The sequence below is a fragment of the Camellia sinensis genome, chromosome 9 (assembly GCF_055761805.1).
Source record: "Camellia sinensis isolate YWXY chromosome 9, ASM5576180v1, whole genome shotgun sequence".
NCBI classification, from domain to species: domain Eukaryota; kingdom Viridiplantae; phylum Streptophyta; class Magnoliopsida; order Ericales; family Theaceae; genus Camellia; species Camellia sinensis.
Genome location: NC_138969.1, coordinates 165,774,926 through 165,847,014, shown reverse-complemented (window position 1 = coordinate 165,847,014; position 72,089 = coordinate 165,774,926). Strand labels below are relative to the sequence as shown.

Genomic DNA, 72,089 nt, shown 5'->3' with positions numbered 1-72,089 from the left:
TCTATTGATGAAAAAGTTTGGCAATCTCATGTATGGGTGGACCGAGCCAACGATTACCGTTGATGGAGTAACTTTCCCCAAACCAATTGATAAGTGGGACACAATTGATTACCAAAATAGTAGCTGGAGTAGTAAAGCTATCAATTCTCTTTTTTGCGCTGCCACACTTGAAGAGTTTAGTCGCATTTGCACTTGGGATATCTTACAAACTATTCATGAGGGCACTCCTTCTGTTAAACACTCAAAACTTCAAAGGCTCACGTCTAGTTTCGAAAACCTTTCAATGAAAGATAGTGAGACATTTGATGAAATTTTATGCGAAGTTGAGTGACATTGTAAATTCCAGCTTCAATTTAGATGAAAAAATACCGGAATCCAAGATTGTAGGAAAAATTTTGAGGTCCTTACCCGATTGGTCCCAACCAAAAGTTATGACTATTGAGGAGGCTCAAGATGTTGATAACCTCAAGCTAGATCATTTGGTTAGAAATCTCCAAACTTATTAGGCACATAGGAATTTCAATAAGAAACAAAAAGATGTTATTGCTTTTAGTAGTGCTCATAGAGTTGGAGTAGATTCTGATGAGGACTGTGAGATAGATTCTAAGATTACGGATGCTTTTGTAAAAAAATTTAAAAAATCTTTTTTGAAAAAGAATCCTAATCTTTTGGACTCTACTCATACTTATAAATCCAAAGGCAAAGATAAACTCAAAGTTAATTCTATAGCCAAGAAGAAGAAAGGAAAGATACAAGGGAATTCTGAAAGAGTCCAATGCTATGAATGCTAAGGATTTGGTCACTTTGCTCAAGAATGCCCTACTCGTTTGAGGAAGAAGAAAGCCCTCGCTATCACTTGGGATAATAAATCAGAATCTGATAAAGATGAAAGTAACAACGAAGATCAAGGCGAAGAGAGACCCAAACAATTCATTGCCTTCATGGCAACTTCTGAAACTGATGGACGAATAGAGTATCCAAAGAGCCCGATTGAGAATGCCACTGATGATGAATCCTCGGGGAGTGAAGATGAAGAACTTCAGCAAGCATATCAAAAGTTGTATAAGGAATCTCTTAACTTATCCATATTGAATGACAAACTCACTACGAAACTCAAAGCATGTGAAAGTGAGAATGTCAAATTAAAGAGAGAGATTATCGAGGCTAGGAATGATGCCCTTAAGATTTCTAATGATCGACAAGCTCTTTGTGCAAAACTCTTGACTTGTGAGACAGAGAGGAATGAGCTACAATAAATCTATGCAACATATGAAGAAAAATTTGAAACTCTCGAGATGTCTCAAGTTGCTTTGGAAGAACTAATGATCAAGAAAGAGGAAGAACTCAATTGTGCTATGGCTATCATTGGTCTTTGGAATAGAGGATCAAAGACTTTGGACAATATCATTGGGTCTCAACAAATTTGTTCTGACAAGAGTGGCATTGGCTTTGGTGGTAAGAAAGAGCAAAAACAGAGTGCTTCTACATCTCATGATACAAGAACTCAAGGAAAGGGAGAACAAAAAATTCAACATGAGGATGGACTTCTCAATCTTCTTAGAGTTGGTAAGGTCAAAGAAAAGAAGGTATATCCTGTACACCCTGTTTTTATTTGTCATCATTGTGGTTTGGCTGGTCATATTCGCCCTTATTGTTATGAGTTGAATGGGAAAATATCTAATAGAGATGGAAGAAATTCCAACATCTCGTGAAGTAGGAGACACTTCATTGGTGGTAATGAGGTAAGGGGTCATAATAGACCTCGTTATTTTGATTTGCTTGAGACCAAACATGGAGCGAGTTTGTATTTGCCTAGACCTAGAAATAGGAAGTTGGAAACCATGTCGAGACAAGTTCCCATTGAAAAGAAAGGGAACCACAATGTCAAGACACCACCCAAGAACCGCCATTCTCATAACTTTGCTCATACTAAAACGGTTTGGGTGAGAAAACTTAATTTGTTTATTAGTTTTAGTTTTTGGGTTTCTGTATGTTTTTTTTGAGTCATTTTGTGTGTGCGTGTTCGTTCTCTGACTTGCATTGTTTAGGGGAAAAAAAATGTGTGCATGTTCATTTTATGTCTTGCTTTGTTTAGAAAAAAAATAAAAATAAATAAATAAATAAAAATAATCCTAAAAAGATTTTCTTAGTATAGTTTTGCAAGCTTGAAATTTTTGAGTGGTCCTTCGTGCATATTGGAATTGATGAGAATATCCATTACATGTTAATATGTGTGTGCTTTCTGTAGTCATGACTCATTTCGGAGTGTGTATTTTTTGATTAGTATGTCTCATTCTGTACACACTCTTGGATTAGCAAATATTGGAGTCTTTCGCCTTAGTGATTATTTTTTTTTCTATAGACTTCTGGCATTGTATCTTTTGCTTTTCTAGAGGAATTGACCTATACTAGCATATCATGGGTGATGTTGAGTCTCTTAAACCACCTTCCATCTTTTTGCATCTCCACGATTTTCCCCTCTGTTCTTTGTAGTCCAGGTATGAGGAAAAGGCTATCTCAGAGTCACCAACCAGGCTATCCTTATTATATCCATGCTTTTCTGGTTCGGTTTCCATACTCTTGAGCGTGTCAGCCGCCAATGAGTATGCAAAAGAAAGGAAAAATGTACAAAGAAAGAAAAAAAAAAAAGGATGTGCAAAAGAAAAAGATGTGCAAAAGAAAGAAAAGAAAAAGATATGAAAAAAAAAGGAAAAAAAATAAAGGATTCATTGATTGAGGGGGAGCCTCCGCTTTTACTCACCAAATACACCTTGATTCCTAGTTGTTTGACTTTCCTTAGTTGTGCTTAGATTCTCTTGCCAAAGGTCCAGCTATCAGATCACTACTAGGATTTGAATCTTGTGTTTGTTGAACTCCAAGAGTCACACACACACTTTTATCATGGGATCTATGCTTTTCACATAATGCATCACTTTCTTTTATGAGGAATCTTCTAGAGGCTGTGCACATTGCGTTTTCAAGTAATTATGCTTCTTGGATAATTTTGTGTGTTCTAAGGTACAAATCTGAGATTCCCTGCTTGCCTCATCATATTATTTTTGTCGTTTTCTTCTTGTTCATTTTTTTTTTTTCAATTTATGGTTGCTATTAGTGAGAGGGAATTTGGTTTATCATTACTGGGGTTTGTTAGTATGAACACTTTGATTTGTTTGGTAAGGGAGATTGGCTATAGTTGTTTTGCATGTTGCTATGCACTGTTTGCTTATTATTTTCTTCTTGCATGCTCTTGATATTTACATCATCATATCATTGCTTGTGTGGTTTATGATTTTGCTTTAGTTGATTGAGCTTCCATTGTCAATTCGTGACAAAACGGGGAAGAAAGTTGTTTTTCATGTATTCATGTCATGTAACGGGTGCATGTGTCGGGATCATGTGTCTTAGTTTTCATATATTCATGCTACATGTTCTTAAAATCTCCAAGTCGCATCTATTCATGTTTTTCATCTCATACTTCAAGATAATCTTGTAATATTGTGGGACTAATAGTTGCTTTGGAGATTATGGCACTAATAACTGTTTTGCAGATCATGATCATGAGAAAAAAGTTGGCTTTTGTTGGCTGTTATGGGTTGGCGTGTTTAGGATTTTATTTGTTAGGTGTGTTTTGTCACGGCATTGCCAAATGGGGAGATTGTTAGGTTTTTATTCTTGGCAATCCCGTTTGACAAAACTTTTTTCAGTTGTACTTGTTTTCGCACTTTTATTTTAGTGAGGCTATGAGTTTGTTAGATGCGAATTCAACTCGAATTGTGCTTTATAGAGAAGTTTGTGATGTTTAATTCTTTCAAGATTGCCACTTCGCTGACTATGACGGGGATCGAGCTGCTCGGTCAGCTCACGGGGGTCCAGGGGGCAGCGCCCAAGCGAGGTCAAGGGGCAGCACCCCTGAAGCAAAATGCAAAAATGCATTCAAAGTTGCCTATCCGCTCGAGCGAACATTCTCCCGCTCGAGCGGAGAATGCTGAGTTCTAGAAGTTTGGTGAGTCTGCAAATATACTGTGATCCGTGTTTTCACGCTCGAGCGACGCTCGAGCGTCCATTTCCCCGCTCGAGCATACATCCTGGTTTGGAACACATCATATAGTGTCCCCGCTCGAGCATCCATTCCCACGCTCGAGCGGATCTCGCGATTTCAAATTTTATAAATTCGCTTGTTGCTCTAAATCTAGGGTTACAGTACAATTAATTATCCAATTATAATTAAAGTGATGACGAATGTGACTGAAAATAGTCAATGACAGTACAATTAATTATCCAATTATAGACTTTTTGTTTTTTTGTTGTTTCTTTTTGAACATCAAAATCAAAATCAAAATCCAATCCAAATATATAGAGGACAAGCTTGTTGACTTTCTCATTTTTAGCTGGAAAACATGCATATGTGACCTTCACCAAAAGGCTTGGTTTGGATAAGTGAATTTGCAATGAATAGATTTGGTTTGTCCAATTGTATAAAATTATCGAGAAGTTATTCGGATTTCAATTCATGTTCTAATGTTGTTTACTCATTATTTATTGTTAAAAATTTAGACAAGTGTTCACGTAAGCACATTTTAGAAGCATTAAAGAAAATTACACTTTGCATTAAAATTTTGTTTTTGTCTCTCATATTTTAACTTTCATTTAAATTTTAAATGGTAGAATGATAGGAGGACTAAATTGAAACATGGATTGAAATTAGAATTGGTAAATGAGAAATTAATATCAAATTTGAGTGAAAATTTATGTGTGAAAAATGAAATACACCCTAATTCTAAAGAAAACATAACGTAATGTAAAGACATGAGTAATGTTTTTTGTTAATATTTTGGGTAAATTACTCTTATCAACTTTGAGATTTAAAAAACCTCAGGGATTGGCTTAGTGGGTGTGCAATTTGGGATTTAGGGGTATGCTTACTCTAGGTCTTAGATTCAACTTTCATTATGAGCAATCCGCTCCTTAGGGCCACGCCTGCGGGCTCTATTTGAGATTTGCCCAATCTACGTGGAGGGGTCACTTTGCATGGGTTTTGGGATTAGTGGAGGTGAGCATAAACAGGTTCAGACACTCGGTCATCCAAAAAAAAAAAAGAAAAATTCAGATTTAAAATAATATATAATAAGTTTGACATAAATTGTCCATTTAATATGACTAACAAACATAATTAATGGGGACGGTGTGTAAACATATGGATAATCAATGATACATTTCACTGTAAAACATATGGCAAAATTATTGTTTTTTTTATCAAAACGACTAAGAATTACTAATGAAAAATCATAAGAGAACGAAGTATAATTATACTAAAATTGCGAGCCTCGATGTGTTTTTTCAAACCTCAAGTAAGGCCAATACAATCCATCCTAATATTTTTGTACGAATAGAGTTCAAATAACTATGTTCACCAAAGTCATTTCCAATTAATTAATCCAAAACTCTCAAAAATCTAAAATATTACATTAAATTAAAGATTATACTACTTAAATTTAAAATTAATTCAATTAATTAATCTAACCAGACCTCTTGACATAGTCAACAGTGAATATTTCCAGTGTTCACATCTAAAAGATGATCAACCTCATTATTATGAAATTGCAAGTAGTCGTACATGTGGGGATTCAAAGTTAGACTTTGGTGTTGCCTTCTTTTTTGGACTGGAATTGCATGGAAGGACTTGGGTTGGTAATCTAATTAAGGGGATTTGGTCAAGGCTCTTTGACCTGGTTATGTTTTATTCTTTTTAAATTAAAAAAAAAAATTTAATATATCGGCAAACTTATTTTTCATTCTATGTAGAAGTGTAGTTAGAAAAAATATTTTAGTAATTGCTAATCACATTTTTCTATGTTTGATTGCATCCTTAAAATTGATGTAGTAGTGATCGTATTAGTGGTAGTGGTGGTGGGGTGGAGGTGGTTGTGTGGTGGTTGTGGTAGTGGCTCCTCAAACTTTTATTTTCGAAAGAAAATTATGTATTTCTCGCCTATATACAATAACTCTGCACGTGAGAGATAACTTTAATTTCAATTTGGAATCCAAATGAAAAACCATAATATAATCCTCACACTTATGGTTGTCTCTCACATGCAAGGCAATAATATGTAGGGTTGTATTTGTGGGCATCAATAATGAATTTAATTAATGGAGTCTGTTTGGCTCATATTTAATCATATCTTTCAACTTGCCTGAGACCACGGATTCTCTGTCCCTAAATATGTCTATCTCTTTATCTTAATACAATTACAATATTTGAAAAATCTCAAAAATTGCCGAGATATTGATTTATGATTATGTGTCAATTTTAAGCAGTAAATAACAATTTCAATCAAACAATCAAAAACAAATCAACACAGCGATTTTAACGTGGAAAAACTACAATTGGAGTGCCTCCAATTGTGATTAAAAAAAAAAAAAACTACAGGCAAAAGTCACAAAACAATCAACTAAGAAGACAAAAATGAATTACATAAGTGTACCATCAATTACTTAGCGAATCCATATCCGAATTGAACCGACCTCTATATGCCTCTTCCACCACCTTCTTCACTTTGGAATTATTTTGCCTAACGTTGAATTCACAATGCCGATGTCAAATCCATAACGATGAGCCACTCCGGAATCCACTAAAGTTTCAGACCCAAATTTCACGGAAACCACCAGAGAACAACTTTTTTTTGTGAATAAAACAAAATAAACAAACCCTTTGATATAATCCACTCAATCCATGACATAAACTCTCACAGATATCAAAGGAAACAAGTAAAGAAACTCCAGATGAAAACCCTATTACCCAAGAAGAAGATCTGAAAATCGTACCCTAAAAACAGACTGAAATGCAAATTTATAATAATCAGAATTGCGATCTCTGCTCCAGCGCAGGAATAGACGCTCGAGTGGGCTGACTAAAATGCGTATTTTAGAACACGGATCTACGCTCGAGCATAGGAAGTGCCGTTAGAGCGCAAAAACACAACTCCCAGTACTTTTGCAAACAATTCAAACCTCTGGAACCAAAGATTTTTCACTCCAGCGCACATTTCTGGGACCACAAAGTGTCGCTCGAGCGAGAAATGCATCTTGTCAGCTTGATCCTCGACATAGTCAGCGGAGTGGCAAGCATGATAGGATTAAGATCACAAACTCCTCCGTATAGGCACAATTCGGGTTTGTAGTGATCCCGGTTTCGATCCTTATTTCATGTTTTGCCACTTCGACTGGGCTGGTTGGGGATTGAGCTACCCGATCAGCTCGCGGGGGTCGAGGGAGCAGCGCCCCTTGGCGGGTTCAAGGGCAGCGCCCTGGCGGGGTCGAGGGGCAGCACCCCCGAAGCAAAAATGAAAAATGCATTCAAAGTTACTTGTCCGCTTGAGCGGCCGTTTATGCGCTCGAGCAGAGAATGTTTGGTTTCAGAAGTTTGACCTGTCTGCAAAAGTACTAGGTTAGTGTATTTAACGCTCGAGCGGACCATGTTATATCAGTTCGTGAATCTGATATTTCAAATCACTTTTTCAGTCCTCTCTCTCTCTCTCTAAAACTCTCCAGATTCTAGATCGGGAGCTTCTCTATCTAAAAGTCATCTTCTCTCTTTGATTTCTCCAAATCCATTGGGATTTAGACCTAAGTTCTTCACCAAAGTTGGTTATCATCTCGAGGGCTTCATTGTGTGCGGTGAAGATTGAGTTTCGACACCGTTGATTTTGGGGGTTTCATCTCATTTCTTCTTCAAAACTTGAGGCAGGGATTTTCTTAGAGTTATATATATATTTTTGCAAGATCTATATGATTTTTGAAATCATCTTTCGATAGATTTGAAAATTGATTGTTAATTCAAGAAGCTGAGCGATTTTGAAAGTGGGTTTGTCTTTTGTTCTTTTAAAATGATCTTATGGGTTTTGATTTTTGTTGATTTAAAAAAAAGATGATTTTGGAAAGTTTCTTTCAAAGGATTTGAGTTGTATAATTTTGATGAGAAAACCTAGAATTTGGGAATTTTTTAAAAAGAGACTGAAAATCCATGAATGTTGTTGTTGTATTTATTTTGTGTGTCAAAATAAATGGATGTTTGTGAAAATCCTAAGTGATTCGTGATTAAATAAAGATTTAATTTCACCAATTCCCAATTATTCAAAACACACAATCTAAATCAACAATCACTTACGAAAGTGGTTTAAATTGTTGTTTTCGAAAAACAATAAATCGACACAAACGATTTTTACGTGGAAAAACCATAATTGAAGCACCTCCAATTGTGATAAAAAAAACCACGGGCGAAACGCCACTAACCAATCCACTACTGAAAAAACAAAGATTACAAAGATAACCAACAAATTACCAAACGCATCAAATTTGTCTTCAAACCTTCTGTAACTCTTTCACCACAGCCTTCATCTCGGAATTCATCAGCATAAGATTAAATCCACAACCTCTAATGTCGAATCAACGACCACGCACAGAATCAAACTCCTTTGATGTTCCACGCTTGAATCTCCGGATTCCACCGAAGAAAAACACTCTTGAATATGAAGAAGCAAACTCCTTGACGTATGTATCTTAGATCATAAGTTTGAAACTCACTCAAATCATCAAGGAAAAACTCACCAAAACTTTCAGAAGAAAACCTCAAACAAGACCCTAAGACTCTTAAACAAGATTTAGAAAAGTAACCTTAAAACTGAACCAACACGCGAATATATAGACACAGAGATCGCGCGGTTTGCTCGAGCATGAGAATTGACACTCGAGCGGGGACTCTATATTGCGTGTTCTAAATAGGGTTCACGCTCGAGCAGAAAATCCCACATTCGAGTGTCCAAACACATCACCCAGAATTTTTGCAAACGTAGCAGATGCTGTGAGAGTGAAAACCCCGCTCGAGCAGGAAGACTAAAACTTGAAAAACTAGAAAATTTGCAACTTGATTACGCAATTAGTTTTCCATGGATTTTGACAACCAGAGGGTCCTAACAATCTCCCCCTTTGTCAAATCCCGGACAAAACTATTCTAAAACAATTTTCCTAACAAATCCACCATAAAAGAATCGAAATTTTGCAACTCTTGAAACACGTCCTTGAACAACCCATTTGAAAACAAAAACAACCACACAAACCAACCATAACTGTGGAACTATATAAATAACTAAATATAAAATATCTGAGAAACATTGCACCCATTACACCCATACATTGCACCCATCCATTAAAGAAACAAAAAAAATAGTCCCAAAGTCATAACACCCAATATGCATGCAACAAGTATAAAGCCAAAAATTACCAATCATATACCCAATAATATATACCAATACTCCTCCTTTTTGTCTGGGAGTGATAAAAAAAAAAAAGAGAAACAGTAGCCAAAAGCATGTCTGGACGTCAATGATCATGGAGCGGGGTGGCTATGGCTGCATCCGAAGAATAGATAGGAGCTGAGCCAACTGAGTAGACGACTGGGCCACGGACTCCTCAATGCGCCGTGAAGAAGCCTCCAACGCAATGAACCGAGCATCGGCAGTACTGAGTAGACGACTGGGCCACGGACTCCTCAGTCTTTTTGGTAAAAGGTCGGGTAAGGGAAGCAAACTCATCCTCATCAAATGAAGGGACCTCAAACTTGGCGAGAAGCCAGTTAATGAGGCATCCGTAAGGTAAACAAAGGTTGTTACGCTCATATGCGGCAACCATCTTCTGGATGACCAAAGTGGCAAGATCAATAGAGTGATGTCAAGCAAGACATTAGAGGATAAACCCTTGGTCTTGGTTGATTTCTGAACTATGGGTGGTGATGATAATATTGGCACACACAATGAGGTTGAGCAACCAAAACTGGGGTAGAAGCTCATTTTGTTTGATTAAGGAGCCAGAGGGCCAAGGACGAGAGGTACCACATAAATCAGTGGCAACATCATGGAAATCACAAGTTAGACGCGCAGGAAAATGATAGAAGATAGGAAAGACTTTACTAATCCCTAACAACTCTCGAATGAGATCAGTGGTGACGGTGATTGACTTGGATCGAACCCAAGTCTCGAATGACGGACCTATATCATCAAGACTTTCCATGTTACAATAAAATTCACGGACTTAGCGGAGGTTTTGAGGACCTGAGAAAGAAAGGACATAATCTCCACCCAAGGGATCAAAAAGAGGACGGATATGGATAGACTCAAAGGTGTTAGGTTGAACATTGCGTTCGAGATAAATGGTTCGGGATGGATAAGACTCTCTAAACAACTTGGCTTTCTCAGCCGTGGGAAACCGGTCAGAGTTAAAAGCAGGGCGAGGGGCCGTAGACTTCCTTCTCTTGAAAGTAGACATGACTAAACTAAGTAAAAAAAAAAAAAACACAAGACCAGAACACATAACCCCCAACCCAAGACAAAAATCAAACCAACAGAGGAAAAACAAAACATTACTAGCACAGTCAAATATAGCAACATGAGTCAGGTAGATAAAACTTGAAAACAATATTGTAGTCTTAAGAGAACCAAACATTTCAAGGATGAATTGTGGTGAGCAATGCAGCCATAAACAAGAACAAGTAGACTTAATGGAGATCGGAGAAACAATCAATAGTTAAAGAAATTAACCCATCTCAATATGTCAAAGACTCAATAAACCAAGACAAGTAGCACACGACTCATAATATCCTACCTATACGAACATGAGTGAAGAATGAGACATGAAAAAAAAAAAACAAAAACAACTACGAAAGTAAAGATGAAAACAGAGAGGAAACAGACAAGGGGCATACCTAAGGTGTGCGAAAAGAACGAAAATCAGCAATGAAAAGGCCAACGAAGACAATGCATAGAGACGCCAAGGAGCCCTAGGAGAGAGAATGCACAGAGATTTGAGGGAAAATGAACTGAAGGGTCGAGAGGGAAAAAATATAAGCCAAACCAGTTCACTTGAGCAAAAGATATAACGCTCGAGTGGGAGCCAAAGCACGCATAGATACGCTCGAGCTCGAAAACGGATGCTTGAGCGCCAAAACAACCTTCACAGAACTGCGAAACTAGGCATAAAATGCTGCAAGACTGAAATCCACGCTCGATCGTGAGAGCTGCCGCTCGAGCGGGGAAAAAACATCACCCAAAAAATAAATAAATAAATTTTAAAAAATAAAATAAAATAAAATAACTCAACAGGAAAAGAATATCTTGTAACCAGCGGGAAGTACAATTGGAAGATTGTAACACTGAGATGAGAGTATCCATCAACCGTGAATCCTGTAAACTTGCAACACTATGAAACATATAATCATGCGCAAATTAGATAAAATATAATCAATGATCATAAACTACAAGAGAATGTAGAACTCAGAAACCAACATGAGAGCTCACAAAAATGATGTGTGTGTGTGCAATCCATGAGAGGTCACAGAACTAGAGTTAATCCTCGTAGTGATCGGATGGCTGGGCCTCCGGCAATAGTAACTGAACATCACAGAGAAAAGTCAAACCACTAGGAATCACGGGATATTTGTTGAGTAAACGCAGAGGCTTCCCCTCAATCAATGATTCCTTTTTTTTTTTTTTTAAGCTTTTGTTTCTTGTGGGCACTCACTGGTGGCATGTACGCTCAAGAGTATGGAGAACAAACCAGAGAATAATGAAATAAAAAAAGATGGCCTGGTTGGTGCCTCTAAGGTAGCCTTTTCCTAATGCCCGAATTTCAATGAACTGAGGGAGAAACCATGGAAGTGAAAAATGGTGGTAGATGGTTAAGAGGCTCAACATCACCCATGATATACTAGTATAGGTCAATTCCTCTGAAAAAGTGCAAGAAACACTGTTAGTGGTCCATAGAGAACTTTGATCACTTGTGCGGAAACCCCTACAACAGTTTATCTCAAGGATGTGTACAGAATGAGATCATGAAGTAAATGAGCATGGACATTCAGAATGAGTTATGAACAAAGACGAATGAGATCTTGTAAGCAACATGAGCAGTGTTCATATACTTCTAGATGCAAAGATGACAGGATTCAAGGACAATGAGATTATAACATCCAAGTATACAATAAACCAAACACTCATACCCACTAAAAACAGGAAATACCCTAGTTACTGAGCACTACACCCAAGGTCTTTATAAGAAACTCAAACCGAAGAAGATCAAGGGGTTTTGTAAAAATATTAGCTTTTTGATGTTCAGTGGGTACATGTTCAAAAACAACAAGGCCCTCTTCCACTAACTCTCGAATAAAATGATGATGAATGTCAATGTGTTTGGTGCGAGAGTGTTGGACATGATTTTTTGAAAAGTTTATGGCACTTGTATTATCACAAAAAAGAGTGAGAATGTTCTGATTTATCCCATAGTCATGAAGCATTTGCTTCATCCACAGTATTTGTGCACAGTAACTCCCTGCAGCAATGTACTTAGCCTCAATAGTCGAAAGGGGGATGGCATTTTTCTTTTTGCTATGCCAAGCAACCAAATTATTCCCAAGGTAAAAACACCCCCCGGATGTACTTTTCCTATCATCAGCACACCCTGCCCAGTCGGCATCAGAAAAACCAACAATTTCAACTGTAGTGTCAGTAGAAAACCAAACCCCATACCCCAATGTCCCATTAAAATATTTAATGATGCGTTTTACTGCAAGAAGATGAGACTCTTTAGGACTGGCTTGGTAACGGGCACAAACGCCTACACTGAAGGCAATATCAGGACGACTGGCTGTGAGGTAAATAAGACTCCCTATCATACTCCTATAAAGGATAGGATCAACATCAATACCAGATGAATGTTTGGAAAGGTGAAGACTGGTGCTCATGGGAGTGCGTGCATGTTTGGCAGACTCAAGACCAAACTTTGACACAAGATTTTTGGCATACTTAGTCTGAGAAACAAACATACTTAAAGGAGACTGTTTAATTTGAAGACCTAAAAAACACTACAACAAAATGCACCTTTGGCGACCAAAATTGGCGACTAAAAAAAATTTTAGTCGCCAAAAGTTATGGGATTGGCGGCTAACATTTTTTTTAGTCGCCAAAAGTAAAATATTTAGCTACTAATTTTTTTTAGTTGGGGTATATTCATTATTGGCGACTAAAAAAAAATTTAGTTGCTAAAAATGCCAGAATTGGCGACAAAAAAAAAACTTAGTCTCTATATATTGACTTTTGGCTACTAAAATATTTAGTCGCCGAATGGGAAATAAAAAAATTATTTTTTCTTTTTGGCAACTAAAGTTTTAGTCGCCAAAAACTTACTTTTAGTGATAAAAAAAAAATTTAGTCGTCGTATATTGACTTTTGGCTACTAAAATATTTAGTCGCCGAATAGAAAATAAAAAAATTATTTTTTTCTTTGGCGACTAAAGTTTTAGTCACCAAAAACTTACTTTCAGCAACAAAAAAACATTTAGTCGCCGTATATTGACTTTTGGCTATTAAAATATTTAGTCGCTGAATAAAAAATAAAAAAATTATTTTTTCTCTTTGGCGACTAAAGTTTTAGTCGCCAAAAACTTACTTTCAACCACAAAATATTATTTTAGTCGCCTTTAGCTGACAAAAAGTATTTTTTTTTCTTTGGTGACCTATCTTCTGCGACTAAAATTTTAGTCGCCAAATGTATTCAAAATTTTACTGAGAAATATTTCATATTGGCGCCTAAATTTTTGCCCAAATCTATTATTTCTTCACACGGTTCTTTCTCTCTCTTGCTCTCCCTCTGTCTCGCTCTCTCACACAGAGAATCAATCACTCGTACTACCCTCTTGACTCCCTCAAATCGATTGTGAACCCGATTCAACCCACCTTGGCCATAGAGGACATGGGAGCCGGACGCTTCACACTGAACATTTCTAGGGTTAATGGGTTGGTGGCGATCGATACAGGAATCGTTTAGGCTTCAGTGACACAGACTGTGTTTGATCAAAACCCAGTTGCGATTTTTGGGGTTTCGAGAGTTTTGTTGCCGAGAGAGATATTTGGGAAGAACCCAATCATTGATATCGCCGGTGGTGCCGCTTAGCCGCCAGATGTTTCATTATCGCCGGAGAATGATGGTTGTCGTCACTTAGATTTATTTCTTATAGGTACACGTTTAATGTTATGAAAGTATTTATGCTATCACAACTGCAATGGTAAATAAAACAATCGGGAACTCTTTGCTTGGCCAATGTAAACGATGGCAACCCAAAGTGGGGTTTTTATTATTATTTGTGTAGAAATTTAATATCAAATAATGTTTTGACTTATTCTTCATGACACGTAAGTAGGCACATTATGAGCTTCAAATTGATCCAACAGTGGGTGAAGTGAAGAGAAAATGTAATATGTGTCGCTTCAATGCCAATTCTGATAGAGTTCTCTTCCATAATAATGGACATGGTGTACCAAAACCAACTGCTAATGGTGAAATTTGGGTTTTCAATGAGGTTAGTATCTTTTCCTCTGTATGATCATGTTCTGTTCTTTATCACTTCTAGAGTAGTGATGTTGTTTCTTAACTGTGCTTCAACAAGTGCAGGGTTGTACGCAGTACATTCCCTTGTCAGTTAGTCACTTAGATTCCTGGTTGAAGACACCGTCTATCTATGTTTTTGATTGCTCTGCTGCAGGAATGATTGTCAATGCTCTTACAGAGGTGCGCATCTGTCACTCAAGGTCATTCACTAAGAGTTTTGTTATAGATGGCATAATAGAGTGCATGGGCTGCCTTTTTTCCCCCCAAATAAGGATAAGTTAAGAATACGCTAAAGTTCAAAGCCCCTTTTTTTCTTTTTTCTTTTTGTGGGGGTTGTAGAATTTAAACAAAGTAGCAATAAGTTTGAGGGCTAAAGCTTTCTTAGAATGTAGAAGAATCATTTTAGGAAAGGATGGATGACTAATCCGATGGTTAGGATAAGTAAAACTGCTAAACTTTGGTTGTAAACAGAAACTTGCTTCCATAACAAACCATTCATGTCAAACTCCGTTGCATAATTTATATCCAAATTCTTGTCCTTGTACTAGTACTACATTACACCAAATGACCAAATGGGTGTATCTCTCATATTTTTCTTCTTCCTGTCTTTCTCTTGTTCTTAGGCTACTGGGTTGGGTGAAAATGAAGTGGGTGTGTCTTCTCCCATGAATTTGTGCCTGTGATTCCAATCTTGATTCCCCATGAAAACATGAGTTCCCAAAATTTTTATTACTTTATTGACCTTATTTTTTTGTTTTGTTTTTGGTTAGCTCCAAGAGTGTAATTTGAGTGGTCCATCTTCATCTTCCATGACGGACTGCATTCTTCTTGCATCCTGTGAAGCACATGAAAGTCTTCCTCAACATGCTGGTTTGCCTGCAGATGTGTTCACTTCGTGTCTCACGACGCCAATTAAGATGGCATTGAGTTGGTATGTTCCATTTCCTTGATGGTGTTCTTAATTTGACCTGAAACGATATTTATTAGGTAGGTAGGTAGGTAGGTTTGTTTCCTTTTAAGAGATATATAACCAGTTAGTGGTTATTTCCTAGATGAAGACCCTTTTATTTATTTTTGTTTGATGTGTGTTTCTTTTATTTATTTTTATTTTTTTGGGAGGGGGGAAGCGGTTTCAATGGCATTTCTCAACTGCAAAATATCCTATGCTTTTCTTTTTAATAATTTCAAAACTGGACACACACTGAGAAGGGCAAACACTTCTAAGCAATTGGTGTGTTTATGTTGGACAAACACTTCTAAGCAATTAATTTGAAGAAAATAACTTGGAGTCCATGATTAAAATCAAAATAATGTGGATTTATATCTATCAAACCTCCTTCTTTAGGCTTTTTAATTTCAGGAAATTTCCAATTTATTTGTGAATAATTTTTTAAAATAGATACTATGATCTTTTGTTAACGCTTCTTTTCCAGTATATGGAATGGTCTATCAAAATAAACAAAAGCTATATTGAATCACATGATTAAAATCTATAGGTGGTCATTAATTTGAGATAGAATCTATAGGTGGTCATTAAAATCTATAGGTGGTCATTAATTTTTGTAAATAATGGTTATTGACTGCTTAATAGGTGGTCATTAATTTCAGTATGCTTTACAAAATGTATACTGTTATTGTTGAGTCACACTATTATCGGGAGCACTATAGCAAGCAAAAAAAATGGATTGGGGTTTTTACCATTGGAGGCTTCTTAGTATACATTTTGTAAAGTATTGGAGGCCCCCTTTCTTTTAATGTGCAGTCAGCTGGGGCTTTTTCAATTAATATTGGTAAGTGCTGGTTCTGTGCTCTTATTGGGAGTATCACCTACAGGGCTTGATCTGTTTGTTGAAACATCACTTTTTGAAGTTTATAACAACTTAACTAATCCAAAGTAAAAATAAGAATTAAATGACGCACAACCAAACACTACAACAAAATGCACCTTCGGCGACCAAAATTGATGAAAATGTTTTTGTCGGAGTTTATTTTGGGCATTTAGACTGAGGCACCATGACAATAAATAAGTACTTTTGACTTTCATTGATTGGTATCCATGTTTTCTCTTTTGACAATAAATAAATAGTTTCCATGTGTTTGGTTTTTTGCTTTTGTTCTATTTTGTTGAAATCCAAATGTGTTTGTTAATTCTGCATTGTTGTTGGCTGCTTTGGCTTGGTGCTTGGTCTTTGTGGGTAGCTAACTAAACATATATATGTTTTTCCCTTTCGTAATGCTTTGGTCTGGTGATACAATTATTTTCTTTCCTAATGCTTGCTTATAGTTATATTGGCTAAGAATTTTTAGTATAATATGCAATGGTTATAAGATGCAATGGTTTTAAGATAAATGAAACTGTTTCTAATTCTTGCATGTTGGACTTAATTTAGATTTTTGGGTATATTTAGTTGCCCAACCTTTGTAATATTGCTCTATGATTGGAGCCGAAAATGCATTAAACTTAACCAAAAAACGTTAAAGGGGTGAAAATGTGAATCAACCCCAGAACCACCATATGGATGTCACGGCCACCTTCCCTATGATGAATAGGACCTGTGACAACAGACGAAATGTAATTAGCACACGTAGTTTGGGAGTTAGAGCCGAAAATGCATTAAACTTAACCGAAAAAGGGCGTTAAGGGGGCTAAAATGCGAATCAGGCCCCGAACGACTGTACGGATTTCACGGCCACCTTCCCCATCACAAATAGGACCTGTGACAATAAACGGAATGTAATTAGCACACGTAGTTTGGGAGTTAGAGCCGAAAATGCATTAAACTTAGTCGAAAAAGAGCGTTTTGGGGGTGAAAATTCATAACATCCCCCGAACCACCGTGTGACTCACACGGACAGTTTCCCCATGACAAATAGGACTTGTGAGAACTGACAGAATGTAATTCGAACCTGCAACTAGGAAGTTAGAGTCGAATGAGCCCTAACCTTAGTCGAAAAAGAGCATTTCGGGGGTGAAAATTCATAACAGCCCCCGAACCACCTTGTGGCTCTCATGGATAGCTCTCCCATAACAATTACGACCTGTGACAACTGACGAAATGTAATTAGGACCAGTAAGTAGGGAGTTAGAGTCGAAAACACCCTAAACTTAGTCAAAAAAGGACGTTTCGGGGGAGAAAATTCAAAACAGCCACCAAATCACCATGTGACTCACACGGATAGTTTTCCCATGACAAATAAGACTTATGAGAACTGACGAAATGTAATTCGGACTTGTAAGTAGGGAGTTAGAGCCGAAAACGCCCTAAACTTAGTCGAAAAAAGGCGTTTGGAGGGTGAAAATTCAAAACAGCCCCCGAACGATCGTGTAGCTCACACGGATAGCTTCTTCATGACAAATAGGACTTGTGAGAATTGACGGAACATAATTTGGACCTGGAGATTGGGAGTTAAAGCCAAAAACACCCTAAACTTAGTCGAAAAAGGGAGTTTCGGGGGCAAAAATTCAAAACAGCCCCCGAACGACCATGTGGCTCACACAAATAGCTTTGCCATGACAAATAGGACTTGTGAGAACTGATGGAACGTAATTTGGACCCGTAGGTAGAGAGTTAGAGCTAAATATGTCCAAAACTTAGTTGAAAAAGGGCATTTCGGAGGCAAAAATTTAAAACAGCCCCCGAACCACCGTGTGGCTCACGCGGATAGCTTCGCCATGACAAATAGGACTTGTGAGAACTGACGGAACGTAATTTGGACCCGTAGGTAGAGAGTTAGAGCTGAATATGTCCAAAACTTAGTCGAAAAAGGGCATTTTGGGGGCGAAAAGTCAAAACAGCCCCCGAACCATCGTGTGGCTCACATGGACAGTTCCCCCATGACAAATAGGACTTGTGAGAACTAACGGAATGTAATTCGGACCCGTGGGTTGGGAGTTAGAGCCGAAAATGCCCTAAACTTAGTCGGAAAAAGGCGTTTGGGGGGCGAAAATTCAAAACAGCCCCCGAACGACTGTGTGGCTCACACAAATGACTTCGCCATGACAAATAGGACTTGTGAGAACTGACGGAACGTAATTCGGACCTGGAGGTTGGGAGTTAGAGCCGAAAACGCCCTAAATTTAGTCGAAAAAGGGTGTTTCGGGGCGAAAATTCAAAACAGCTCCCGAACAACCATGTGGCTCACACGGATAGCTTCGCCATGACAAATAGGACTTGTGAGAACTGACGGAACGTAATTTGGACCCGTAGGTAGAGAGTTAGAGCCGAATATGTCCAAAACTTAGTCGAAAAAAGGCGTTTGGGGGCGAAAATTCAAAATAGCCCTCGAATGACCATGTGGCTCACACGGATAGCTTTGCCATGACAAATAGGACTTGTGAGAACTGACGGAATGTAATTCGGACCCGTAGGTTGGGAGTTAGAGCCGAAAACGCCCTAAGCTTAGTTGAAAAAGGGCGTTTCGGGGGCAAAAATTCAAAATAGCCCCGAACGACTGTGTGACTCACACGGATAGCTTCGCCATGACAAATAGGACTTGTGAGAACTGACGGAACGTAATTTGGACCCGTAGGTTGGGAGTTAGAGCCGAAAACGCCCTAAGCTTAGTCGAAAAAGGGTGTTTCGGGGGCGAAAATTCAAAACAGCCCCTGAACGCCTGTGTGGCTCACACGGATAGCTTCGCCGTGACAAATAGGACTTGTGAGATCTGACGGAACATAATTCGGACCCGTAAGTTGGGAGTTAGAGCCGAATACGCCCTAAACTTAGCCTACATATTCTAATAATTGCCTTTATATATTTATAGGACGAAGAAATTACATATTAAATTGTTTGTGCAGTTGGTTGGAATAAATATTGCTTGATACATATATATACTTTCTTTTATTTCCAAGAAGACATTTCTCGATTATTCTACCTTAAATGCACGTTAGAACATGTTCCACATGGCTGACTGAATTGATATTTTGTAATCAATTCTAATGTTTCATCTTTTGTTTTTCTTTGTAGATGGCTTTGTTGTGTGGACTTGTGGATAATCCATATTGGTGTATGGAGAAGAATTTTCACTTTTGTGTAGAACTAATATAATACTTTTGTCATCCTCAACTTTTGTGTAGTTCATTATTACTGGTACAAAAAACTTTTGGCAATCAATAGATGATGATTGTCGTGGTACATAGATCATCTTTTGTCGTGGTACATATATACCATTTGTCAACATACATATAGGACGTTTTGTCATGGTCCATAGAAAACTTTTGTCGTGGTACATATATCACCTTTTGTTGTGATACAGATTACGATGGTAATTTGTACCATGCCAAATGGTAATTTCGCTTGGTAGTAAATCTATTTTTTTTTGTATACGGAGGGCTTTGATTTTTGTATGATATATTTTGTATGGAATTATTATTTTAGCTTGGACAATAGTTGATTTGTATGGACTTTGATATTTAATGTTATTTATTTTTGGTATATGGATGCAGATTGTAGAATGATTGATAATATGTATCATTTTGTTTTTATACGTATTATAGGTTGTATTGTATATAGACAGGTTGTAGAGAAATTATAATTTTGCGATACAACATAATATCATGTTTTTGGCGACTAAACAATTAGTAGCTAAAAAGAAATTAGGAAAAGACATTTGGCGATTAAAAGTTTTGTAGCAAAAAAAAAAAAAGACATTTGGTGACTAAAAATTTGTAGCCAAAAAAAAAAAAAAAAGACATTTACCGACTAAAAGTATAGTAGTTAAAAAAAAAAATAGACATTTGGCGACTAAAACTTTAGTAGCTAAAAGAATTTGGCGACTAAAATATTTCGTAACTAAAAACAAAAAACTAAATTATAAACACACTTTTGCCGACTAAAATTTTAGTAGCCAAAAATGTAGAACTTTAGGCGACCAAATATTTAGTAGCCAAAAAAGGAACTTTTTGCCAACTAAACATTTAGTAGCCAAAGATGGGGACTTTCGGCGATTAAATTTTTAGTAGCCAAAAAATAACTCTTTGCCGACTAAAATTTTAGTAGCTAAAAAGATGGGACTTTAGGCGACTAAAAGTTTGGTCGCCGAAAAGGGACTAATTTAATTTAATGTTCAACCTTTTGGCGACTAAATATTTAGTTGGCAAATGAATACTGTCACACCCCAAATTCGGGCATGACCGGCCGTGGCCCACAGGGACTTAGCCCAAGGCACACGTAAGCCTAAACACGAACCCAAAAACCAAAAAGAATAAATGTGATGATAGCCCAGAAATAAATAAATCAACACTCAATCCAGTGACATACCACAAGTGAAAACAAGTCATAACCAACTTCCTAAAAATATATATATATATACTAAATGGGACACAAACCGCCCATAAATTAAAATAATTCTAAATAAAATCCAACCACAATGTATGCACAAAACTCGACAAAGCAACCTAAAACAAATTAAATAAATGCCCTAGAGGTCTATGCAATTGAGTCCCCGCTACGCCATGAGTCGACTCTAAGTCCTTTTAACACCTGGAAATGGTAAACAACTAAGTCAGCTGATAGCTCAGTGAGTAGCAACATGGATAGTAAATACAGTTTTGAAAACATGGTTCAATTCCAAAATAAGATATCTATCACAGAAACTAGATTGGCATACAGTTTGGTAAATACAATCTGTTTCAAAAAGAAGGTTCCACAATTCAACACTTAAAATACTCATGTCTCGCAGACTTTCAAGCTTCTCTTCATATGTGGAATACACTTTCAGGAGTTCATTCCTTTCAGTTTCACAAGATAGAAGTTTCTCACATAGGTTTTGCTTGTCACTAGAGATCTTGATGACATTCTGCTTTGCTATTACAAGTTCTCCTTTTAGCTTGACATTCTCGCTTTCACATGCTTTGAGCTTGAGAGTGAGTTTGTCATTGATCTTGGACAAATTTAGAGATTAATCGTAAAGCTTTTCATAAGCTTGTTGTAGATCATCACCACTAATCTCATCATTGTCTTCTGATGTTTCATCATCTTCTTTTTGCTCCTTATTCTCCTTAACCTCATCCAGTCGAGCAACTAAGGCAGAAAAGGTGATTGATGGTGGTGAAGATGAATGTCCTCTTTCATGACATTGTCTCAGAATGTCCCATGCTTCTTTAGCCTTTGTGCAGTGAGCAACCCGTTGCTGTTCTTCATCAGAAATTGCTCCACGAATAGTAATCAGAACTCTCTGATTGCTCGGATTGTCATCACTTTCAACATCCTCTTCAATGGCTTGCTAGCCTTCTAGGTCAAAAGCTCTCAGAAATGCCCTTATCCTGATCTTCCAATACAAGTAATTACTTCCATCAAAGGTGGGAGCATGATGCAAGTTCTAATCACGACCAAATTCCACTGGCTTTGGAAGAGGTTGTGTGTAGGTGGACCAAAATTCCATAAAAGTACTATCCCCGTCTTCACCAGATTCAGCTTCTTCGGGTTCTTGCTTCGACCCGCTTTCATCATCCCAAGTCACTGTGTAAACTTTCTTCCGATTCTTTTTCGAAGGACATTCAAGGGCAATATGTCCAAAACCTTGACATTCATAATACTTGATCCCTGGCCCCTTTACAATCTTCTTTTCAATTTTTGGAGCAAGTTTTGGTGGAAAAGTTTTGGGTTTATCATTACTCTTGTCTTTTGAAATAGGGTCTCTGAAATTAGGCTTCTTTTTCTTTAAATTTTTTTGAACTGTTTTGTAAACATAGCCGTCATCTCAGACTCTAAGTCAAACTTAGTCTCAGGAGTTTTTGCAGTCTCATGAGCACTAGTGAAAGCCACACTATCTTTTTATTTTTTCTTTGAAATCTGGTGGGCTTCATAAGTCTGCAAGTTTCCAACCAACTGATTAAGCTTGAGGGTATCAACATTCTGAGCCTCCTCAATGGCTGTCACTTTTGATTAGAACCTCTCGGCTAATGACCTCAGAATTTTTCCAACAACTTTAGCTTCAGGGATTTTTTTTACTGAGTGTGAAACGGGAATTCATGATGTCACTAAGTTTAGCATATAAATCATCAAACGTCTCATCATCACGCATAAAAAGGGTTTTAAAGGCATAGGTGAGACGTTGAAGTTTTGACATTTTAACAGAAGTAGTACCTTCGTGAATCGTTTCAAGAATGTCCTAAGCCACTTTTGCTACCTCAGATGTGCAGATACGATGAAACTCTTCAGGTGTGACGGAGCAAAAAAGAGAATTGAGAGCTTTACTGTTCTAACTCGAGTTTTGATAATCGGTTGTGTCCAATTTATCAAGGGGTTTGGGAATCTCAATACCATCAATGGTGACAGTAGGTTCACTCCACCCATAGATCACACAGTGCCAAACTTTCTCATCGATGGATTTTAAAAACGCTCTTATACGAGCTTTCCAATAAGAATAGTTTGTACCATCAAGTAACGGAGGTCTATGGGTCGAGTTACCTTCACGAATTGAATCCATATCACCAATCACACAAAATCACACTCCTATAGTTTTGATAAAAACAAAGAGTGACCCGCTTTGATACCAATTGAAAATCCTAAGTGATTCGTGATTAGATAAAGATTTAATTTCACCAATTCCCAATTATTCAAAACACACAATCTAAATCAACAAGCACTTATGAAAGTGATTTAGATTGTTGTTTTTGAAAAACAATAAATCGACACAAACGATTTTTACGTAGAAAAATCACAATTAAAGCACCTCCAATTGTGATAAAAAAAATCACGGGCGAAACGCCACTAACTAATCCACTACTGAAGAAAGAAAGATTACAAAGATAACCAACAAATTATCAAACGCATCAAATTTGTCTTCAAACCTTCTGTAACTCTTTCACCATAGCCTTCGTCTCGGAATTGATCAGTATAAGATTGAATCCACAACCTCTAATGTCGAATCAACGACCATGCACAAAATCAAACTCCTTTGATGCTCCACGCTTGAATCTCCGGATTCCACCGAAGAAAAACACTCTTGAATATGAAGAAACAAACTCCTTGATGTATGTATCTTAGATCATAAGTTTGGAGCTCACTCAAATCATCAAGGAAAAACTCACCAAAACTTTCAGAAGAAAACCTCAAACAAAACCCTAAGACTCTTAAACAAGATTTAGAAAAGTAACCCGAAAATTAAACCAACACGCGAATATATAGACACAGAGATCGCGCGGTCCGCTCGAGCGTGAGAATTGACGCTTGAGCGGGAACTCTATATTGCGTGTTCTAAACAGGGTTCACGCTCAAGCATCCAAACACATCACCCAGAATTTTTGCAAACGTACCAGATGCTGTGAGAGTGAAAACTCCGCTCGAGCGTCACTATCCTCGCTCGAGCGGGAAGACTAAAACTTGAAAAACTGGAAAATTTGCAACTTGATTACACAATTAGTTTTTCCATGGATTTTGACAACCAGAGGTCCTAACAGTTTGGAAAATTTTTTATTTATATTTATATAAATGATGAATTTCAGGGAATACGAGAATTGTTGTTCATTTTGAAAATTATTGTTCAAAATGTTGAAATATTCTTGAAATGGCTTATTATTGAGGATACTTGAGAAGAAGGAATTGTGTTATTCCTTGGATGATGAATTGGAATAAAAGTATTTATATTCATCTTGTGTTATTGGCATAACAATTCATTTGATTACATTAAATTTTGAAAGTTGATTTGAAAACTTTCATTAAGAAAAGAATATTGAGAAACAAGTTTTCATGAAATGGTTTTGGGATAAATACGTTGGTAAGTCTTGATAGGTAGTGTAGATGCTATTGAATAAGTTGGCCTGAGAGTCTGGGGCGAAAGACCGAAAATCCGCGCGGATAGGTGTCGAGCCTTCCGGTTAATACCGGTAAAAATGACAATTTGGTAGTACTTGTATAGTCTACTTGCAGACACCGACCTAAGGATTGCCAGAGTCGTATTTACCGCCCTTAAAATAAATTGTTAAGTTTTGAACAATTGAAATTGTATGACATCATTGAGCATGATGGTTTTCAAAAGATGAAAATGTGATTTATCTTCAAAAAGGGGGCATAGCATGGCATGTGCATTTCATCTCTTGAGACTTGTATAAAATGTATATACTTTGTTAAGGATTTCCTACTGGGCTTTATGCTCACCCTATGGGATTTTTGTGTAGGAAAAGATGTGGTGATGCCGCCTAACTAAAGGCGAGGAAATGTGTGTTGAGAGTACGAGACTCTCATTTTGCTATGACTCTGTGTGTAAGCCAAGGGCTTTATGTGTGTGGGTTTCAATAATTGTTTTGTGTAACCAGGCTCAAATCTTGGAAACTTGTAAACCCTTGGGGGTATTTATTTGTTTATTTACTTATTGTTGGATTAATGTATTGTTGCATGAAGAACTATTGTATCATGTAATGTAAGTTTGGAGATTTATATTCGGTTTTCCTTGAAAGAGCCAAGATTGTTGTATTATCATTTGGGTTAGAAAGTTGGGGCGTTACAGGGTTAGATTCGCATCTAAGCCTCACTGAAATAAAAAATCAAATAAAATTACAATTGAAAGGAGTTTTGTCAAACGGGATTATCAATAACAAAAACCTAACAATATCAATAATTGAATCATGTGAAAATCTTAAAACACATGAATCTCAAATCAGATTTAACGGTTAAAAATGCTTTAAGACATAAAAACTAAAAAAATTGGGGACAGAGAATCTCATGTCGTCACTAGACACGAGTATGACAAAACCATCCTACCAATTAAACAAGTAGGATGTTTTTGAGCCTAACAGCAAATATACTAACTCAGATCATGCAAATTTGATTACAACCTGGTGGACTTGGTGCTTGTATTCAGAAGACATCTTGTTTCTTCTTTGTTTCGGCCAAAACAATAAAGATGTTTTGTACACATAGATGTTTTGAAAATAGATAAAATAAAAAATAAGAAAACATTTATGTTGTGTTGTTGGAAGAGGAGGGAGTTGACGGAGGGCGGAGTGGCCAGGGGTTGTTGGAGGTGAGGGGACAAGGAAGATGCCGGAGGAGGAAATGAAAAGTTGTTTCGAAAACAAGTGAACACTTATTTATTTTTATTTTTTTGTGGGTGAAAATTGCTAACAATTTTTCATGTAAAAGCCTACACACGCTTTTGGAAACAATTTACCAAACAAAATCCCTGTTTGGCTGATTTTTCAAAAGTAGTTTATTTTATTTATTATTTTTTTAATGAACTTTCAACTGTTTTTGAAAAGTCATATTTTTTTGTTGCTGTAGAAACCTAGAATTGTTATTTTTTAAGCATGGAATCTCATATTAAAACACTCCATTTAAATGAATAAAAAAATGTGTGGAACTGTGAATATAAATAATTTCATAAAGATATGATCACAACAACATATATAGTTTTCTTCTAGATAGCCAATAATCACCAAATGATATACAGAACTGATACATACATTGTATCGGTTGATATATAACATCGGTTTTCAGAATTGCCATGTTCTAAACGCCTTCACAGGTAATTTTGTTTGTAGTAAGAGCAAGAGGAGATACAAATTTTTATCTTCCAATAATCCCACTATCTGTTATACCATTTGTGGATGAGTTATCATCACCTTCAACAACCAAATCCATAATCATATCTACATTGTTTCTAATTGAAGAAAAAGTTGGTTGTCTAGGCATAGGAAGAGTTGTATCTTCACTCTCCAACATCAACACCACAGAGGACATTGTTGGCCTATACACTGACTATCCATACACAACATACCCACATGTATGCATCTCAACACTTGATTTCCTCCACACGAATCCACGACACATGGATCAATCAGCTCTGTTGCTTTTCCATCGTTCCATAGATTCCATGCCTGAACATCATTTCAAGAAATTTCTCATCTTCTTGTCACAACTCCAAATTACTAATTATGGAACAGAAAAGTTGAAGATGTAACACGATTAAGCAAGAGAAACTCACATGTTGAATAAGGTTTGCGGATTCAGGTGAGCGAAAGCTAGTGTTCCTCCAGCCACTCACAATCTTTAATAATAATACGCCAAAGCTACAGACATCAGACTTCATGGAGAATAGGCCTTCCATTGCATACTCAGGCAAAACGTAACCACTGCATGTGGAAATAGTTGGAGGAATCTTAATCAATTTGCTTTTCTCCTTTTCATGTCTTAAAAAACAAATACTATTGTTTGGTTTGTTCGTACACTAGGGAAAACGTAATATTTACTATGTACCAACCACTAGGTTTGTATTTGCTACATTTTGATTCCCTCCAAATATTCTGGCCATGCCAAAGTCCGATATTTTTGGGTTCATCTCTTCGTCCAACAATATGTTGCTAGCTTTCAGATCGCGATGAATAATTCTGAGTCTTGAATCTCGATGAAGATATAGAAGCCCTCATGCTATTCCTTCAATAATGGAGACTCGCTTGATCCAATCTAGTTCTGCTTGCTTGGCAGGGTCTGTCATGTTACAGAAAGAAAATTTGAGTACCTAGCAACATGAAAATGCCATAAACAATATAAAGACTTAAAAAAGGATACTCTCTTAAGCATGGTTTCAAATATCGGTAGATACATATTGAACTTTTGATATTCAAATTTAATATAGCTGATTCACGATTGATACCATCATTCAGCTACTATAACGATCTTTTTTTCACCTGATGATTTTAAAAAATTCCTGACCATGACACTCAATTCTTGATACATCACTAGATACTCCCAATACTATTAGACCAATATTCTGATATTGGCATACTGCTACTTAAAACTATACTCTTAAGTAGGATGGAAAGGGTGAAGTACAAACCAAAAAGAAAGAAATCCAAGCTTTTGTTAGGCATGCACTTGTAAAACAGTAACTTTTCTTCTCCTTCAATGAAATAACCCAAAAGCCGAACAAGATTTCTATGTTGTAATTTAGCAATCAGTATCATCTCGTTCTTAAATTCCTCTAAGCCCTGCCCAGAACACCTTGAGAGCCTCTTGACAGCTATTTCCTGTCCCCCTGGCAAAATTCCCTGGAAAAGAATCAAAAAAATTATTTCATATTTACATGCTAACATAACTTTTATTAATCCTACATAATATGATTTGCTTGTAAATTCACCTTATATACGACTCCAAATCCCCCTTGTCCGAGCTTATAATTATTCGCAAAGTTATTTGTGGAAGCTGCTACACAATTGAAATTGAACATCGGTAATTCTGGTCCACTTCCTCATTTCCCTTCAATGGAAGCAAGGTCATCCGAGCATGAAAAATCTTCTGAAAATTCACAACTTTTGCTCGCATCAAACGTTGCTAACTCAATTTTGCTCTTGCACAATGATTTTGAGAACTCTGTTGATGGGTAATGATATGATAAAAGAAGGTTAATTAGCCATCATCAAGAAAAAGAAAGAAATTGACATTTCCCCATGAACTACACTGTTAAACCTTACCTTTTATTTTTGCTCTGAACCTCCATAGTAGCCAAAGGAATACACCAAAAATGATTGTTCCTACCACTACAATTGTAGTTATTGCTGCAGTTGATATTCTGTTTTTAACACCTACAGAGGAAAAAAACACAACAATGTGTTTTATTAAAATGCTTGAAAGTAAGAACAAATCTGCTTAACTGAATTTCAATTAATTTTTTTTACCTTAATTTGAAGTGTTTTTCTTTTTCGTGAGATGTCTTACATTTTTATACACTCAGATTAAATTTGTAACACCCCATCCAATATCGAAATTTTGCATGGGTGATCTTGGACATATAAAGCAACCACTACCTTATTACTAAGTAACTTGGACTTAAGCTTTTGGGTCTTGTTGGTCGGCCTACAAGTTACTTGAGCCAAGAGGTAGTGGGGCATCACAAATAGTATCAGAGTTGATCCATGCACACAACCATGTAGGCCACTTATTTTGGGCTGGCCACGAGCTTGTCGCGGTATTCTGATAGTTTTTTATGAAATTGAAGGGCTGATATATATTATACTTTTTGGCTAGGGTTTCATTGTGTGATATTATAATATTGTAAAGCGGTTAAGTTGAGAGGAGGTTTAAAGCTTTCTAATTCTTGTTACGCTTAGTGGAATTGCTCTCCTTTCCTTCATGGCCATAGACACATTGCCGAGTCATGCATATTTTTTGTTAGGTGTATTTGATTTGCTTGATTGGAACTATTTGATTTATGCATAACAGAGACCCAATTATAGGAAAAGAAAAGAAAAAAACAGTTCTAAAGTTGAACCGAATTTTCCTACTTTCTATTCTAATCAGAACTCTATTTGCCTGATCTGCATTTATATTACGTGTGACTAACAAATACAGAATTCAGATACATATAAAATATATTTTCCAGAAAACGAAAACAGAAAACGAAAACAAAACCAAACCGGCATCAAATGATACAAATCAATCTAAAGAAGGATAGATGACATACCTAATTCAGATTTAGCAAGACATACATACAATGTGTTCCCACCTTCTGTAAATTCCTCAACATCAACCAGATCACCACTCCACATCATGCACCGAATCCCAACGACAAACGCAAATGCATTACACAAGCAATTTGTCAAACACTTATCCTCACACTCCTCAATGTTCTCTGCTGCCACCGTGCTAGCAAAATCTGGCAAATTCACTCCCTCCACCGCCAAAAACCCGTCACCGCTACCATTCCTCCCACACTCCAATGCCTCCTTCCTAATGCACCCACCGGACCAATCCCATTTCCTTCACTGATCTAAGTCTTTCGGTCCAAACCCATCAATACAATTGCATAGTACAACAGAAACAATCATACGGCATTTTCCAAATGATCCACACTGATTGTATTCCTCATATTTGTTAGCAGGATGTGATTGTAACACTTCCCAAACATCCATACTTTCATTCCAAGCAAGCTGCTCTATAAATCCATCCCACCGAACCCGAAACCTCACTGCCTGGTTACTGCTAAATGAAAAGTATGTGAGATACATTTCGTTATCCCCATTATTGTTGAACTTGAAACCATTGAAATAGGAACTTCTCATGGTAAGAATACCCAAGAAACTTAACCCATTCCAGTACCCGCTTCTCCAACTCCGGTTAGGCTCTTTTGATAACACAATTTGTGGGGATCCCGTCGGATCAATGCCCATCGAGTAATTTCCTGGTGATGGATTGCCAACACTCATCCAGGAAGTGAAAATGTGATCTTGACCGGTTCGGGAATTTGTGTGCACTCTCATTCCAGGTAAAAATGTGTTTGTTGGATTGTCAAAGCTCTGCCACAAGGCATTGTCAATGTCGCCGACACTGTCATTGCTCGTAAGGATCAAATTACCAGTATCCATTAGCATTGCAGTTGTGTTTTTGGCAACAATTGAAGCAGGGTGATGCTATGGTACATTTAGATGTATCATACATTTAGTTATGAACTTATATGATTTTATGTCATAACCAATATCATATTATTCATAACCACTATCATATTGACTCATAACTTAGTTATATTCAGTTATTTATTTATACCATATTACCTCATAACGAGGTCATAACTAAATTACTTAAATAATTTAACTCTCAAATCGGCAACCGGTGTAGCTGGTTAGAAGGGGAAACAAAATTGAATCAGTCCTGTTTGGCCCTCTTGGCTCTTCTCCTCCCTCTTCTCTTCCACCATAGCTGAAGCTTCCAAGGACCACCAGTCTCGTCGGCGATCCGGGCTTCAGCCATGTCGACATCTTCTTCGCAAGCTCTCACTCTCTAGACGTCTCCACCATGGGTTTGTGACCAAAGACCTAGTCATCGTCTTTTCCCTTCCCTTCCAATCGAATCGAATTTTTTCGAGAACTCTTTTCCGTCGTTCAGGTTTGTTGCTAACTCTAAGCTTCATCTAAATGTGTCATTGGTGCTTTGATTTCAAAACCCTAACCATTGAATAGCTGCTATTAATTTTTTTTATCAGTCAAAATTAATATCCATAGCCACCCAAGATAGTTGTGCCATTGGGGCTTTGATTTCAAAACCGTAACCGTAAAGAATGAATATCTGATATTTGTTCTGATTCAAAATTAACATCGGTTCTGTCATATCACATTCCTTTAATTGCTTTCACTTTGCTGTTTCTTTGTCTTCTATGGAGATGTCATTACTTGATTTCTATGCTTCTATATTAGATTGAAAGAGGCTCTAGAGTATGCGAAGAGCGTTGAATTGGGTGAAGATGCGAAGGATGTTTGGGTATTTGATATCGATGAGACTCTGCTTTCAAATCTTTCTTACTATGCTGATCATGGTTTTGGGTAATGTTCTTCAGATTTTCTTAAATTTTCGATTTAATTGCATTAGCTATGCTTTTGGGTTGTGTTTCGATTCACTTCTTTCTGCACTTTTCTTTTCCCTCCATCCAAACACTGCTTAAATGTTGATAAAGAATGGACTATATGCAATTTCTAATTTTCAAATTTAATTCTTGATTTGGCCGGTTGATTTTGCCTTTATCCCCTAAAGTACAATATATTTTTTTTAATCCCTCAATTATCACTTTTATTTATTTAGTACCTAAAATTTATTATTTCAGTTTATGTGATTTGATTGAAAACGATTGTACAACTCGGTAACCGTTGAAGCCTAATTTGATAGGCAAAAGGAGAATATTACTGTTAGACCTGTCCAATGCCTCTATGACCCAACCAAGCTTGGTTGATATACTTGAGAAGCCCTTGTCAATTGGTTTTGAGTCGGATGCTTTGACATTTACAATCCGGACAACATAAATCAATGTTCAATGGTATGCTTTAATTTGTTCAAATTATGAAATGATTTTTTTACCCATCAAATTAGGTGTCAATTGCTATTGATTTTTCCAATCGTCTCATATGAACTGAAATTATACACTTTAAAGACTAAATAGATAAATTAATAATTTAGGGATAAATTAGAAAAATTGGTGATAGTTTAAGGGATAAAACGTAAAATTAACCCTTTGGCCTTATTGGGTCTGAAGGAAATCCATTTGAGCATGGGAGATGGGTAGTTATGAGAAATTGATTGAATTCTGAGATGGGTTCTTGGTGGAATTTTGTAGGTTAGAGGTTTTTGATGGTGTGGAGTTTGATAAGTGGGTTGACAAGGCTATGGCACCTCCAATAGAGTCCAGTTTGAAGCTTTATGAAGAGGTTCTAAAGTTGGGATTCAAGGTTTTCTTGCTTACCGGGCGCAGTGAACAGCAAAGAGGTGTTACTGTTGCAAATTTGATCAATTTGGGCTTTCAGGATTGGGACAAGCTCATATTGAGGTTACTTTTCAAACTGTTCTTTGTCATAGATTGCTGATAGGGTTTGTTATGTTTATGATTTAACAGGATAAACTTGTTTGATGTAATGCCTTTTATTTTTCTTGATAGATCATTATAATTTTCTTATTAGCTTTGCGCATCTTTCAACTATCAACTATCAACTATTGCTAGTGGCTAACATTTTGGGTTCTCCAGGAAAAAAGAAAAAAAATGTATTTTTTGTTTTATTAAGAAAAACGTGTGCACTTGGTACAACCTTTTCTTGTTAAGCAACATATGTTTAATATCAGCATTACATTCATGAAATCTTAGTTTGAATGAACAAACTCACATATCATAGAAGTATTGTCTTGAATGACTTCTGTTTTATTGCAATTTTATTGATCTAGTCAATTCTATTTTACAGATATTAATATCTAATTTTTTTACTGCAAACTCTATTTTTATTGTTTAAGATGCTGTACATCTTCTTTGATTTTCAAAGTTGAATTTATCTTGTAGAATTATTCAAATGAACAAACTTGTTATCAGTCTTTGTTGGCTAGGATTTTAGTATACATCAGGGGAATTACAAAAATGAAAAATTGTTACATAGCTCAGAAGCTTAGAAAATTTGCAAAGCATCCCAAATTTCATGTCACATTTATAAGAATATATCACAGAGACGATGTTCCTATACTTTCTAGACCTAGATTGGAAGTGTTCCAATTTTCAAATCTTAGATTCAAAATCAAACTTTCCAATTTTTCCTCATCACTACATTAGGGTATGAAGTTCTAGTTAACAATGCCTTTCTAATGTGGGTCTTTGAATCATATTGAAACGATTGTATACAAAACAATGATCTAGTAATTTCTTTTTCTATATGTCATTATTTTAGGTTAGAGCCCATATTTTATAGACTGCTTTTAATGAGATCATAATTGAATTTTAGAGCTGGCCTCTCATTTATGCAGGGCCTTATTGACACATGAGGAATGATGATGTTTGACTAGTCATAGGCTTTAGGGTTTTTTCTTTCTGATGTGTGGTATTAATGTCTGCTACTAGAAATCAATAGTAAGTTTGGAACATAGAAGTTTGGGAAATAAACATGAAAATGGTTCCTTAGGTTTTATTAGAATTTTCTCATATATAGGGTTTACAGAATACAAATTCCATCATAAGAAAAGGTTTCCGGTAATTATGGTTAGCTATCTTCTTCTTCTTCTTTTTTTTTTTTTTTTTTTTTTTTTTGTTTTTTTTCCATGCGTGCAACTACTACTATTTAAAATGCTTATAAATAATTGCACGATTATACACCAGGAAATATTTCCTTCCAGTGGCATATGTGATGTAATATGTCCATTGACAAAAGAATCAAATTGGATATTTTTTTAATTCAGTGAATAAAACCTCAATCTAGTTATGCATCTATTGTTGCTTGTGCATGCATGCACTGTACAAATGGGAAAATGCATACTTGATTTTTTTTTTTTTTTTACACACAAACATCCTTGTTTTCGTTCTTTGGTTCTTGTGACTTGATAACTTTGTCAAGTCCTGTTGAAAATATATTGCAAACCAAATCTAGACTCATGAATGTGGCTGTCAGGCCCCACTTTTTATTACTCGAAGTATTACCAATTTCATTTACTTAATTCCATTTCAGAGATAACATGCGGAAATAAACTCGTATATTCAACTTGTAGAAGTGAATAACATTGCACTCATTCGTATGCAAGTAAATACAACATGAGAACACTAAATAAATTGCCCTTGGGCTTACATCATTAAAAAGTCAAGAAGAAGGGTATAACCCTTTTACATAAATGGCATTCCGCCAACACAAAAGAGGCCCCGTGGCCAACAAATAAGAAGATCCAAAACCTTGTAGCATATCCTGGCTATCACTTGAAAAAGATTCAACAACGTGGGATGAACATATAGTCCAGTAGAGATCTCAACATGATCCTCAACAATAACAACTTACAGATAGCTATGATCATGAATGTTCAATCTCATACTAGAATAGTAATGTGGCAGTTTATACAAAATATACATAAGTATGAGCTTTTCTCGAAAACAGCCATTTCATTCAACGCTATAAGCGGTTCACCTTATTTCCTTTTAATTGCCCATTTTTCCAAACTTTCATGACTATAACAGTTTTAGAAAAAAAACAATTTCACCAAGCCCATTACTCTTTCCCCATTTTCCGTACTTACAACAAAATGACCTTTTTTTAAAACATGTTCACAAATACCCCATTTTTCCTTCACACTTTCCAAAATCTCAAAATGGCATTTCGCTTTGTTCCTAATACATTCATATCAATACATGCATGTCATAAATAAAAGGGAAATAACAAATCATCAACATGTATATAATCCACAAATGAGGCAGCTCGGCCTTTCAAAACTGTAACCATCGCAACCCATAACATATTCAGATACACTGACGATAACAATTAAAACTCTGCTCTACCGGCTATATGCACAGTAGCTAAGGATATGCCAAAGCGATAAGCGAGATAATAACTCATTTTAAACATTTCATACCTCATAATAGATACACATTTTAGTCCTGTATCAATCTCAGACAAAAACACTTCCATACTTCACAAATGATACACATTTTGGTGTTGTATCAATATCAAACAAAAACACTTCTATACTTCACAAATGATACACATTGTAGTGCTGTATCAATGTCAAACAGTTTCCGGTTTAGTGGTCCATCCCCTATCTTCCCCTAAACCGTGGAGTACATCCCCTATCTCCTCCCACACAACACAATGTATATAAACAATTATCATATACAAATTCCTCAATACAACAAAGCATCAATAACAAGTGTAATACATACACATAAACTGTTCAATAATGTTTAACCAACACAAGTGTAACGCATACATCACAATTCAACACAACCATGTCATCCTCCATCGATGACCAAGGACAAAACCTCTGGATGCATGTATTCAGTACACCTAATAAAAGAGACTCAACTCTCAAGCAAACCTTAAACCCAACAACGACACTAGTACGATAGGTAAGGATAAAACCCCCAAATGTGTGTATTCGACACTCATGATACAATAGTTCAATTCTCAAATTTATTTTCCGAGACTCACATAGAGTTAACATTTCATTTACCATTTTCAAGATCAACTTCATAATTTTCTTAAGTCAACATGTTCCATCACTTATTCCAAAAACACTTTTCCCTTTTCACAAAACCAATTACATTCTCTTCATTTTACAAAATCAATTTCATGGATAATAAGCCATAACCCAACTTGATTCAATACGTTCATTTCAAAATAACCCCAATACCATAATTAATCCCTTCAATGTTAACACCTTCTACACAACTCATATTAACAATAGAAATTTACCAACATTGTTCAACCGTAAATCCTTTTTATTTTACCAAATCAAAATATAATTTAGGGCTTTCTCTTCTTTCAACAATAACATGCTAATTTTACTCTCTAATTAGTCCAAACCACAGTCAATGATAACAAAACCATTCTCAAACAACCAACCCTAGGTTCCCCTCATGATTTTCAAACAAATCCAACACGGATATGATTTTCATGCAATACAAAACTACCATATGTCTATCTATAGACGGAGTATTGAAAAGGAACAAAGAAATCCCTACCTCAAATGGAGAGACCAAATGGAGAAGATGAAGGCCAAAAACCAAAGTGCTCCAAATCGCCAAACTTTTAGATTAAAAATGAAGCCCTCAACCCACTCTACCTTTCTTACAAAGGACTTAGTATAGATTTACACTAGAGGGAGATGAAAACCTAGAGAGAAGGTGTGTAGGGAGAGAGAGAAAATGGTTCTAGGGTTTTGAAATCAAAAGGGAGATGAACAAGTGATATTGAAAGGTTGTTATTAAAGCCCATTAATTGGAAAAATGAAAGGACAAGTTAGAATTAAATGAACACTAATTGAAATTAAATGAACACTAACTAGCATTAAATGAACACTAACTAGAATTAAATGAACACTAGTTAGAAATATGAATGGACAAGTTTGTCATAAAATCCCACTAATGGAATATGAATGGATCACTAATTGGAATTGAATGAACCATTATGAAAATTTAATAGACACTAGTTGTAATTAAATGGACATCAACCCTTGGTTTCCAAACACAACCAACCTGTTTTAAACCTACCCAACACGACCAAAGACTCATATACAAAGAGTAAAGGATGGAAACAGGAAAAAGACAACAATACATCCACAGAACAGAGTCTGAAATACAATTAAACAATGAGGGGAAAACCGGGATCGCTATAGTGGCAGCAATTGTTGAATTGACGGCCAAATTAATGATGTAAATTAAATTCCAATCTGATTTGTTTCTTCTTCAATTGAATTCAGCTCAACTAAAGCTAGCCCATAGCCAATTCCTTTACAGCCCTACCTTGTGTGATCTAACAGTAATAATTTTTTCCTAGAAGATTTGATATTAGGAGCTAGTTAATTGTCACTACTCATATTATGAAATTTGTACCTCAAATGTTACACTGATGTGATGGTCTATAGAATATATTCATCTGCTTTAATAGCATTAGTTTTATAAAGAAAGTTATTGCAATTTTACTCAATGCTAAAAGGCAACTTTTGCCAATTTTTTTAAAGAGTGACTAACTTGTCCCTCTCATAGGATGAATTCAATTTCCTTATGATCTTGTCTAATGTGTTTTTTGGGCCACAGATTAATTTTCAATGATGGAAGAGTGAACATGATGAGCCTTCTGATTTATCAACAAAAAATAAATAAATAAAATAAATAAAATTTTATGGGCCTTCTTTGATATGGAATTAAACCTCCAATTTAAATATGGTTTTTATTTTTAATATTAAATTAGAGATGGTCTCCTTTGTTGCATATTTTTACTAAATTTCAAGTGTCTTAAACCGTGCAGAGCAACTGAGGACCATGGGAAGCTAGCGACAATATACAAGTCGAAGAAGAGGAATGAGATGGTGGAAGAGGGATACTAGATTTTGGGCAACTCTGGAGACCAATGGAGCGATCTTTTGGGTTCATCAGTTTCCATCCGCTCGTTCAAGCTCCCAAATCCCATGTATTATATTCCCTAATTGGACAGGTTCCTATTAAGCTTTTCTAATCCCTTCTAGTCAAACAAATATTTGTACATTCGATTCATTGACTGAAGTTTGCAATTAATATATAAATTGTGCATAACTATACTTGATTTAAGTTTTCAATTAATATATAAATTGTGCATAATCTCTCTCTCTCTCTCTCTCTCTCTGCCTCTCTCTGGCAGTGGCTCATGAGATTAACTGTAAATAACTGTATCATATTCTGCAGAATTAGATTGTTGCCTTCAACTAGGTAGATGCATGTATTCAATTTATCAATTGCTAGAAACTGGTCACTAGTTTCTAAATCAACATTTTGGGATATTATCGACGAAGTACATCATCTTGGTCCACGGTTTGTCGCCCTATTAATTATGGGGGATGAGGCATTAAAACCTAACGATGCTTAACCAGCCCTACATGATGAAGTTGGGATGATACTTATTGAGACATTCTGAATCTTTATGGGCTTTGATGTTTAAATCCAATTATTTCCCTAATGGCACTATCATTTCGGCTAAATCTAAACCTTACCAATCATGCTTCACTTAAACTTTTCTTACTCTTGGCAAATGTGGACAACTAGGAATAAAATGCTTCTTGAAAATCAACCTTTACACCTTCACAAGATATCATATGCTGCTAAGTTTGCTCTCTCTATTCTGATGAACACTTTTAAAGTACACACTCTCGGTTAACAAACTCGACACGGATGGTGCTTGTCAAGGTAACCCTGGTCGAGCAAGCATTGGTGGCATCTTCAGAGATAATACTAGTCACTGCATTTAAGCTTTTGAATATCCCATTGGTACAAGTAACAATACAGCTGAAATTTGGACTATTCAAGCTAATACCCAATGGTTAATTATTGAATCTAATTCATGGAAAACACTACACATCTTTGCAAGAGGAAAGCCAATAACTAAACAAACCAAATTTTGTTTGAACAAGTGCCTACAACTAACAGTAATTTCCGGGGCATATTTGCCCGTAGAGAAGCTAATTTTATTGTCAAGTTTGTATCTTCTTTTATTATCTGAGAGATTAGGTTCCCTTCTTAGTAAAATAGTTCCTTGTATGAATTTTTTTTTTTTTTTTTTTTACTTCAATGTAATTTCCTTTCTAATTCACAAAAAAAAAGGGGAAAAAAAAAAGAAAAGAAAAGAAAAAGAAAAGAATAGAAGCAACTATCATCATGATGATCATCCACCAACCCATGTATTGACAACAAGCATCATGTAAGCACCAAGTATTCTCATTCAAGCACCTTATAGCTATCACTCTCTCTTCTTGCAACACGGAACATTCTTATTGTTCATCAGCAACCTATACATATTGTTCTATCACAATCCTATCATTTCAAATTATTATATACATATTTCTAATAATTTAAAACCTTCATATTTGGAACAAAATCCAACTAAATAAAAGGAATAATTCTTCTAAGAAATTCTACCCCCACCCCACCAAAAAAAAAAAAGTTACAAACAAAACAATGTCATTGTTTTCCAGATTTCCACTCACTAATAGCAGAAAGAAGTGTATAATTTGGAATTAGATTCCTAGTTGGCAATGGCAAATTTGTCATTGGGGATTTATCATTCTCCTCAAGCCATGTCTGTATAGCTTTGCGATCGTAAGTGTACCCATCAGCAGCAACACAAGGCTCTTCCATGATATCCTGGAAATGAAACAGATCAATTGTCATAATCAAAAGAAAAAGGAAAAAAAAAACATTTTGTCTATTTAGAACAAAAACATTACTAATCAAAAACATTTAAAAAAAAAACCCTAAACAATTACGATAAATATGACACTGTTTATCTATTGCGACCATTCAATTACCTTGAAGTCTTGAGCAATTTCATGAACAAGCCTCTTGAATGCAAGCTTTAAGATCAGGAGCTCAATACTCTTTTGGTACCTACAAATTTCGCTACACATCAATTAATTAAGATAACAAAGAATCTAAAAAACACAAGAATTGTTATAACTATAATAACCATAATTCAAGCTTTAATTCACTAAGTAGAGAAGAATTTACTTGCCTAAAGAGGTGCCTTCTTAGCTGTAAGAAGGGCTACCAAAAGAATTTGTTTATTTAGAACAACAAAAACCAGTGAACTCAACACTATCATGATGAGCCAAAGACAAAGGCATTAAATCTGCTTCAAAAACTATGAAATATAGCGGCTAAGGATTTGCAAACCATCATTTAAAAACCAATGCTGTGAAGCCACAATCTAACAAAAGCAAAGTTACTACTGAAGCAACACCATATATAACATTTTTTTTATTTGATATTTTGAGAGAAAAATCTAAAAAAATAGCAAAGTAACTACTAAAGCAACATTCCTAAACTTTAGTACATTTATATTTTTTTCACAAATGCTCATCAAATATAACCAAACACCCTACATTCATATTTTAAGCTAAATCAATACTTTTTTCTTCCTTTTTTTCTTCTTTTTTTTTTCTTCTGTATTTCATATTTTTTACAAATATATATATATATATATATATATTTTAATCTTTCAACCAAACACCTTACATTAAAATTTTAACCAAACAACCTACATTTATATTTTAACCAAAAAGCTTACAAATATTTTAAGTTAAATCAGTACATTTATATTTGTTTCACAAATGCTCATTAAATATAAGAAATTTTCAACCTCTCACAATTTCACAATAATAGAATCAAGTCGGTAAAAAAAAAAAACTTACCAGAAACAGGATGAGATAGAGAGCCCAAGCCAAAGGGAGAGAGCCAACAGCAAAGATAGCATAGCAAAAAGCATAGAGAGAGAGAGAGAGACAGCGAGAGAGAGAAAGCAAAGAGAAAGAAAAAGAAACTTACCAAATTGCTGAGCGGTGAGGCGATCTAAGAGGAGGGTAGGGCTAGCGGTGGCGGTGGCGGTGGCGGTGATAATCGGTACCATTAGCGGCGATGGCGGCGATTGGCAACTCAAACAGCGATAGAGGTGGAGGTGATCGGCAAGGTGAGGAGCAGCGAATGGGAGACAGAGAGTTGAATGCGATGTTTTGGGGGTGTGAATAGTTGGGGATGTTTCGGCGATTGGCTAAAACACCATTGTCCCATATTTAAACAAAATAAAAAGACCAAAACAAATTCACAACTCCATAGACCAAACTTTTTTTGTTGTTCTATCCCTCAAATACAATTCTTGTAAAAAAAAAAAAGCAATTCAAAATTGAGTGTACAAAAATGATCCCAAATGAGGATTTTGGCTGTTGCTACTCAACATTGTGAGTGTACAAGAACGTTGACAAATAAATGAGGAATTCATAATTGCATAACGCAACTAGAACTGCCCTCTAAAAACTAGAATCGTAAACTACTTTGTCAATACAGTTTATCCAAAACCATAAGGGCATATGGTAAGTTGTCAATTTTGGGAAATCAAAAATAAAATTAAAGGAAAGATTTCAGCATTTCAGTTTCCTTCTTCCTTATTTTCACTGAACTTATTTTCTCAGCAACCAAGCATAGTACGTGCTTATAGATCTACTAATTACACGAAATAAGCAACAATTAGCAGTTATTTATCTTCTTCAAGCACAAATACATCACACACACACACACACACACACACACACACACACACACAAAAAAAAAAAAAAAACCCAAATAGACTTGCAGTCTCCTTTTCTTTCCCTCATTGCATATTTTCTCAGCAACACAATGTCCCAAACACAACATAACATACTTATATGACTAACCTACAAAAACAGTGGTTCTATATCTTCCAATTAAGCTTATGATCAAGAAACATAAATACTGCTTATAAATCTACTAATTAAAGCTAAGAATTAACTACAAAATAGAACTAGAGAAAGAAGACAGCAACATAATCAACAGCAAATGAATCCAACAAAATGTTTTGTATTATGTTGCTACTACAGAAAACACTTACGGTCATGGAGACTTGCCCAAAATCACATTTGGCAACAGAAAGAACTAGCAGATTCATCATATGCTAGGGGGTTACAAGCCCCACTCCAAAAATCAAGCTTGTTCTTTTAAATCACTCAAAAATTTAGTCCAGTGCCTTTTCCTTCCGGACAAATTTTTTAAAAAATAAAAAAAATATACCTTGGGTATGCAGGCCACATCGTCAACTCTTGTGATCAACTAAGCAAAGATCCCCAGAACCTTCAAGAAAATCAGTGGCCCATACTGACATTCCAGAAATGCAAACTACAAGTAAACATTATGAATGTCTTCCATGCTAGTTTTGGAAAACACTAAAGCACAAGATGTTAGAAAAGCAAACTAATTAAGTGCATAAAATTTCTCTGCAATTTCAAATATTGAGGATAAAACATAGAAAATAAAAACAAAAAGAGTAAAATATATATAACTTAATTGCCCATGTTTGTTTGTAGGAGGTGGTTTATGCCAGAGAAAACTGACACTTCATAACCAAAGTAAACAAACAATTATTAATGGTTTGTTAAAAAGTAAACAAATAGTTATTAATACAAAAAATGAGCTAAAATAAGAAGTAAGAAAAAAATTCCCCCTTCATGAAGACTTGCTCAAAATCATAATCAGCAACATGTATCACAATTAACAAGAGCCTACCAATTAGCGTAAATCTAGCCCATGCTGCCATGCCTATAAAACTCAACTAATAAATAAACTGAAATTCATTTGATAGGTGTAAATTGAAGTTTTATTTATTTATTTATTGCTAGGCCAAAAAGGATGAAAAATAGGACGAAAAGTATGTACACATAGTGAAAATTTTAAAAACTATCCCATAACAACTTAAAATTTAAAATTAACTAACTAAGAACAAAATAGGACTAATAATGCTAAACTACCAAATATATAAAGCCAAATAATAACATAACATGTAACGCCCTCAAAATAACCACAATAAACCCATCAGATGTGACATGCATTTACATATAAACTAACCACACTCTTTTATTCATTAGAGTTTCATTACATAAGTATTACATGTTACTATCAAAAACAAAATGCCCTACGGGCTTACAGCTTTCGAAGTTAACACTTGGTTACAACAAAAGAGTACTAACTCGTTTACACATTAAGCCCTAGGCTTGAAGTTACATGTAATACATCAAAAGTTAAGCGACAAAAGTGTGTCCGCCACTAGCCTCCCAGCTATGTCCTTGGAGGTGGCATGCTTCCTGCACCTGAAAATGATATTCCCATATAGGGTGAGCCACAGCCCAGTAGAAATACACTAAACCAACCATGGACAATGACTAAAATATTAGCAATTGATAGATGGTCAACACTGATACAATCACATAAATCACATATTTATGTCTTACAACTTATGAGTCTAAGTTACCTTTCATTTTCCCTTTTTCAACAGATAAGCATGCTAGCTCTATCATCATTTCCACAGATATGCATAAAAGCTATATTCACATTCTCAACAGATATGTATAACAACAATATCCCACATTCACAGATAAGCATATAAGCTGTATCCACACTTCACAAAGATAAGCATATGAGCTCTATCTTCACTTCTCTAGACAAGCATATGAGCTGTGTCTACGGAGTTCATCCCCTATCTTCTCCCAATACTTATCCGGTTTAGAGGTACATCCCCTATCTTCCCCTAAACCGCGGAGTACATCCCCTATCTCCTCCTCTACACATAACGTATATAAACACATTGGTTCTATATACAATCACCCAATACATACAATTAATGTATTCTATCAACCGTCAAGTTCCATGACACATTTCATTGATTAGTTTCAGTTTACCTAATCATCATGCATTGTCTACAACAATCACAACTATCCTTCACCGATAGCCCAAAGCAGTTATTTCTAAACAGAAAATAAATGCACAATGGATATTCAATCAACATTTCATTTCTTCATTCTTCTCAATTAATTATCCCAATTAATTAAACAATGTAATTAGGTCAATTCCTATAATTAACATTTCAACCCTTAGGTCCCATTTTCATCAATGATTCAACAATCATTCCATTTTTTTTCATGCCAAACATGCATCTAGGTTTATTATGAATAAAACCCCAACTTTTGTAAAATTACACAAAAGCCCCAAACTTTCACAACTTACCAAACCAAGCCCAACATCTCAAAATACCAAAATTTAAAGACAAAACCTATAGAGAGGAGTAGGATATCCCTACCTCAAATTCGGAGTCCCAAAGGAGAAGACGACAAAACCCAACGTGCTCCAAAACCCGAGATTTTCATATTAAAATGAAGCCCTCGACGATCAACAACTTTTTTGTAAAGGCCAAAGGTGAGTAAATCACTCCTACTAGATCAAAACCTAGAGAGAAGGTAGAGTCTAGAGTGAGAGGCTCAACAATGGTGATTTTGGAAAAGTAAGAGAGAGAAGAGAAAGTGAAAAAGTGATTTGAAGAGTCACAAATTCGGGACTTTAACCCAGGTCTCCGCTCGAGCGTAAAACACCCCGCTCGAGCGGTCACTCATAGATTTCCGCTCGAGCGGCCAACCGTCCGCTCGAGCGCAGAATGCACTCGCCCAGCACTCTTGCAGAACCAGGCCTCCGCTCGAGCTCCCAACCCTACGCTCGAGCGTCCACTCACACAGATACGCTCGAGCGGCCAACTCCACGCTCGAGCGTACAACATTGCACAACAAATACTGGATGGGTGTATTACCCGCTCGAGCGCCAACACCTCCGCTCGAGCGTACAGGCCAAAAAAAAATCTGGGCAACTAGTTTTGGTTTCTAAACTCAACCAACCTGAAACAAACCCGCCCAACACATCCTATAACTCAAATACGAAGTAAAAGGATGTAAACGAAATAATAAACAACAACCAACATCCACGGACACATGTCCAGATCACTGTACAACAAGGGTAAACCCGGGATCGCTATATAACATATCTATTCATAGAAACCCATTCTTATGTCATAGATTTGTAACAAAACCAAACCCAAAGAATAAAATTTGAACCACAAAGAAATTCATATTTCAGTCAAAGAATTTTCACAAGCAAAACTTGAAAATTAACAGAAGTTCACAAGAATAAATAAATAAATACTAGCAGTTAAGGCACACGCGATGTGTGTGTAAATTTAAAAAAAAAAATTGCGATTGAGTCAATAAAAATTGAATTAAGGAACACTACTTTCCAATTGATAAAAATTTTAATGCATCCTCATTCAATAATAAAAAATAAAAAATAAATAAAAAGAAAGAAAGAAAGAAGAAGAAGAAGAGGAAGAGTCAAGTTCAATTCACAAATTTCAAATAAATCAAAGAAATTCAACCAAAATGGGGTAGCACATAGTGCCAGAGCCTCTGCACCTTCTAGGGTTCAACTGACCATTCTAAAATAACATGTGCATGGCTCTTGCAATTGTTTGAGTCTTTCTCTATTTCGATTTCCTTTCTATATACATATCTATATCTAAAAGGGAAGGCCAAAATTGAGGTAGATGTCACATTTTTTTTTTCCTTTCCAAAATATCTTCATGTAATTGCCCAGATCAAAACGTCCTATAACTAATGAAATCCCAATTCAGATTGAGATCAAACCTTTCAAACATATCATTTATACTAAAAATTAATTTGATTAGATATCGGATTGTCAAATTGTATCTAAAATGGGATGGCAGTAGGCCAGACTAGATGCTCTAATTGGTTGGAGACAATCCCATTTCTAAATTTTTTGGATAAGTTCTGATATAAAATTTTGGTATGGATCCTTTAGAGTGATTTTTTTTTTTATTAAAGTAATTTTAGAATAAGTGATGTGTTGTGTAACTAAGATTTAATGGCCAGGTACAAAAAATCACTTTTAAGATTTTTAATATTGAATTTCAACTACACATCATATCACTGATACATATGTACATGTCCAATTTATCCATCTATTCATTTTTTTTAAAATAGTATAAATTATGAACAAATTAACTAACCAAAACAAAATTATCCAGAAACTAAACAATTATTAATCAAATCTTAATCAAAGACTTACTTCAAGATCTTCAATGGAAGAAGTGGTTGATCTCCTTGAATCATAACTATGATCAATTCTCTTTTTCTTGAGTCTTGACAAGGTTGGAATCTCTTGATCCAAGTCAAAAACTACATTTTTCTTCAATTTTCCAGATTCAAGTTGTATTAAATCAGCTTGGATCCTCCTCTCTTGCTCATGCAATTCTTGGATGTAGTCAATTGCATCTTTGATTATGGATGCCTTGTCCATCTAATTCAACATCACCACAACACTTCATCAAAATTAAATTGACTAACATCAATTTTTCTAATTTGATTTACATTTTAATAGATTCTGTGATTTTCATAACATCTCTTGTTTTAGTTTTCAATTTTTCACAACACTTGATCAAATTATCCATAGCCTCCTGCAGACCACTGTCAAGCCATCTCACATCTTCTTCACCTTCACTTCCCAATGTCATAGAGCAATGAAGAGAAGAGAAGAAAAGAGAAGAGAGGTCCAAATCAAAAACAGAGAGAGAGAGGTCCAAATCTCATAGAGCAATGAAGAGAAGAGAAGAGAAGAGGAGAGAAGAAGAGAATAGAAGAGAAGAGAAGAATACCTTCGAATCGATGATTCGATCGCTGCTCGCCGCCATTGTCGTCGATCGCCGATCGTCGCTAGCCACCACTATCGCTGCTCGTCGTCGCCTCCGTGAGAGAGAGAGAGAGAGAGAGAGAGAGAGTTGTTTCGAAAGTTAGGGCTCCGAAACTTGGGCTCTACAAACCTGAAAGGAAATGAAAAAAAATGGGGAAAGACGGGGAAAAAACAGGGGGGAAATTGAGGTTTTGTTAGGTTTAGATTTTCGGAATATTTTTAATATTCTTAATATTTAATTTTTTAAATATTTTAATTTTCTAAATATTTTTAATATTTTTAATGTTTATACAGGCCTAAAAAATTAATTGACAGAAAATAATTGACATAGAAGTTGTTTGAAAAAAAAATGATTTGAAAAAAAAAATATTCAAAAAAATTACTTAAAAACAATTAATTGAAAAAAAAACATTTTTTTAGTTGAGTATTTTAAAAATAGTTTGGTTATGACTGTTGATCAAAAATACGGATATCGAGTTATGAGTTGTGTGTTTGATTATCAATTATATGTTGAATTAAGTTTTGAAAACTATTTTGAAAACTCATCACCAAACAAATTTTTTTATTTCACATGTCACATCAAACTTTCAAAACTCAATTCCACATACAATTCAAAACTCAATTCAACACTCTATTAAAAAATCATAACCAAACAATTTTTTTATAGTAGAGGAAAGGGAGCGACAGTAGCGGTGAAAGTGATGGATAAGAGGTGGTGGTGGTGGTGATGGCGAAGGAGATTAGTGATGAAGTTGTGGTAGTGGTATGGGAGATGGAGTGGCAGCGGTGGATGAGAGGTAATAGTAGTAGTAGTGGTGGTGGTAGTGGAGTGGTGGCAATGGTAGTAGTCATGGTAGTCGTAGAGGTGAAGTGGCGACAATGGAAGTAGTGGTGGTGGTGGAATGGCGTTTGTAGTAGTGGTGAAGGTGGTAGAGGAGATGGGTGGTGAGAGAGAGATGAATGAGAGAGAGAGAGAGAGAATGAGAGACTGAGTGATGAGCGAGACAGAGAAACAAAGTGGTCGCTAAAAGTGCATTTTCTTGTAGTGGATCGATAAATTGAGAGGGAGCTCAGTAAATAGAGAAGACGGGAGGGAGAGAGTGAGCAATGCAAACATAGTGGGAGAAGAGAGAGGGAGAAAAAGAGAAAGAGATAGAGATAGAGATAGAGAGTGAGAGACAGAAAAGAGACAGAGAGAGAAGAGAGATAGACGAGAGAGAGAGATATAGAGAAGAGAGATGAACGAGAGAGACAATGAGAAAGATAGAGAGATGAGCGAGAGAGACAGAGAAAGATGAGAGATGAGAGAGATTGAGAGAAGAGAGATGGGCGAGAGAGATAAAGAGAAGAGAGATGAACGAAAGAAACAGAGAGAGAAAAGAGATGAGAGAAGAGATAGATGAGTGAGAGACACACAGAGAGAGAGAGACAAATATACAGACAAATAGAGAGAGAAGAGTGATGAGTAAGAGAGAGAGAGAGAGAAAAGAGAGAGATGAAGATGAAAAAATTGATGAAAAGATATAGAAAAAGAGAGAGAGAGAGAGAGAGAGAGAGAGAGAAAAGAGCGAAAAGAGATAAACGAGAGAGAGACATAGAGAGATGAGCGAGAGAGATAAGAGAAGAGAGATGAGAGAGATAAAGAGAAGAAAGATGGACGAGAGACACAGAGAGAAAGAGAGACAGACAGAGAAGAGTAATGAGTGAGAGAGAGAAAGAGAAGAGAGACAGAGACATAGAGAGACAAAGAAGAGTGATGAGTGCGAGAGAGAGAGAGAAGAGAGATAGAAAGATGAAAATTTGGGTGAAAAGAGAAATGTTCAAAAGAGTAAGACGACGTCGTTTTTTTTTTTTTTTTTGTAATAGAAAAATATTGTTGCGTTTATTTAAACCATTTTATGACTATATATATATGAAGCCGTCTCAAAGCCACAATATACATATATATTTTTTTTTATTTTTTTTTTGCAACGGTACGTATTACAATCGCAAAAAACTCTTCTTCTTTTTTTGCGACTGCAGCTGGTACCGTTGCAAAAACTCTATTTTTTTTTTTTTGCGACAACAATCTCTGCCATCGCAAATACTCTATTTTTTTTTTACGACAGCAATTTCTGCCGTCACAAATACTCTATTTTTTGCGACGACAAGTTGTGCCGTCTCAAAAAGTCACATTTTTTGGCGACAGCAAGTTATGCCGTCTCAAAAAGTCACATTTTTTGCTTAAGACGGCAAGTTGTGCCATCGCAAAAAGTTCCGTCTCATAAGCCCACTTTTCTTGTAATGAATCGTAGATAAAATTTTTCAACACATTTTTTTATTAAAATTTAGTCAAATTATTTATATGTATGTCTATGTGTGTATAAATATTTTAAAATGTATATTGTTTGTATATGACCCTTTTTATTGTATTTAGTAAATAAATCTAAAATAGAGATATGTGGTTAGTGGTTTTGAGTTGGTTATGATCAAAGTTAGGGGTTATGGGTGAAAATGATGTTAGTTATGAGATGTGGTTATGAGATATGTGATGGTGGTTATGTTCAAAATGGTATACTTACGAGCCAAAAGGTATTGGTTATGAGATATGGTTATGAGATATGTGATTAGTGGTTATGAGTAAAGTTGTGTGGTTATGAGCCAAAGAATGTTGGTTATGAGATATGTGATTAGTGGTTATGAGTAAAGTGGTGTGGCTATGAGCCAAAGAATGTTGGTTATGAGATATGTGATTAGTGGTTATAAGTAAAGTGGTATGGTTATGAGCCAAAGAGTATTGATTATGAGATATATGACTAATGGTTATGAGATATGTGATGTTAATTATGATCAAAGTGGTGTGACTATGAGCCAAAGGGTGTTATGAGATATGTGATTAGTAGTTATGATATATGTGATGTTAGTTATGAGCCAAAGAGTGTTGGTTATGAGATATGTGGGTAATGGTTATGAGATATATGATTGTTGATTATGAGATATGTGATTTTGGTTATGAGCAAAGTGATGTAGTTATGAGTCAAAAGGGTGTTTGGTTATGAGATATGTGGTTATTAGTTATAAGATATGTGATATTGGTTATGATCAAAGTGATGTGGTTATGAGCAAAAGGGTGTTGATTATGAGATATGTAATGTTGGTTATGAGTCAAAGGGGGATTGGTTATAAGATGTGGTTATGAGCTATGGGGATTGGTTATAAGATGTGGTTATGAGCTATATGAGTAATAGTTATGAGATATGTGATTAATAGTTATGAGATATGTGATAGTGGTTATGATCAGAGTGGTGTGATTATGAGCTAAAGGATATTGGTTATGAGATGTAGTTATGAGATATGTGATTGTAGTTATGAAATATGTGATATTGGTTATCAACAAAATGGTGCTGGTTATGAGATATGGTTATGAGATAACTGATGAGAGTTCATAACTAAGTTATGATTAATTTGATTCTAGTTATGAACAAGAATAATGCTTGGGACCCCCTTTTGGGGTCACCCCCTCACCCCCCTTTGCCACGTGGCAGGTGGTGATTGGAGGAGCAGGAAAAAAAAGAAAAAGAAAAAGAAAAGGTAACCAATGAGAGAGAGAGGGGATCAAAGGGGGTGGGGGGAAAAGGGGGATGAATCATTACTCTATGAACAAATATGATTTTGGCTCATAACTATAAAAAGTGACTTGCTTACCAGGTCACTTTTAATGATGTGGCTCAATCTGAACCATTAATTTTCGATGTACCATACATTTTTTAAACAAAATGTACTATAGACTTTCCCATTGAGGCATTACTTGACCAAATTGAAGTGCCATTGCCATCCAAAACCATTAGATTACCATTGTTTCCAATTGCTAGGACTCCATTTTTATCTGTGATTGGGCTATCTCTGTTTGCAACCCATATAACAGTTTGCACAGAAATGTTGTTGTACCAAATTCCAATGTATTGAAAGGTTGAATTTGGAGGAGAAAAGAAACCCAGAACAAAGTTTTGTCCTGAAGAGACAATGGTTTGGCCATTTTTTAACAATTGGGTTTGTGTGATTGTGTTGGTTGCTTCAGAAAACATAGCAAAACCACAGGAAATGTACAAAAGTAAGGTGAGATGAACAATTATGTTTCTGGAACTGATACCCATCTCACTCACCTTTGAAGTGGTGAAGCTTCATTGGTCTTCTTCTTCTTCCATATATATATATATACATTTTTTTTTTCCCCCAGTGGTAAAGACAATTTGGATTTTGATATGATAATAACAATTGGGATTTTGATAAGATAATAAATTTTGATACCGTAATCATTCATAAATCATGTATATCAATTAAAAACTACGATGCTAGTTGATAATTTTTATACAATTGTAAATGAGATTAGAGGATCAATTCTTACCAAAATTAAAATTGATTATTTATTTTATATTATAAACTTATTTTGAATTTGTTGGATTGAGTTGTTTAATTTGCGTTACGAGCTATTTCTTGTAGTAGTTGTTTGGTTTCTGTGTTCTTAGATTAAAATCGTCCAATCTGACATAATTCTTTTTTCATATTTTTAATTAAAACTTCTATAAAAAAAAAAATGGATACAATATCAACCAGGTCAAATCTAAATTGTACGGTTTTATAGATTATCATTTGGAAAAAAATTGTAAATATAGAAATCGATCGCAAAATCATATATAATTTTTTTTTTCTTTTTTCATTTAAGATCTCACACCTATATAAAATGATTGTCTTATGATTTTATGTGTGTGAACTCCTTTACCACTTGACTACTCGTGGTCTTCATTCCATTTCAACAGTTTGATGCAAAATAATAATAAAAAATCAATAAGATGGATAATATTGACTTCAAAGTACATACTTGTTTTGAATGGTGTGAGACGCCACTTTGTTTTACCAAACGTGGAATAATTATTGCTATGTAAAGTGGACTCTTAACTTGTTATAGGAATCTTCAAAAAAATTATTAAAAATTTTATATAATATTTAAATGGGTGTAAGATCTATATCATATAAGATTCACACTATTGTGTAAAAAAAATTATTAATTTTTTTATTTTAATATAGTATCTATCATTTGCAATGGCGAAAGCATAGAGGTCTTAGGGGAGTCACGTGCCCCCAATGGCAGAGCCACATGGTGACCAGGAGTGCCTCTTAGATTTTTTTTTTTTTTTTTTTCATATGTACATAAATAAATTTTAAACAAAAATAATATTTAGAATAAAATGTCAAGGGCATTTTTTAATTTGTAAAAGCAATAGTGATTGTTTTATTGAAAATGAAGTGACTACAACAAATTATATTTTTATGTATGAAAATTTTGTAAAAAGAAATCTCAATATAAAGGTAATATCCATCATTATTGATATGCAAATATAATTAATCTCACTATATATATATATATGTAAAAATTACTAGATGGTTAGTTATATTTGCATATGGGGTTCACCCTTCATATGTTGCTTTACTATTGATTGGTGATATCATATGTCAATAATGACGTGATATCACTATTATATGAATTTTAACTCAAATTTTATAAAAAAATTGATTTATCTTACCATTATATAATTTATTTTAGGAAAAATTAGTCTAAGATCCCTACCCAACTTTTAGTATGAGGAGAGATCCACAATAATATTTTTTGATGCCTAAGAGCATCTCCAATGGCTCGGCAAATTTTTCACCAAATTTGAGTAAAAAAAAGGCAATTTTCTCAATCTGATACAAGTAGCTTCAACAATTTGCATCAAAACATTGGGGACGTCCGATGGGACGACCGGCCGGTCAACCGGTTAGGATTCTGATTTATTTTTTTTCCCCTCCAGAGCGTTGCATAAAGAAATTTCATCATTCAATTCCTTTCTGATGGCAAATCCATGGATTTGTTTCCCACCCATTAAACCAACAACATCCTAAATGAACATCAGTACCCAAACCCAAATCCAATTCGTTCTTTCCAAGAAGAGACATTCTTGTGCGGCATTTCATCAAACACCTTGCGGGATTTAATAAAAACCTTACATTTACAATACATAGACACAATTGAGTTGCAAACAACAGAATCTGAAGCAAACCCAGTTCGTATACACACTCATTATACAGATAATTTCTTGCGTACCCATTAATCATTGTGTTCCATAAATATGCATTCTTGAATCGAACCGAATCGAAAACAAATCGCACGTCAGATGGGTTTCTGCAAAGAGAGTATGCGAAGATGAGCTTTGTTGCAATGAGAGAGTGTTGGTCGAAACCCAGATGGCAGACACGACCATGGGACTGTTTGGCGAGATTCAGAGATTGATGGTCGATCGAGAGTTGGAGAAGTTGGAGAAGAGAGAGAGATGGGTCGAGAAAAGGAGAATAAGCACTGCACAACACAGCAGCTTTCATTTTTTGTATGCAATGGACGACTGGTCCGGCCGGTTGTCCGGTGGCCCCACACCTAACGGTCACACACAGTGATCTGGTGAAAGCTGGGCTAGCTTCTCAGTTTATCGTTTTGCTGAAACCATTGGAAAGCTAAAAATGGTACTTTTTCACCAAATTTAAATTTGGTGATGAATCTGAGTATACGTTGGAGATGGTCTAAGGTCCCTCAATGTTATTTTAGTTTATAAAATACCTATTTTACCTTTCTTTATAATATATGTGGTTTTCAATTTTAGAAACTGAAGATTACGTTGCTATTTTTGTAGGAGATAACATTGGGATGAGCTTGACGATGCAAGTTTTGATGATGCAGATTTTCGTGGAGATTTTCTGGGGATTTAGTAGTCGTGTAGGAGTTGATTTTTATTGATCGTGTAGAAGTTGATTTTGTAGTCATGTAGAAGTTGATTTTTGTTGGTCGTGTAGAAGTTGATTTTCGTTGATCGCGTAGAAGTTGATTTTGTAGTTGTGTAGAAGTTGATTTTTGTTGATCGTGTAGGAGTTGAAGTCATGTTGATTTGATTTCCAGTGGAGTTGAATCAGGTAAGTTTTTTTGATTTTTCATTTGATTTGTATATAAGGACTCCAATTTTAGAGAAGTTGTTCTAGTGTATTTTGAATTAGGTTTTTGTTTTCAGTTTTGATCAATGTGAGAGAAAAGCCAGCTCAATGTAGTTGTTTTTTATTTTTGAAGTTGATTTTTCATTCATTGTTATTGACGATGGAGTTTTTTGCACATTCCTAAGTTTTGTGCTCTGTTTTTTTTTTCTTTTTTTTTTTTGCACTTTTCATTTTTCTGCACTTTTCTTTGTATTCTGGAGAAAATTGTATGTTTGTTATTATAATCCAACGGAAATCACAGAGGAAATTGTAAGCTTGTAGTCTAGTGAAAATCACAAAGAAGATTATAATTTCATAACAAATCTTCTTTGTGATTTTTGTCAGTGATTGTGTTTAATAGTTAGTATTAATTTTCTCTGTGATTTTTTTTGGACTCATGAATTTTCTCTATGATTTTCTCTGGACTCATGAATTTTCTCTGTGATGTTCTATGGAATCATTAATTTTCTTTGTGATTTTGTTTTTGTCATCTTGAAGGTATTCATTTCTATGGATTTTGATTTGAGTCCAATACTGCACAATCACAGAAAGAAAATTGTAAGCTTGTAAACTAGTGAAAATCACATAGAATATTATAATTTCATAACAGATATTCTGTGTGATTTTTGTCTATGATTGTGTTTAATAGTTATCATTAATTTTCTCTGTGATTTTCTCTAAACTTATTAATTTTCTCTGTGATTTTGATTTTGTCATCTTGAAAGTCAATTATAAGTTTGTAAATTTCGCTGGACTTTTACTTGAGTCCAGAGAAAATTTTAAGTTTGTAAACTTCTCTGTGATTTTCTCTGAACTCATTAAATTTCTCTGGACTTTTATGTTGTTCTTTTTAAGTGTTTTTATATTGAACAAGTTATTTTTTGTGTTTTTCCTTTCAATTTAGATAGACAATGCAGTGTTGTTACTGTGCAATTATGGGAATGATACTATTTTGATTAATGTTTCATGTGAATTGAATTTTGAGGAATTGGTTGGCATATTGTGTAAAATATGGGAGAATTTGAAACCTGAGATGATGCGCATTTCATATTTAATTGTTTGCTATCTGAATTGTATGGTTCAAAATAATATTGACTTTCTGAATATGTTGAGGGTTGTTTGTGCACTTAGTATTGATATAATTGATGTTTCAGTTATTAGGTGTAGTACTTCTGATCAAGAGGATGAAGTGTGGTCTAATTGGGTAGATGTTGTGCATGGTGAATGTGATTGGCTCGTGGTATTGAAAGTAATTCACTCTCTATGTTTTGTTCTCACCAAGAAAAGGTGTTATTGTCAGCTGGTTGGCGAAATAATATTAGAAGTGTTGGACAAACATTTGAGGGTGGTGTGGTTGAGTTCCATATTGTTTTGTGCAAGTATGCTATTGAGGTTGGTTTTTAGTTTACGTATGTTAAAAATGACAAGCTGAGGTTTACAGCAGAATGTGCATATAAGGAATCAAGGGGATGTATGCGGCGTGTACATGCTTCAGTTGAAAAAACAAATGGGTTCTTTTACATAAGAACTTTGAACGATGAACATACATGTGGTGTGGTGGTTCGTACTAGTAAACATGGTAGGATGACTTCTAGCTTAATTTCTAGGCTGATACTTGAAGAGGTAAGTGCGAAACCTTTAACTCATCCAATGGATGTTGTCAAAGAAATGAAAGACAAGTATGGGGTCGCAATCAGTTATAACTGTAGTTGGTTGGGGGTTGAAAAAGCAAAAGATAGTACATATGGGGATTCTTGTTTGTCATTCAATCAATTACGGTGGTATTTTGATAAGGCATTGAAGAATAATCCAGGTAGTCGTTTTGAGTTAGATTTTGAAGATAACAAGCATTTCAAAAAAGTGTTTATGACTTTTTATGCATGCATTGCTGGTTTTTAATATTGTCGGTCATTGTTGTTTCTTGATGGAACATTTTTGAAAAGACGACACAAAAGAGTTATGCTTCCTGCAATGGGAAAAGATGGGAATAAAGGTAATTGTAAATATATCTAATTTTCTCTAATTATGTAAATTTTCTATACATGTGGGAGTTGAGTGAATTTTCTATTTTTGTGGTTATGTTTTGTAAATTTTCTCTGACACTTAAATTTTCTCTGGAGGTGCCACTGTATGAATTTTCTCTAGAGGTGGCCAATGTGTGAATTTTCTCTGGAGGTGGCCATTGTGTGAATTTTCTCTGGATATGCCATTGTGTGAATTTTCTCTAGATTTGATCACTGTGTGAATTTTCTCTAGATGTTGGCACTCTGTGATTTTTTCCTGGATTTGGTTACTATGTGAATTTTCTCTAGATGTTGCCACTGTGTGAATTTTCTCTGGATGTTGCCACTGTGTGAAGTTTCTTTAGATTTTGACAGTGTGAAATTTCTCTGGTTGTTTATTGTTCTAATTTTCTTTGGATATGTATATCTAATATGCTTGTTCCTATTTGCTTTGTAAGTTTTTTTCCTATAGCTTTTGTCATTGTTGATGCTGAGAATAAAAACAATTGGTGTTGATTCCTTGAACATTTATGTGAATTGTTGAGATCGGAGAGGGTGATAAGTTTCATACCAGATAGACATTGTGGTATTGTGGAAGGAATTGCTAGGTTTTTTCCTAATTGCTATCATGGATTTTTTCTTGAACATGTAAAGAGAAATTTTAGGGATAGGTTATCGTATGGAAACACAAATTTGGTTAGGGAGACAATTGTGTCTAAGTTTTCAGAATGTGCATATGCGCCAACAAAAGCATCATTCCATTCAAGTTAAATGAATTAAAAAATGAGAGATGAGACATTGTGAGTGTTTTCTTGAGAAGTTTACCATATGAAAATTGGAGTGATGCATATTTTGAGGAGAAACATTATAGTGAAATGTATTCAAATGTTGTTGAGTCATTCAATTCATGGATACAAGAAGCTCAACACTTACTAATAACAAATTGGTGGACGTAATACAATAGCAAATCATGAATATGAGGTCTGATAAGAGGCTGCTTTCTAGTAAATGGAATAAAGTTCTCTGCTCTAGTATGGATAGTGTGTTGGAGAAGGCTTTTGTGGATAAGAGAACATGAAATGTGAGTTTATCATCTAATAATGTATTTGAAGTGCATTGTTATCCTTTGGTTATGGTTGATCTTGGGTTGAGAACTTGTTCATGTCGAAAATGGAAAATAAATGGGTATCCATGTCAACATGCTGTTGCTGCAACTTTTAAGAGTAGAAAGAATTTGAATTCATTTGTTGAACCATTTTTTCATGCTGATATGTATCGTCAAGCATACTGGTTTTCGATTAGCCCAATTCCAACTGTTGAAAAACCTGTGTGTAGCATTGATGATGCTATGATTTTACCTCTATTAAGTAAGAGACCAACTGGGAGGCCAAAAAAGAACATAATTGCTTCTATTGGAAAGTTTAAAAAGGTGATGAAGTGTAGTCGATGTAAGAGTATTGGTCGCCATATTAAGAGGACATGTAAGGAACCTTTGTTAAATAGTTGAGGATAATACATTGTATTGATTGAATAATACATTCGAGGATGTTAGAAGAATTTATGTTGCATTTTTCAATGTTGGTTAACAGAGAAAAATTTGTATGGGTGTGGATCTTATTACAAAAATAACGTGTCTATTGTGCGTTGTGTTTAGTATTTTCTTTTAAATTTGTTCTGTAATATCTGGATCAATGCACTTGTGTTTTTGAAACATACTTTGGGCAGTGTGTTTATAACACCAGTCAAATTAATGCAGAGAAATTTTTCAATAGCAGAGAAAATTACTTTGTGTATTTTGTTTTTTGAAATGTACTTTTGGACAGTGTGTATATAATGATACCAATCAAATTCATCCAGAGAAATTTTTCAATAGCAGAGAAAATTACTTTTTGTATTGTGTTTTTTTAAATATACTTTGGGAGTGGCTTTATAATACTAGTCAAATTCATCTAGAGAAATTTGCCAATAGTAGAGAAAATTACCATGTGCATTGTGTTTGTTGAAACATACTATAGGCAATGTTTATAATACTAGTCGAATTCATCCAGAGAAATTTGCCACTAGCAGAGAAAATTACTCTGTGCATTGTGTTTTGTGAAGTCAAATTCATCCAGAGAAATTTGCCAATAGCAGAGAAAATTAGTATATGCATTGTGTTTTCTGAATTTGATGGTGGTGAATTAATTTATGCATTTTTTTACACCAACACAGTGCATTACAAATTACATGATCATCTAGGCACCCTCTTGGCATGATACGAGATAAATTTCTCTGTGAAATTCTGGTAACTTTAAACCAGAGAAATTTCTTCAGACATAATTTCCTTTGTATGAATTGTGTTGACAATCACCACTTAGCATGCATTATAAATATATATATATATATATATATATATTTAACCATTAATAGCTATAAAATTTTGAAGTTTACATTAGTTAAAAAAAGATATATACATATATGTCAAACATCATCATTCCTTCAATGTATGAAAAAAAAAATACAGGGTTATTTCTAATTACATTGTATGCATTGTCTTCCTTTCACTAGTGTGCTTTTACTATTATACTTTTGGTTCTTCTTTTGATGGTATTTGAATTGATTCTGTCCATGACCGGCCAATTTCGGTGGCAAATCTCTATATGATTTCTGCCCTCATTAACCTTACATCTTGTGTCGATAATGTCGAGCTGATAGGTTCATTGTTGATATATTGTCGCATTATGTAGCATATAAAGAGGCCACAATCCACACTGCGTACAAATTATAGGTATAATTAGTTTTGAGAAACATTCAAATTAGATTATCTTATTTATAAATGTTGTATGAAACTTACGAATTATTGGCTTGTTGTGGAGCATTGTCAACATATGGAAAGTTATAATTTGTGTTTTGTGAGTCTATCAATTTGAAAGAGGGTTGTGATTGTGCCTCTCTTTCAAGGCAAGCTTTCAAAAAATTCTCCACATAATCTTGCTAAAAAAAATAATTTTTCAATAACAGAGAAATTTACACACAAGGACACAAAGACACAAATTAATGGAATTCTATGAAGAATATCATCACATAAACATTATCATGGATCAGAGAAATTTGCACTCGTTACCAATTGTTTTGCATCTTTGAGATATTTGTCGTGGGCATCATCCCTCCTTGGCCTTAGTGAGTTGTAATACCTCCATAAATTGTTTTTTTTGTCCAAGACAATCAAGATCCAGTGATTTTCATCAGTTGACTTCTCATTGCCCCCGCTATTTATTGGGAAATGGAGGAACTAGGTTCCTCGATGTGGTTTCAAGATGCTTGTCAAACAATGAGACTCGGAAAGTTTGATTTTCTATCATCTTGATGAAGTTCTGCGGTCAAAGAAAATCAAAAAATGGTTATGAGAAAGTTAAAATGATAGGAATTTCAGAAATATACACACAAAGAAATTTTAAATGCACACAACTAGCCAGAGAAAATTAGACAAGTGACACAGCTGACTTCAAGAAGTATCTTAACAAGAGGAAGTAGTAAGTAATTTCAGAGAAAATCAAATAAAAGAGTAGTAGCATATCAAGCTTATGCATGTGAAAAAATATGAAGTTGCTTTTTGTCCTTTTCTCTTTTGGTCAGCAAATAGGATCTCTCCATAACCATCAATGACCTGAAAAATATCATTTATAATTGTAACATTGGCTTATAAAGGCTGATGGAACATTGTAGAGAAATTTGATGAAAGACTTATATTGTTGGCAATTTCTTTTTCCTTTATTAGGCTTCTGATATCTTCAAAAGTAATGAGATTCAACTCACTTGTCCAAATTAAAGCCCTACAAGATGACAAAGAAAGGATTTAATAGTTGCTAATGGAATATAAGTTAGTAAATTGTTGTTTGTTTTCTTCTACTTTATTTGATGTACTTACTCTAGTCCAGACACATTTGATGTGTGCTGCAATGTAGAGACCTTAAATTTTGCTAATTACACTTGAAACCCTAAGCCTTAGGTTAATTGCATTTCAGTCCCAAATTTCATAAAATTTTACAAAGTGGCCCAATAAAGGATAATTTTCCCGTATATTATCATAAGTAAATCATGGAACATCACTTTATAATTGGAAACTTGGTTTTTATATATTTACCTCCTAGTTTATGGGTTAATTCATACATTTTATTTTTATTTTTGTTGTTCTTTCATCTATTATTTATTTGAATAGAATATTATTATTTATTTGAATATGTACATAGGTATTATAAATAATATTTTGGTGAAAAATTGGTTGAAAAACAAAATAAAAAATATCTAGATATTTATGCCTTCCTTAGTCATTAAGATAATTTTCTTAGCCATTAAGGAACAATAATTGAGTAATGGTAAAATTGTCTTTTCAACCTAAATCCCTTGCCTATAAATTGAAAACATTTTCCACATTCCCTACACATATTTTCAACAGCCAAGGAAAGGGTGAGAGGAGGAGATTGTGAACTACAAGGAAATGAAGAAGAAGAAGAAGGAAGAAAAGTTGTTTTCTTGAGTTAATGTAAGAACACTCCCCTTCCATGTCTTCTCCAATTCTTTCACCCATCTCATCCTATTGTCTAGATGCCCTCTCCTGTTGCATGTTAATGGTAAATAGGGTTTTTGATGTGTATGAAAGTGTGGGTTTGATTTAGTGACTTTGCCTTACAAATTGTCAAATTATGCACTGCCGCGACTTCTCTAATTTAAAAGAAATATCAAATTTATTTATTTCTCAAATCTAAATTTAATGTAGGATATTTGGTGTGTTTAGAGCTTGTTATAATTTTATTAGCCCCTCCTTGTGTGATTTTAGGGCTTGGATATTGTGTTTAAAAATCTGGTCCTGAGTCTTTGAAAAACAGTCCACTTCTTGCAATTTTATAAAATTCCAGAAAAATCATCTCATGTTGGTTCTTCTATCAAAATTTAGTATTCTGAGTCCTCTTTCCAATGGAATTTATATTGGGTGAAAATCATCAGGCAAATTGAGAGGAAAGCTAGTTTTCCCAAAAGGTGACAACTCTAGATAGGTTTTCGAATATAGCTTGTAGATGAATTCCTGGAGGTGCTGTGAAAATTTTGAGATTTGGAACTGAAACTAGACAGGTTGATTACTGTTTCTATGCAATTTCAGCCCCTAATTTGACCTGGAAATATGTTTACCAAAGCATTATTTTAGCCCCCGCAGAATTGAATAGTGCTGAAAATTGTGTTTTATTGTGTTATTTGTCTCTAAGTATGTCAAAACACTCCTAATGTTGTTTGTTTGCTTTACCATACTTATGTATGCTTATCATGGGTTATATTTCCTCTCTTATGTTTGTTTCATGCTCTTTTATGTGACTAACTTGCTTAGCAAAAGATCTAATAAATGGGAAATGGAAAGGGGTTGGTAATGGGCGACGTTCACCCTTGTGTTTCAGAATGATTTATGTAATATACGTATGAATGACTTGAATTATGATGGGATTAATACCAAATGATCTAAGTCTTGCACAAGCAGTCTAAGCGCACCCCCAGGTTGATATGGATGTATTCAGACTCTATGCCATGGTTTAAGGGTGTAAGCGAGACCTTTGGTATGGTATGTGCAAGGTGTAAGCGAGCTGTAATGACCCGAAAAGTCATCCTTATTAAATTAGGGGTTAATGTGTTTTCATTCAACTATATCTATTGGAATTGAGAATGTTTTTTTTCTTATTTTGGGGTATGGATTGAGGTGGTGGTATGATGGTAAAGTAAGATTGGACCAAAGAGTATAATCCGGATAGTTATTCTACGATCAGCCGTCACTCATTTGCCCTTTTCTTTTTCTACACTTTGAATTTGAATGTGAGGTTAGAGCCATTCGAAAGCTTATTTTCGGGGCTTCAATTTGGACACAAGAACGACCTAGAACGGAGTCCCGATGAGAGAGTTATACCCGTTTGAAGTTTTTACATCTGTGCTGGAAGCAGAGCCGCACGTGCGGGGAATAGCGCCGCACGTGCGGGCTGTGCGGGACAGCAGCTCAAAAACGAGATTTTTGGCCCATTTCTTACATTTTTTTTCCTCTCTTCTTCTCCCCTCTTCCATGTCCGAAACCCTAGCTCCCAAAACCTTGATTTCCTCCACTTTTATCAACAAATCCACCATGGATCTTGCATCAAGGATGGAGAACAAGAAAGGGTCAACATTTCCAACCGATTGAAATTCGAATTTTTTGGAGGATTCTTCTAGATCTTTGCTCCTTTTCTTGATTCTTGAGGTAGGGGTCCTTACTCCCTTTTAATATTTGCATTCATGGATGGAATTATGGAATTTTGTGTATATACAAACAAAATCTATAGTTTTGAGCATATTATGTCCAACTTGAGAATTAAGGGTTTAGAGTTGGAGATGTTGGAAGTTAAATTGGTGGGTTAAAATGATGGATTGTGACTCCTAGATGTATAATCATTGGGAAAATTGGAATAAAAAGTAATGGGTTAATAAGTTTGTATTTTTCTTAAAATTTCAATATTTTCTTGAAACCCTAGGTTGATTAATGATGATAACCAATGAATTGGCCCAAATTGAAAGTAGAGTAATGAAATTGAGGTATGGAATTATATGTGTTCAAGTTTAATTGGAATTTGGAAATGTTTGAAAATTATGTTTAAAATTTGCGAATGAGCTATATTATAAACATTGTAATTCATGCTGTAATGTGAAGGGAAAATTGGGGAAATAATCTATCAATGATATGGATGATATGAACTCGGTTTTGGAATGTTGATATGGAATTCAAGGATTTATTTTGAATTATGTTAAATTACAAATGGTGTTGATGAATTAAGTGATATCGACTTTGTTGGATTATGTTGTGTTGACTCATAGAGAATTGACTGGTGTTGTACTATGATGAATTATGTTTGAATTATGTGAATTGTGTAGGGTTAGCTACAGGGGCGGATCAAGCACCTGAGCGCTGTGAGTAGTAGTACTTTGATGTACCTTTAACCGTATATCGTTATTGATGTTAAATCTTCGTCGTAAGAATTATGCTGACATATATGTTATGTATGCTATGTGAGAAACACTGTGACATTATGGAAACTTCAAAAGAATTTGTGAAGTTGTGTGAGAAACATTATGAAATTATGAAAACATCAAAAGAACTTGTGAAATATGAAGTTATGTGACCAAGGGCCATTTGTGAAGATCAAACCTATGTGGCCAAGGGCCGACTTGTGACTTATGAAGCTATGAGGCCAAGACCAAATTTGTGAACTTGTGAATCCAAAGTGCCGAAGGCCGATGTGATAAGTTGTGAATCTATGAAACCCAAAGGCTATTGTAAATGTGTGAACCCCTCAGGCCAAGGGCCAAACTGTGAAATTGTGAAACCAATAAAGTCATCTGTAATCTAATGAAAATGTGCTTACTTTTCGTTACTACTTATCAGGAATGTCCTGTGAACTTTACGTTAATTATGTCAACTCATGGGAATGGTGTAACGGTTACCATTAGAACTCTGTTAATTACAAGGCAAGGCAACTATGTTAACATATAAGAATGATTAAACAAAGGTGTATGCTATTGATTAATAGAGCACGTAAAGTAAGTCATTTACCCAAAAGAATTTATGTTCATTCTTGAAGAATGGATTCTGAGTAAATATAAGAGTAGCTATGTGTATCCATATGAATTGAAGTTATTTTGCTATGTTGCTTCTAACTTGGAAGTTATTCAGAATCTACGATATAAGTGCAAAGTTTAGCATCATTGTGTGACCCTCATGAGGATGTGAATTAGTCTCTCATTGTTAAGCGTACGATAATGACATGATACAATAAGAAATGCTCTAGTCATGATATGTTCCGTTTGAATTAATGAATGATGTTCAAGTATCTTTCAGGCATGTTTCCAGTATGTTACAAGTTCAGGTATGTTCAGGTATGTTTCAAGTATATGTTACAAGTTTAAATATGTTACAAGGGCTTTATGCCACATGTTTCAAGGGCCTTAGTGCCATATGTTACAAGGGCTTTATGCCACAAGTTTCAAGGGCTTATAGCCACCATGTTTCAAGGGCTTATAGCCACCATGTTTCAAGGACCTCGTGCCATTATGTTTCAAGGGCTTATAGCCACCATGTTTATGTTGCAAGATTGAACCTAAGGCCATTATGTACTTAGCACAGAATCAGACTAACTATGTGAACTCTACATGTTTATATGAATTGCTATGTGTTATGTTTCAAGTTAAGCATCGTTTTATTTATGTGTTAGTATTCACTGAGCCCGGCTCACTCTCTGTTATGTCTGTTTCTGTAGGTCGCCAATTAGGTGATCAGTCCCAGCCGTGACGCCGCTTTCTTTTGTCAACCTTCGTATGTCCAGGCACTATACACATCCATTGATTTTGTTAAGCTGATAAGATGTTGGCTTGCTTTTCGAATGTCTATCTAAGAGTGATGTATATAGCTTTCGTGTTTTTGTATATGCCCAATGATAGGGCTGGATCTGTATATATGTATGTATATAACCGATGTTCAGGTGTATGTTTTAGATTTTATTTGTTTGTTAAAAGTTTGTGATCCTGGCATGATAGTAGTAGCTCGATGGAGTTTGTTTCCAGTGTCAAATTTTGATATTTAGTGCTTCCGTTTAGGCCCCATATATATAGATATAAAACAGGTTAAATGTTTGTTTCTGAAGTGGTCATGCCCAAACTTCAAGGGCCGGGTTTGGGGCGTGACAAGTGGTATCAGAGCACGAGTTGTTATCTCACATATGACTCCATTGAGCTTTAAGATGTCTAGAAAAGACGTAGGCATCATGCATGACATCCTTAATGCACATGAAAGGAATTGATAACAATGATAATGGTATATGTAATGACGCTAACCGCAATGGTTATTATTCATGTCTGTTATACATTTCTTGTGTATGTTGTGGTTGATTGCTATGCAGAACATGGTAAGATGAGCAGATGGGATTTAATCAATAAAGTTGCGCAGCGGAAGCATGGTGAGGGTTCGAACTGGTCGGTAAGACGACTTATATGTAAAGATTAAATAAAATGTATGTTGTCGGTTGTTGGTCATCTGTGAGATTTCTAAGAACAAAGGAAATGCTATGTGTGATGCTCTAACTTTAAGCTCGAGTTATGTTTTCCTCACCATGATCATGTTTAGATCTGTGATTTTGAGAAAGTACTACATCTGGGTAGTATGATAAAATGTGTTTGTGTACGAATTGAAATTGTAGTGTTTTGACTTGGCTAATGGGAAGTATAAACATGCTGAGTTCTGGAAACATGAAATGATGAGCGACATTAGAATTATGGTAGCTGACAATTCATGAAATTATTATGATTAAAATATTTAATGATTGATAACGAGCATGGAATTGGTGATCAAGAGTTAGAATGTTGAAATTGCTACCCTGAATGTTAATAAATACAAGTATCATGATTTGTGATCACATAATGTTCGGTAGAATTTTATGGAAGTTTAATGATATAGGGAAATTGTGTTTCTTTTGTGGACTACCATTTGACTGAAGGACATAATTTTGCTCTGATGTGTTTTTAGTCTGAACCTAACGTATTGTTATCATAAACCCACCATTATTGATTAAGGATGAAATATTTGTATGAGACTTAATTTAAGGCTTGTTCCTTTATTATGATACGGAAAAGAGTGTTTATTAGAAAAAAAAAAAAAAAAAAAAAAACTTATGTGATTCGTGTTATTTAGAGATGTCATACCATCATTTACATTCGGTACTTTTGTCAAATGATTTTAACAACGACTATGCTATACAATGTTTAAGGAAATCCATATTTTGGGCTACGAAGTGTTTTATATGATAAGTACTTTCGAAAATGATAAAAATGCTATGAACTTCCGACATGTTTATGATATGATAAGCTTTTTGAATAATTTTCCCAAAATGACTAGATACGCTACGGAACTCCGAATGTTCAAGGTATGACAAGTTTTCTGAAAGAGATATTTTGCTGAAGGCTCTATGTTGAGTTTCAAGTTATTCTGTCTTATCTGTTATAAGTTGGATCGGAGATTGTTCTGCCAAAGTTTAAATCAGTTTAATGCTATTGGGAATTATTCCATCATCTGATATCCTTGCAAGGTCTGATAAGTTTCTAAGTAATATCTCTGAACAACGTATTGTATATAATTATGGAGGGTTTAAAGAACTTTATGTATTCCGTATGTTTGGAAAATGTTTTTGTCCATGATAGGAACATTTTACTAAATATGGAACAAGAATATAATACCTTTATGGTAAATGTATTATGTGCTTAACGTCATGATGTTGATTTTGAGATCTTCTAAACCAGTATGGATTTTAAATGCTTATTACCTTACAGCAATATGGGAAGTATGATCATTAAGGCTTGATCTGTATTTGATTTTATGAACATGTAATTCCTTAATATGAGATTTAAGTTGGTATTTGGAGTATGTTAGAGATTTGATTTGAACTGATAAGTCTAATTCAGGTAATGAACAAAGAGCCACGAAGTCGTTGATTTAGAACTTAATTGCTACTGTGAATCTAGTTGTTGTACGAAGTATATATCTTTGACACATGATTATGTCGTGAATGTTTCCTTAATCTTGGAGGAATTATGGTAATGGGGGTTATTTGTGAACTTAAGAAGCTTGAATTATGTTTGATAGTTTATAAGTTGCATGCAAACGAATACTTGAAATGAATTCATTTCTGAATATCCTTAAGATGTTATACTATGTGGAAGATATGATTTGTGGAGTAATAAATTAAAATGTACAAGGTTATGAATAATGAGATGATGCTTTGATGTTAGTAAGTATTATTATCAATTGGGTTACCAAGTAGTTGGTAGAGATGAATTACTTGTGACTTTGGGAGCAAATTCCATCGGAATTGACTGTATAGGATTGTGAATGGCCAAATGATTGAGAAATGTTATACGTCCAGGACGAAGTTAGACTTGTGGCAAGGTGAATCAAGTTTGGAGGACCAAACTTCTTAAGGTGGGGAGAATGTAATGACCCCAAAAGTCATCCTTATTTAATTAGGGGTTAATGTGTTTTAATTCAACTATATCTATTGGAATTGAGAATGTTTTTTTCTTATTTTGGGGTATGGATTGAGGTGGTGGTATGATGGTAAAGTAAGATTGGACCAAAGAGTATAATCTGGATAGTTATTCTACGATCAGCCGTCACTCATTTGCCCTTTTCTTTTTCTACACTTTAAATTTGAATGTGAGGTTAGAACCATTGGAAATTTTATTTCCGGAGCTTCAATTTGGACACAAGAACGACCTAGAACGGAGTCCCGATGAGAGAGTTATACCCGTTTGAAATTTTTACATCTGTGCTGGAAGCAGAGCCGCACGTGCGGGGAATAGCACCGCACGTGCGGGCTGTGCGGGACAGCAGCTCAAAAACGAGATTTTTGGCCCATTTCTTACATTTTTTTTCCTCTCTTCTTCTCTCCTCTTCCATGTCCGAAACCCTAGCACCCAAAACCTTGATTTCCTCCACGTTTATCAACAAATCCACCATGGATCTTGCATCAAGGATGGAGAACAAGAAAGGGTCAACATTTCCAACCGATTGAAATTTGAATTTTTTGGAGGATTCTTCTCAATCTTTGCTCCTTTGCTTGATTCTTGAGGTAGGGGTCCTTATTCCCTTTCAATATTTGCAGTCATGGAAGGAATTATGGAATTTTGTGTATATACAAACAAAATCTATAGTTTTGAGCATATTATGTCCAACTTGAGAATTGAGGGTTTAGAGTTGGAGATGTTGGAAGTTAAATTGGTGGGTTAAAATGATGGATTGTGACTCCTAGATGTATAATCATTGGAAAAATTGGAATAAAAAGTAATGGGTTAATAAGTTTGTATTTTTCTTGAAATTTCAATATTTTTTTGAAACCCTAGGTTGATTAATGATGATAACCAATGAATTGGCCCAAATTGAAAGTAGAGTAATGAAATTGAGGTATGGAATTATATGTGTTCAAGTTTAATTGGAATTTGGAAATGTTTGAAAATTATGTTTAAAATTTGCGAATGAGCTATATTATAAACATTGTAATCCATGCTGTAATGTGAAGGGAAAATTGGGGAAATAATCTATTAATGATATGGATGATATGAACTCGGTTTTGGAATGTTGATATGGAATTCAAGGATTTATTTTGAATTATGTTAAATTACAAATGGTGTTGATGAATTAAGTGATATCGACTTTGTTGGAATATGTTGTGTTGACTCATAATGAATTGATTGGTGTTGTACTATGATGAATTATGTTTGAATTATGTGAATTGTGTAGGGTCAACTACAGGGGCGGATCAAGCACCTGAGCGCTGTGAGTAGTAGTACTTTGATGTACCTTTAACCGTATATCGTTATTGATGTTAAATCTTTGTCGTAAGAATTATGCTGACATATATGTTATGTATGCTATGTGAGAAACACTGTGACATTATGGAAACTTCAAAAGAGTTTGTGAAGTTATGTGAGAAACATTATGAAATTATGAAAACATCAAAAGAACTTGTGAAATATAAAGTTATGTGACCAAGGGCCATTTGTGAAGATCAAACCTATGTGGCCAAGGGCCGACTTGTGACTTATGAAGCTATGAGGCCAAGACCAAATTTGTGAACTTGTGAATCCAAAGGGCCGAAGGCCTATGTGATAAGTTGTGAATCTATGAAACCCAAAGGCTATTGTGAATGTGTGAACCCCTCAGGCCAAGGGCCGAACTGTGAAATTATGAAACCAATAAAGTCATCTGTAATCTAATGAAAATGTGCTTACTTTTCGTTACTACTTATCAGGAATGTCCTGTTAACTTTACGTTAATTATGTCAACTCATGGGAATGGTGTAACGGTTACCATTAGAACTCTGTTAATTACAAGGCAAGGCAACTATGTTAACATATAAGAATGATTAAACAAAGGTGTATGCTATTGATTAATCGAGCACGTAAAGTAAGTCATTTACCCAAAAGAATTTATGTTCATTCTTGAAGAATGGATTCTGCGTAAATATAAGAGTAGCTATGTGTATCCATATGAATTGAAGTTATTTTGCTATGTTGCTTCTAACTTGGAAGTTGTTCAGAATCTACGATATAAGTGCAAAGTTTAGCATCATTGTGTGACCCTCATGAGGATGTGAATTAGTCTCTCATTGTTAAGCGTACGATAATGACATGATACAATAAGAAATGCTCTAGTCATGATATGTTCCGTTTGAATTAATGAATGATGTTCAAGTATGTTTCAGGCATGTTTCCAGTATGTTACAAGTTTAGGTATGTTTAGGTATGTTTCAAGTATATGTTACAAGTTTAAATATGTTACAAGGGCTTTATGCCACATGTTTCAAGGGCTTATAGCCACCATGTTTATGTTGCAAGATTGAACCTAAGGCCATTATGTACTTAGCATAGAATCAGACTAACTATGTGAACTCTACATCTTTATATGAATTGCTATGTGTTATGTTTCAAGTTAAGCATCATTTTATTTATGTGTTAGTATTCACTGAGCCCGGCTCACTCTCTGTTATGTCTGTTTCTGTAGGTCGCCAATTAGGTGATCAGTCCCAGCCATGACGCCGCTTTCTTTTGTCAACCTTCGTATGTCCAGGCACTATACACGGCCATTGATTTTGTTAAGCTGATAAGATGTTGGCTTGCTTTTCGAATGTCTATCTAAGAGTGATGTATATAGCTTTCGTGTTTTTGTATATGCCCAATGATAGGGCTGGGTCTGTATATATGTATGTATATAACCGATGTTCAGGTGTATGTTTTAGATTTTATTTGTTTCTTAAAAGTTTGTGATCCTGGCATGATAGTAGTAGCTCGATGGAGTTTGTTTCCAGTGTCAAAATTTGATATTTAGTGCTTCCGTTTAGGCCCCATATATATAGATATAAAACAGGTTAAGCGTCCGTTTCTGAAGTGGTCATGCCCAAACTTCTAGGGGCGGATTTGGGGCGTGACATGAGCCCTAGGCACGATTTGGTATGGTATGTGCAGGGTGTAAACAAGCCCTTGGCACAATTTGGGTGTAAGCGAGTCCACTTGTTTGGCCGTCCCTTTTGAGGTTCATCAATGTCACTGATTGGTAAATAACCAAGAGGTGGGCATAGGTGGTAAGGTCTGCAAAGCAGCAAAAGGGGGAGTTCTGAATAGTCTGGTGTTCAATTCTTGTGGTTGGGTAGAAGGATCTCTTTGGGGGATTCTGGATGTCTAGTCTAACTACTAATTCATAGAGCCTTGTTTTAATATTATATGTCATGTTACCCGATTTGTTTTGTGTATGGTTTATTGGTTGATAGAAGATATGGGGATGTGTGTGTTTTTACTGGGCATTCCAAGTTCATGGCGTGTCATGCCAAGTGATGAAGCAGTTTACAATGGTGAAGGTTATTTCGAAGGCAAATAAGATGAAGTGTTTAAGCTATGGTTCATTTGAAGACTTAGACTAGTAGTCTTTTTTCCTTTTGACTTTTGATTTGGCAATGTTTTGGTAATCCTATAATGGAACATAAACGAATTATCTGTGATATTAACTCTGGTTATATATGTATATTAAGATGTTTTGGTTATCTATCATACTTGTGTTGCATTATTGTATGTATTTAACGGCTCAGAAGTTGGGGCATTACAGAATGGTATCAGAGCTTAGGTTCAACCCTTACCCACGCGTTTCGACTTCAAACGATTTGACGATCACCTACGAAAGGAAATGGTTTTAACTTTGAATAGGGCAACGTGTTAAACGTTATATACAATATAGAAGTAGGGGGTACTGTTATTTCTACGAATCTTCTATCGATCGTCATAGCCTCATTTCATATTTATAACCTTGTTTGATGTCATTCACTTTCAAGATTAAGTCATCACCATCTGGTCTTACTTTATATTTTTCAATTATACCATTTGCTAGATTGACAACCTTGAGCCTGATTATGCCATCTTGTACGAGAATTTTTCTAAAAGTTGCAATCTCTTAGTTTGAAACGCGGATGGCCAACGCAGTTTCAAGTTAAATATCTAACTTAGTCACTACCTCTATAACCTTGACCACATAAAAGTCTTAAACCACAATCCATCCGTATTTCAAATGATCCTTGTATCAATTGATGGGATTACTATAACTGCTTCATATTCTTCTATCTCCACTTCGTATTCCTTTTATTAATCCAGTTTTAAAAGTCTTGTAGTTATTATTTTGCCTACATATATATATATATATATGTGTGTGTGTGTGTGTGTGTGTGTGAAGTTGTCTTGTGTGCTTCCCTGTAGTTGTTATTTACTACTTGATCTTATTGCTTTAAACACCATAGGATAATTAAACCATAACTTTAAGATTAGTTGATTACCCTTGAGAAATTGCCTCCATAATTAGACTCCAACTTATTCCTCACTCCGTACTATGAACAGAAAAAAAATGTGAACCACACTTGAGCCAACGACTACACCGAGACAAGCGATAACACACGAGCTCGTGAGCAATAACGCAATAAGCATGAAGTATCATGTATTGAAACCCTGAGAATGGACCAATACCTGCGGTTGAAATCTTGAGCCGCATTGGAAACTAGATTCTGGAACAATTGGGTCAATTGAGAGGGAAAATGCAAGAAAGTTTGAACAGGGGCTAGACCCTACAATCAAAGGAAGAGGACAAAGACCCTTTAGTAATTAGAGGTAACATTGTACTCTATAATTCTTGGGTTCACGCTCTATTCGATTATGGCGCACCATTTTTTTTAATAAAAACATCATGTGTTAAATCGTTAGGTCTTACATGTGAACCTTTAAAAACTACTTTAAGTATCGCATCACCTTTGAGAGGAAGTGTTAGTGCGAATTAGAAGTGTTAGGTTTACACTTGATTTGTGACCTTGTGGTCGGGGACATGTTCGATTTTGACATAATCTTAGGTATGGATTGGCTATCTGCCTACTGAACAATGATTGATTGCTACTAGAAGAGGGTGACGACTTACACATCTGATGGGAGGTGTTTCCAATTTAAGGGGGATAGAGAGGAGTCTCTAAGCACGACAAATCATAAGATGTGGTGGCATAATCAACTTGCTAGGTGTTCTGGTTGAAGGAAGTTAAATTTTTGGGACATATAGTATCTGAGCATGCGATTATAATGGACCCAACCAAGGTAGAAGTAGTATTCGATTGGAAGCAGCCAACCTCAGTATTCGAAGTTCGTAGTTTCTTAGGGTTAGCTGGTTATTACCGATGGTTTATTCAAGATTAAAAAAAAAAAAAAAAAAAAATGGCCAAGCCGATGACTCGTCTAATGCAAAAAGGGGTAAAATATGATTGGGATGAAGCATGTGAATGATCCATTTAAGAACTCAAGAGGAGATCGACTAGTGCCCAATACTTATTATTTTGAAGCGAGACGAAGGATATACAATGTATTGCAATGCATCTAAAGATGAGCTGGGCTATGTGTTAATGCAAAATGGAAAGATGGCGGCTTACGGCTTCACGCAACTGAAACCGCATGAAAGGAATTATTCGACACATGATCTAGAGCTAGCATCGATGGTTTTTCTCTAAAGCAATGGTGCTAATATGGTAAACAGTTTGAGATTTTCACGAATCATAAGTGCTTGAATTATTTGTTCACACAGAAAGACTTGAAGATGAGACAAAGGCGGTGGATGGAATATCTCGAACATTACCATTTTACTGTATCTTATTATCTTGGCAAAGCTAATGTGGTGGTAGATGCCCTAAGTTGCAAGAACTGGGGGATTATTGTCAGCCTAGCACTTAAGGAATGTTACATGGTCGGAACACTTAACAAGTTCGGAGTACAGAAGCGTTATGCAGATAAACAAGACCTCTAACTTTCATTGTCGGTGATGTTGCCTTGAAAATTTAGCCCTGTCGAGGTATCATTCGTTTTGGAAAGAAAGGAAAACTATCACCTCAATATATCGGATGCTTTGAGATATTTTATAAAATTGGAGAGGTTGCGTACAAATTGGCTTTACCCCTGCAATTGGCTGAAGTACGTGATGTTTTCCATGTATCTATGTTGCGAAAGTACATAATGCACCCTTCTCAAATCATCAACTGGGAAGAAATCCAACTCAATGAACACGTTACCTTTGAAAAGGGACCAGTAGCAATTATGGACAGACAAGAAAAGAACTTGCGAGGAAAGACAATTCAACTTCTTAAGATACTCTAGCGTCATCATGGTATTGAAGGGTTCACCTGGGAACGTGATGACGTGATGCCGACAAATTATCCACAACTATTTGAGACATGAGTTATGATTTAATTTCGAGGACGAAATTTATTTAAGGGGGATAGGTTGTAGAGACCTTAAATTTTGATAATTACACTTGAAACCCTAAGCCTTAGGTTAATTTCATTTTAGTCCCAAATTTCATAAAATTTTACAAAGTGGCCCAATAAAGGATAATTTTCCCGTATATTATAATAAGTAAATCGTGGGACATCACTTTATAATTGGAAGTACCCTAAAACTTGGTTTTTATATATTTACCTCCTAGTTTATGAATTAATTCATACATTTTATTTCTATTTCTATTTTTCTTTTTGTTGTTCT

The 72,089-nt window shown here is 35.3% G+C and overlaps 2 protein-coding genes and 2 pseudogenes across 2 annotated transcripts; 2 read left to right on the top strand and 2 right to left on the bottom strand.

Annotated features, from left to right (window-relative positions):
- Nucleotides 1-13,625: 13,625 nt before the first annotated feature.
- LOC145798834 (regulatory-associated protein of TOR 1-like) lies at nt 13,626-19,835 on the top strand. Its single transcript, XM_082887945.1, has 5 exons — nt 13,626-14,161; nt 14,240-14,398; nt 14,491-14,607; nt 15,198-15,358; nt 19,395-19,835. Coding segments are annotated over exons 1-5 (498 nt in total). The 5' UTR covers nt 13,626-14,101; the 3' UTR covers nt 19,396-19,835.
- Nucleotides 19,836-25,934: 6,099 nt separating this feature from the next.
- LOC145789055 (G-type lectin S-receptor-like serine/threonine-protein kinase B120) lies at nt 25,935-49,550 on the bottom strand (annotated as a pseudogene).
- On the top strand, nt 30,156-36,881 carry LOC145798998 (acid phosphatase 1-like; annotated as a pseudogene).
- Nucleotides 44,443-45,542, bottom strand: LOC114312232 (transcription factor bHLH35). Its single transcript, XM_082887942.1, has 2 exons — nt 45,383-45,542; nt 44,443-45,027 (listed from the first exon to the last, which is right to left on the bottom strand). Exons 1-2 carry the CDS (start codon nt 45,416-45,418, stop codon nt 44,785-44,787), a joined length of 279 nt encoding a protein of 92 aa, XP_082744068.1. The 5' UTR covers nt 45,419-45,542; the 3' UTR covers nt 44,443-44,784.
- Nucleotides 49,551-72,089: the final 22,539 nt, after the last annotated feature.

Excerpts from the sequence above, each read along its gene's own strand:
- LOC114312232 (XM_082887942.1), bottom strand. The coding sequence starts at position 45,418 with ATGGCGGCGAGCAGCGATCGAATCATCGATTCGAAG. Across the intron at positions 45,028-45,382 it reads ATCGAATCATCGATTCGAAG|ATGGACAAGGCATCCATAAT; the intron begins GTATTCTTCTCT and ends ATGTTGAATTAG.
- LOC145798834 (XM_082887945.1), top strand. The coding sequence starts at position 14,102 with ATGGTAAATAAAACAATCGGGAACTCTTTGCTTGGCCAATGTAAACGA. Across the intron at positions 14,399-14,490 it reads AAATTTGGGTTTTCAATGAG|GGTTGTACGCAGTACATTCC; the intron begins GTTAGTATCTTT and ends CAACAAGTGCAG. Across the intron at positions 14,608-15,197 it reads TTGTCAATGCTCTTACAGAG|CTCCAAGAGTGTAATTTGAG; the intron begins GTGCGCATCTGT and ends GTTTTTGGTTAG.